This window comes from Stegostoma tigrinum, chromosome 19 (assembly GCF_030684315.1).
Source record: "Stegostoma tigrinum isolate sSteTig4 chromosome 19, sSteTig4.hap1, whole genome shotgun sequence".
NCBI classification, from domain to species: Eukaryota; Metazoa; Chordata; class Chondrichthyes; order Orectolobiformes; family Stegostomatidae; genus Stegostoma; species Stegostoma tigrinum.
Window position 1 is genome coordinate 6423887 of NC_081372.1, and position 51289 is coordinate 6475175.

The following is a 51289-nucleotide window of genomic DNA, read 5'->3' on the forward strand; positions in this document are numbered from 1 at the left end:
CTCCCCCTCTCTTTCAGTCCCTCTGCCCCCAATTCCCCTTCTCACTCCCTCTCCCCCAACTCCCCTTCTCACTCCCTCTCCCCCAACTCCCCTTCTCACTCCCTCTCTCTCACTCACTCTCCCTTTGTCACTCCCTCTCCCCCACTCCCCTTCTCACTCCCTCTCTCACTCACTCTCCCCTTCTCATTCCCTCTTCCCCTCTCTTCACTCCCTCTCTCTCACTCTCCCTTTGTCACTCCCTCTCCCCCTCACTCTCTCTTTCTCAGTCCCTCTCCCCCACTCCCCTTCTCACTCACTCTCCCTTTCTCACTCCCTCCCTCTTCCCCACTCTTCACTCACTCTCCCTTTCTCACTCCCTCCCTCTTCCCCTCTCTTCACTCACTCTCCCTTTCTCACTCCCTCTCCCTCCCTCACTCACTCCCTCTCCCTTTCTCACTCCCTCCCTCTCTCCATCACGCTGACCTGGCGACGTTGTCACCGCTCTCTCTCTCATCATTCAGCAGCAGCGACGCAAAGACGAAGGAGACGCAGGTTTTCTGGCTCGATGCTGCGGGTCGGAGGCAGTCCCTCCGCCCGGACTCTCCCAAAGCTGGAGCCGTGGAGCCGGGGCACAGGGAGCGGCAGGTTCCTCCGGGAGCCCTGAGCAACTCGGTAAGTGACGGTGCGACGGTGAGCGACAGGCCGGGGTCGGGGAGATTGTGCAGGTTTTGGGGGTGGGGGCTGGGAAGGGACATTACATCACCTGGTAAAGAAATAGCCAGTGCATTTCGTGTTGCGATGTGGAGAGAGCGGGGTTAGTGCATGAGCACAGAGCAGTGCTGTTGATGAGCAAGGGGGAGTTGGAGCTTGGAAGTGGTACCTTCATACCGCAGCGTAGCTGCATCAAGAGCGGAGGAGGAGCTGCTGTTTCTGCAGCATCCTTATCAGTGAAGGCCCACAGCTCAATCCCAAACAACACTGCTGCTGTCAGTCTTGCTCTGTGCCCAGTATTTGTTTTAAAAATATAAATCTTTACTTCTCGTGCGCCCAGAATATTCAAACAACGTCACAGAAGTGAAGAACATGATCTAGTCGATAAATTAGACTGCTCCTTGTGGGATCTTACTGTGTAATAACTGACTCTTCCTCATTGCCTACTGTGGCTAGAGTCCAGGAGGAATTATTGGCTGCAAAACGCTCCTGAGCTCACAAAAAGTATTATAAATTGTACAGAACTGGTATCTTCTCAAAACTTCTGAGCTTCCAACATTTCAAGAGAATTGAAAGGGATAACAATATTTTGCCAGTGCCAGAAGAGATTGCAGTTTGGTGGAAACGGGACTCTAATTGACAGAGATATTGCCATGATGAATGTGCCAGTTGATGTTGATTGTCAGTTAATGGTCAAGCTTCAGTAGGTTTGATATTTCTTCTGAATTCTCCCTGATGAGCGCAAAACAGAAAAAACTTCAACAAATTATGTTTTCTTTTCCCTCAACAAAATATGCTTTTCCCCACGAATGCAAAAGTCATTACATAAATGAAAGTCCCTTAGCTCGTATGTCTGAGCACACGGTTTACTTGTGCCACACATCCACCTTTAGACATTAGCTTAAATTTTTTATTGTACACTATTTGGAGAAGTATAGTTAGCATTAGTTGGTGTAAGGCATTCTAGTTATAATGGTGTTGGATCAGTGCTGTAACTAATGTTCCCACAAATCTGTGAAGGCATGGGTCTGTGGCACATCGCAGTTGACATCGGCACACTATTTGCAATATTGACTTCCACACACGTACCTCAGACATCTGTGCTGAAGAAAAACAAATTACCAGAAACACTGACTGTAACCATGTCAATTAATGCAATTGAATTTAATAAATTTACTACTCAGCAGGTCAGGAAGTATCTATGGAGAGAGAAAAAGACCAAAAGATCTGATCTGTTGTCAGTGTTTCAGTTCAGATCTTTTATCTGAACTGGTCAAGGTATGAAATGTGACAGGTTTAAAAGTCTTGAGGCTGGGAAAGGTGGAAAGGGAGGTCTGATCTGATGACAAATTACATTAATATCACCTGCTTTCTCTCTTATCTCAGACTTTGATTTTGTTTAGCACCTGTAACATTCCTAACATTTTCTGATTCTGGTGAAGAGTTCTTATTCTAAAATGTTAAATCTATTTTTGCTTAACAGATGCAGCCTGACCTGCTGACCTCAGCAGTAAAAGAGCTGCAGGCACTATGTGAGGGAAAACAGTTGAATTTCTGTGTTGTTGTGAGCAATAGTTATCCTCAAACAGGTTACAAAAAGTAGGTTATCTGCTCATTAATTTCAAAATTTGTAGGATCTATCTCTGGATGAAATGGCTGTTCTGTTTCCTGAGTGATTCTTCAAATATATTTGATAGGCTGTAAAGTAGGGACATTCTGAAAACATAAAAGTAGTTATATCAATACTTTTTATAGCTTCAATTAAGTTACTAGTGCCTTCAGAAGATTCAGTGGTTCCTTAGTGGGGTTCGTGGTTGCAAATAAATTGCTGAGCCATCTAACTGTTGCCTTAATGCGCCACAGTTTTAATCAGGAAGCCTAACCTGGAGCAAAAACGGAACTTACTGGAGAAACTCAGCAGATGTTCTGAAGAAGGCTCACTTGACTCGAAAGTTTGGTTCTGTTTTTCTCTCCATAGATGCTGCCAGACCTGTGAGTACCTCCAGCAATTTCTGTTTATGTTTTGGATTTTTAGCATCTGCAGTTTTTTGCTTTATTTTAGCACCTAAATTACAGTCTCTGTTCTGACAGAATATGATATTGATGTTTCCCCTAGAGTACTGTTCTAGTCTTAGCACTTTGAGATTAAGTTGGAGGTCAAAGTCATCTTTAGACTACCGTCCCTTGTTGATGTTGACTATGAGGATAGGCATAGCCACTACATTGTCAAAACCAGTCTTCTGAGCTTCCAGTGCATTGACTGCGTCAGGCTCAACTGCACCACATTTGAAAGCAATATCTACACAGAATGATGTGGACATTACAGCCCTGATACACGCTATTCAGCCCCAACTGGTATGTACTCCACTAAAAATCTCCTCCACTGTACAAGTAGCAAATATTAACACTGGAGGGTTTGGGTTATTAAGACAGACTAGGCAGGCTGGGACTTTTTTCCCTGGAGCATGGGAGGCTGAGGGGTGACCTCAGAGAGGTTTATGAAATCATGAGGAGCATAGGTAAGGTGAATAGCCAAGGGTCTTTCCCCAGGGTAGGGGAATCCAAAACTAGAGAGCATAGGCTTAAGGGGAAAGATGTAGAAGTGACCTGGGGGACGGGGGGTGTAACATTTTCATGCAGAGCGTAGTGTGTATATGGAAGGAGCTGCCAGAGGAAGTGGTAGAGGCTGGTACAATTACAACATTTAAAAGACATTTAAATAGTTACATGGATAAGAAATGATGAGAGGAATTTGGGCCAAAGTGAAGACAAATGGGACTAATTAAGTTTAGGAAACCTGATTGACATGGACAAGTTGGCCTGAAGGGCTTGTTTACATTCTGTATGACTCTGACTCTATTAGGCAAATACACCACCATACGGTCAAGGTGTTAACAAAAGTATAATTAGAAATTATACTAATCTAGAACTAGAGGATAATTTGTGTAGTTTAAATGAAGAGAAATTGCTTGATTCACAAGCTTGTAGATTTTTGACCCAGTGACTTGTGGATGGTAAGTTGTTATTGAAACAAATGTGATGAATGTCAGGTGAATTCTTCAAGCAAAAACCAGGACAATTAAGTAAAAGGGGGGAAAGAGTGAGAAGTTATTTATTATATTCACTCAAGAGACATAGGTGTTGCTGGCTGGGTCAGCATTTCGTACGCATCCCTACTTGCCCTTGAGAAGGTGGTGGTGAGCTGCCTTCTTGAACTGCTGCAGTCCATGTACTGTAGGTAAAGCCAAAATGCCCCTTAGGGAGGGGTTCCAGGATTTTGACCCACTGGCCATGAAGAAACAGCTTTAGATTTTGAAGTCAAAATAGTTGTGGCTTGGAGGGAAACTTGCAGGTGGTGTTCCCATGTATCTGCTGCCCTTGTCCTTCTAGATGGAAGTGGTTGTGGGTTTGGAAGGTGCTACCTAAGGACCTTTGGTGAATTTCTGCAGTGCATCTTATAAATAGCGCACACTGCTGCTTTGTGGAATGAGTGAATGCCAGTCAAGGGGGCTGTTTTGTCCTGAATGGTGTCAAACTACTTGACTGTTGTTGGAGCTGCACCCAAATGAGTGTATGAGAGACTGGAATGACATGAAAGGAAAACAAAAATCTTCTATAGACATAAACAGTAAGTAGATAGTATGATAATAAAATGTGAGGCTCATTTTATTATCTTGGAGTCTCTAGCATCTGCAGTTCCCATTATCAGTAGATAGTATGAAGTGAGTTGGATCCTATTAAGAACAAAGAAAATGATATATGTTGGAGGCTGAGGGCAAGTCTAGAATGCTTAATGGGAGCACTGTATCAGTGTCTTGCTTTTCCGTGGATAGCCACTTTGTTGCCGTGGAGAGGTTTGAGTGTTCCCAAGAATGATGCCCTCAGAAGCTGGACAGGTTTAAATATACCTAATACGAAGGAGGATGGTTGTGGTTTTTGTTGGGAAATAACTGCTGGCTTAGCTAGTAATGCCCACATCCCGTGAATGAATAATTAAAATAATTTGCTCGTAAAGTACTTTGGAATATCCTGGGGTTGTGAAAACAATAAATTGTAATGTTTTTTGTAGCATTTCCTATGTGAAGAAAACCTACTGGAGAGTTTAGGTGATGAAGAAAGCAGGTGCATAGACAAAGGAGCAGGAAGAAGTGGGAGGAGGATTAAGACAAAGTGGAACAAGCCAAAGGAAAGAATAAAGGAGTTGGCAAGGCAAGGGAGATTTTGTAGAAAAATTCCAAAAGGGCAGATGTGGAATGATTGGAGGAATTTTCACCAATATGGATGAAGAAACAGGGAGCAAACAGTCATTTAGAAGAACAGCAGTATTTAGTGAAATTCTGGTGCAGACCCCTCAGACAAATTAGAGATGGCCCTGAAGGTTTTGAAAACTAAACCCTAAGGGCACCCTCCTGGAGCCACCTCTAGTCTTTAATAAAAAAAAACGAAAGAACTGCGGATGCTGTAAAACGGAAAATGCTGAAAAATCTCAGCAGGTCTGGAGGCATCTGTGAAGAGAAATCAGAGTTAACGTTTTGGGTCCGGTGACCCTTCCTCAGAACCAGTCTCCAACCATTGACAATAGTTTCATGATCATCAGTAGACTCTTAATTCCAGACTTTTATTGAATTTAAATTCCACCATCTGCTGTGGCAGGGTATCGTCCTTCTGAAGTATAGTCACTAAAGGGGAAATGCCACACTCAATTTGTGCTTAGCTCTTCCCACAAATAGAAGTGTGGAATATCAGATCATCTTTTACGGTGATATTGATTGAGGGACAGCTTTCGTTTAGACACCTGCTTTCCCATGAAATAGTAGTGGAGATGTTTTATATCCAGTTGAGGGGGCAAACTGACCTCGGTTTAACATCTAATCAAAGAAAGAAAGCACCTCCAGCTGTGTACCACTGCTTCAGTACCACACTGGGATGTTAACCTGGATAGTTAGAGTCATGACTTTGGATTGAGCCTTAAACACATGATATTCTGACTCAGAGCCCAGCAAGCTACTTGAGGCAGAGATAATACATGTTACTTGTGGCACTTGATGGATATACCTTCGTAATAACAACAGGTGTGATGGTTGGTATAGGGTTAGAGTGCATTGGGGTCAAAGATCTGGAAATCATATTTTAAAAAATCAAAAATATTATAAGAAGAAAGCTGTTGAACAAGCCAGCATGAAAATCATAGAACTGTACAACTGAGAAGGAGGCTATCTGACCCATCATGTCTTAAATCTAATTAAACCCACCCTTGCGGTTTCCCCTACAGTCTGACTGGTCTTTGGCAGTTACTTCCCTCTCCAGTTTAAATTTGTCCAATTTACGGAGCTAACCAATCCCAGCTTTTGCACCTTAATAACTGAGTTACGGTGAGTAGTTCTTGGACCTATCTCTTACTCAGAGGGTCCCTGAATTAAACATTTTTCTTGGTTGGAAATGCCACTATACTTCCGTTAGATTTGCAGATAGAGAAAACCTGTTCCCTATCGCTCAGGCACTGCAGGTTGCCTTGTGTGATTGGCTGCCTTCATTAGTCCTAAACTGGGCCACGAAAGTAAGACATTGACATGTACAGCAAAATAAGGAAGCTGTGCAACCGTGTCTCATCTTCCATCCGAGGAGCTTCCTTTTATCCCTATCCCTATTAACACCAAGTGCAATTAGAAGAATTTCTTTGGCATTGTGCCTTTATGATGTTAGGATGACCCACTGCATATGCAGCCAATTAAATACTAATGAAGTGTAGCTGTTGTGATGCAAGAAGCATGGCGGCCAATTTGTGCACAGCAAGTTCCCATGAGCAGCAATGTGGCAATGATTTGTAGGAGGGATATTAATTCAGTGATAACTATTGGTTAAGACATGGCCACATTTCTTGCAGGTTGCATTCTCAGGATGAAGCTGTCATTTTTGATTGATCATTAGTACTTTATGCAGTCAAATGGCTGGTTGGACCATTGCCAGAGACCTTTCTTATTATTATAGTTATTGATTCAGGGGTCTGAACCTCTAGGTCAGTAAAGCAAACACCACAGTACAATAACCAAGGCCATTTCCTTCCTCATCAATCTGTTCTTTGAAATTTTATTGAATTATGTCTGCAGATTATAGATACATATCCACTGTCTTTCCTTAATCATTCATGCTTTATTTATTCAGGAGGACTCTATTAGGCTCCTTGTTTGGAGACTAGCTTTCAAACTTCCCTGTAGACCTGCTCTGAACAGCTCCTGTTTCTCCGCAAGGTTACATACAGTCTCATATAACGCTGGCAGCTTGCCAAGTGCTGAAAGATAATACACTGGTCCTCAATTTATTTGCTTATCACTGGTGAGCATGAATCACTAAAAGCTGACATCCAGGTTCATTGGGTTCTGGGAAGGCAAATGGAAATTTGGTCTTCATTTCAAAGGGAATGGAGCATAAAAATAGGGATATCTTGAAAAACTATACAATACACTAGCGAAACCACATCTGGACTACTGTGAATAGTTTTGATTCCTTTATCTAAGGAAAGTTTCAGTTGCAAATAAGAACAGAAATTGCTGGAGAAACTCAGCAGGTCTGGCAGCACCTGTGGAAAGAAAACAGAGTTAATGTTCAATGACCCTTCATCAGAAGCTTCAGTTATACAAGGCATTTTTAAGACCAGAGCGGATGAATTAATCATGCAGATAGATGAAAACAGGTAAAATATAGATAGGATTACAAAGACATGGCTTCAGGGTGACTAGAGATGGTGACTAAATATCCAAGGGGTGTTAAGTACTTAGGAAGGATAGACAAAAAGGAAAACAAGATGGATTTGCATTACTGGTTAAAGAAGAAATTGATGCAATAGTGAGCAAGGATATTAACTCTGACAATGTGGAATCTGTATGGGTAGAGCTGAGAAACATGAAGAGACACAAACATTAGGGTGGGTTAAATCCAGACCCCAAACAGTAGGCATAATATTGGGAATGGTATTAAAAAGAAAATTAGAAATGCACGCAATCAAGGAGCATCTATAATTTTGGATAACTTTAATCTGCATGTATATAAAATTTGTAAGGATACTGATCAGACCATTCTCAACTAGGTATTGTGTAATGAGGAAGGAACATTTGGAAATCTAATATTGAGAGCCCCCTTAGGGTGAGTGACCATAATGTGATCAAATTTTTCATCAAGCTGGAGAGTGACTGATTCTGTAACTAGGGTCCTGAAGCTAAGTAGTTTAAACTACAATTGTAAAAGGTTGGAGTCAGTTATGATAGATTAGGGAAAGTTACTTAAAGGGATGTTGAAAAGGTATTGGTAAATGTTTAAATAGCACATGGGTGAGCTCCAACGATTGTTCATTCCTATCTGGCCCAAAAGTAAAATGGGAAAGTGGCCAAACCACGACTTATAAGGGAAATTAGAGATAGTGTTAGATCAGAAACCATAACCACACTCCCCTACATCAAAGACATTTCCAAAATGACTGCCAGACTACTCGGACCCCTTGGCATCAGGGTAGCCCACAAACCCACCAACACACTAAAACAGCAGCTAATGAACTTAAAAGACCCTATATAGACAACAAGCAAAACAAACGTCATCTACAAAATACCTTGCAAGAACTGTGACAAACACTACATTGGACAAACTGGCAGAAAGCTAGCCACCAGGATACATGAACATCAACTAGCCACAAAACGACATGACCCACTATCACTCGGCTCCTTACATACAGATAAGGAAGGACACCACTTTGATTGGGACAACACATCCATCCTAGGACAAGCCAAACAGAGACATGCACGAGAATTCCTAGAAGCAAGGCATTCCAACCAGAACTCCATCAACAAACACATTGATTTGGAGCCCATCTACCACCCTCTGAGAAAAAGAACAGGAAATGACATCACCAACCCAAGGAAACCTAAACAGATAAATAGAAAGCGGGACATAACACCAGCGCTTCGTCGGAGGCTCACTGATGATGTTACCTAGAATGGTGATGAAACGTCTGAAAACTAACCTTCCAGCTCAGTGAGCAAACTCACATCCAGAACCTCAACCTGAGCTACAAATCTTCTCAAAACTCGCTAATGAATGGTGTGCCGGGCTGAAAGAGCTGAATGGCCTACTCCTGCTCCTACTTTCTAATTACTTTGTATATCTGTGACCACATGTACTGTACTGGCCATCATACATACAGAAGGATGTTAATGCATTGGAAGCAGGGAGCTGACAGCCTTGTGGTATTATCTCTGGACCGTTAATGCAGAGACCCAGGCAATGTTCTAGGGATCTGTGTTCAAATCTGCCACAGCAGATGTTGGAATTGAATCCAGTAAAAATCTGGAATTATGAGTCTAATGATGACCATGTATCAATTGTCAGAAAAACCCATCTTGCTCGCTAATGTCCTTCAGGGAAGGAAACTGCCATCCTTACCTGGTCTGGCCTACATGTGATTCCAGACCCACAGCAATGTGGGTGACTCTTAACTGCCCTCTGGGCAAATAGGGATGAGGAATAAATGATGGCCTGGCTAGTGATGTCGTCATTGTGTGAATGAATAAGAAGTAGTTCAGGGAAGATTTGCTAAACTAATACCTGGAATATGTGGATTGCCTTATAAGGAAAGGCTGTACACGCTGGGCTTGTATCTTCTGAAGTTTTGAAGAGTCAGAGGTGACTTAATTGAAACAAATAAGATCCTGAGGAGACTTGACAGTGTGGATGTCAACAGGATGTTTCCTCTTAAAGGAAAATCTAGAACTAAGGTTCACAGTTTACAATTAAGAGGCTGCTTCTTAAAACAGAGATAGGGAAACACATTTTTCTTTCAGAATGTTGTGAGATTTTGAAATTCTGTTCCTCAAAAGTCTGCAGTGGTTGCAGTATCTTTAAATATTTTTAATCAGATGTGCGTAGATTCTTAATGACCAAGGGCATGACAGATTCTCAGGGGTATGCAGCAATGTAGAGTTGAAGTTAAAATTAGATCAACTATAGTCTTATTAAATGATGGAGCAGACTTGAAGGACCGAGTGGCCCAGTTTTATTCCTTGTTCATATGTTCCTATTAAAGATATATATACTGAATTCACTAAATGACAGGTATGGAGAGATTTTATTACGAGGAGAGGTTATGCAGGTTGGACCTGTACTCATTAGAGTTTAGAAGAATGAGGCGAGATTTTATTGAAAAATAAAAGAATTCTTAACAGGCTTGTGGAAAGGTAGTGGGAGAGTCTATGGCCAGAGGGCATAATCTCAGAGTAAAGAGAAGCCCATTTATGACAGAAATGAAGAAGAATCATGCAATTTTAGGAATGAGTGGATTTTATCGAAAATTTGTTCCTCACATCAGCATGTTAGCTGCATCTTGAATAAATTTGTTATGAAAACAAGCAGAAGTGGTGAGTTCAGCAGAGTGCTCAGCAGATAATTTGAAGCCAGTCCTAATAAATTAACCTCAGTTGGCTGTTACTATGCTTGTGAAACCTTTAAAAATGGCAAGTGATCTTAGTGACTTGGGAAAAGGTGCAGCCTTATTATGAAATTGTGAATCCAAAATAAAAAAGCAAGTGGGGAACGTTTTAATGAAATTAAACTATTCTCGGTGGAAGTATTCTCTCCTGAAAAAGGAAATTTTGGGATAATTGCTGGCTCTTCAGCACTTTGAAGACAATGTCCACATAGTTGTGATCAAGTATTAGTCTATACTGAACATAATCTGCTAGTGTTCGTTGAAAAGTTTAAGACTTAGAATGCAAGACAATTCAGATGGAGTCTATTAATTCAACTATTCAAAGTACAGATTGTTCACATTCCTGGTAAAGAAAAAGTGATCGCAGATGCCTTTTCCCAATTTAAAATGATGAAATGTTAAGGATTTAAGATGTATGTGGGAGAATGAGGAAAAATGATTACAAGCCTTAGTTTTGTTATCTATGTGTCACAGACCTTGTGATGAAATGCATTTTTTAAATGACATTTTATCTCTCCTAAGGGTGGAGGTGTGTAAAGACCACATCTTTCCATATCCTTTCTTTTTGTGTAGTGGACTAAAAGAGGAATGTGCTGCTTTAAGCTAAGGATTATGGATGTGAGTTTGCTCGCTGAGCTGGAAGGTTAGTTTTCAGACGTTTTGTCACTTTTTTTTAAATTTGAAAAAATATACTTTATTCATAAGATGTACAAAAAGTAAAACATATTTACACACCTACCCAATCATGCAAGCCGCTCCGGGTCACCCAGGGGGTACGTACACCAACTAAAGGAAAAAAAAGACAAAGAAGAAAAAAAAACAAAGCAAAGAAAATACCCCGGCAGTCATCACCCCGCACAGTCCCAGTTGGCACCCTGACCAGTTGGGGAAGGCGCCAGCTGGGCCCAGTTACCAGATAGGACCCTTTTTTCTATTCTGGACGAGGGGTTTCATACGGTAGTCTTTCCCCAACGCGCCTTGGCGGCGGCTGCCCCAAGCTTTAGCAACCAACCTCCTGTCCTGCACGTAGGCGATCGTATCCCTGATGACCGCGAGGCTCTCAGAGATCTTCCTGCTTGGCACAGCACAGATTTGGTCAGGGTGAATCACCGACTCCAGGACAGACCTGACCTGGTTGGCTATGACCTTGGCTATGACCTACGTCCCTCAGCACGTAGTCCTGGACCTTGGTGTGCGCCAGTCTGCAACATTCGGTCGGGGTCAGTTCTTTCAGCTGGCAGACCAGCAAGTTGCGGGCAAACCAAAGAGCGTCTTTCACCTCATTGATGGTCCTCCAGGCGGTTGGTCTCGGTGTGCGTCCCCGGAAACAGCCCGTAGAGCACGGAGTCCCGCGTCACGGAGCTGCTCGGGACGAACCTCGACAAATACCACTGCATCCCCCTCCAGACCTCCTGCGCATAGGCACACTCCAGAAGGAGGTGATCAACAGTCTCGTCCCCCCTGCAGCCACCTCGAGGGCAGCGTGCGGTGGTGCAGAGATTCCGGGCATGCATAAAGGATCTCACTGGCAGAGCCCCTCTCACCGCCAGCCAAGCAATGTCCTTGTGCTTGTTTGAAAGTTCTGGCGATGAGGCATTCTGCCAAACGACTTTGGCAGTCTGCGCGGGGAACCACACGACGGGATCCACCCTCTCCTTTTCCCGAAGGGTCTCGAGGATACTACGTGCTGACCACCGCCTGACGGCCTTGTGGTCAAAGGTGTTTCCTTTCAAAAATTTCTCCACGAAGGACAGGTGGTACGGAATGGTCCAACTACTTGGAGCGTTCCGTGGCAAGGAGGCCAGGCCCATCCTTCGCAACACCAGGGACAGGTAGAACCTCAGTAAGTAGTGACACTTGGTGTTTGTGTACTGAGGATCTATGCACAGCTTGATGCAGCCACACACAAAGGTAGCCGTCAGGGCGAGGGTGGCGTTCGGTACGCCCTTTCCCCCATTTTCCAGGTCTTTGTACATGGTGTCCCTGCAAACCCGGTCCATCCTCGACCCCCAAATGAAGTGGAAGATGGCCCAGGTGACCGCAGCGGCGCAGGTCCAGGGATAGGCCAGGCTTGCGCCACATACAACAGTACCGAAAGCCCCTCGCACCTGACAACCAGGTTCTTACCCGCGATGGAGAGGGACCGGAGCGTCCACCTGCCCAGCTTCTGCTTCAGTTTGGTGATACGCTCCTCCCAAGCCTTAGTGCACGCTCCAGCTCCACCGAACCAAACACTCAGCACCTTCAGGTAGTCTGTCCTGACGGTGAAGGGGATGAAGGAGCGGTCGTCCCAGTTCCTGAAGAACATGACCTCGCTCTTACCCCTATTGACTTTGGCACCCAAGGCCAGTTCAAACTGGCCACAGATGTCCAACAGCCTACTCATCGACTGACGATCGGTGCAGAAGACGGCGACATCGTCCATGTACAGGGAGGTCTTGACCTGAAGACCTCCGCTGCCTGGGCTAGTCACGCCCTTCAGGCTCACGTCCTTCCTGATGAATGCGGCGAAGGGCTCCACACAGCACACGAACAAGGCAGGAGAGAGCGGGCAGCCCTGCCTGACTCCAGATCTGACGGGAAAACTGTCCGATTCCCACCCATTGATCGAGACTGCGCTAACGATGTTGGCGTAGAGCAGCCGGATCCAATTGCGGATGCCCTCCCCGAACCCCAAAATGGAGAGGACGTCCCTCATGTAAGCATGAGAGACCCTGTCAAAGGCCTTCTCCTGGTCCAGGCTGACGAGGCCGGTGTCCAACCTCCTGTCCTGCACGTAGGCGATCGTATCCCTGATGACCGCGAGGCTCTCAGAGATCTTCCTGCTTGGCACAGCACAGATTTAGTCAGGGTGAATCACCGACTCCAGGACAGACCTGACCTGGTTGGCTATGACCTTGGCCAGGATTTTGTAGTCCACGTTCAATAGTGAAATGGGACGCCAATTCTTAATTTCTTCCCTCTCCCCCTTCCTCTTGTAAATGAGGGTGATGATGCCCTTCCTCATGGACTTGCACATTTCCCCTGCCCGAAGCGCACTATCGTACACCTCCAGCAGGTCCTGGCCGACCAGGTCCCACAGAGCGGAATACAGCTCGACCGGTAAGCCGTCGCTCCCGGGAGTCCTATTCCCCTCCAAGGACTTGAGGGCTCTGGTCAGCTCATCCAGGGATATCGGCCGGTCCAGCCACTCCCTCGTGCCGTCGTCTAAGACCTCCGTGATAGACGACAGGAACGACTCGGAGGCCCTGCTGTCCGTGGGCTTCGTGTCGTACAGTCTGGCATAGAAGGATCTGCTGATCCTCAAAATGTCGGGCCGAGACGACGTCACCGAGCCGTTGTCCTCCTTCAGCTGGCTAAGCACAGAGCTCTCTTTGTGCACCTTCTGAAAGAAGAAACGCGAGCACGTCTCGTCCTGCTCCACGGACCAGACCCTGGACCGGAAGATTATCCTGGAGGCTTCCACGGCGAAGAGTGAGGCTTGCTGGCCCCTCACCTCGTGGAGGTCCTCCGTGACATCGACCCCATCAACTGCAGAAGGAGCAGGTTCTGCACCCTTTTCTGGAGTCGCGACAGCTTTCCCCGCCTCTCTCTCGCCTTCCGAACACCCTTGAAGACAAAGAACCTCTTGATTTTCTCCTTCACTGTCTCCCACCAGTCACCCGGAGACTCAAAGAGGGGTTTCACGGTTCTCCAACCGGCGTACTCCCTCTTAAGCTCCTCGACGTTCTCTGGGATAAACAGAGTCGTGTTGAGCTTCCACGTCCCCTTGCCGGCCGGCTGGTCGTCCTGTAAGTGACGGTCGGCCAGCAGGAGGCAGTGGTCAGAGAAGAACACCGGCTCGACCCCGTTGGACCTGACCGAGAACGTCCGTGACACAAACAGGAAGTCTATCCTTGAGCGAATAGACCCGTCTGGCCGCAACCAGGTGTACCTCCGCTGCGCTCCGTCTGCAGGGTTGCTGAAGACGTCGAGCAGCTTGGCGTCCTTCACCGTGCCCATCAGGAATCTGGACGTGACGTCCAGTTGACTCCCCCCACCCGCTGTCCCCACGCCGGATCTTCCATCTGCATCATGATGCAGTTGAAGTCTCCGCCTAGGATGACCGGCCTGGACATAGCCAGCAGGGGTGGAAGCCGCTGCAGGACGGCCAACTGCTCACTCCGTACCGCTGGGGCGTACACGTTGATCAGCCTCAGGGGAGCGTTCCTGTAGGTGACGTCAGCCACTAGGAGGCGCCCCCCCACCACCTCCTGAACTTGAGAGATGGTGAAGTTGTGCCCCCGAAGCTGAATAGCCAGGCCCGAGGAGCTACAGTCGTTACCCCCCGACCAGATTGAAGGCCCACAGGTCCGGGTGCCAGACCATTTCCCGTACCTGCCGAGGTGCGGTATCCTGCACTCCTGCAGAAACAGGAGGTCCGCCTTGGCGGTGGTCAGGTAGGCCAACGTGGACACACATCTCGCGGTGGACTTGATGCTGCGCACATTAATGTTCGCAACTCGTACCCCCATTGTGGGCAGTGACCGCAGTACCCTCCCCAAGTCCAAGGTCCAGCCCCTCCATCTGTCCCTTCACGCCCATTGCCCGGGCTAACTGCTGGACGCTCTCCGGGCTCAGGAAACCGTCCGTGCTGCCTTCCAGGTGGCATCCCTCATCGGGGGTATGGAGGCAGGAGAGTCCGGCTCTGGGTCAGGCTGGGGACACGCTGTTTCCTCCTTCCCGCCTGGAAGTTCCGGGGGACCCTCCAGGGCCCCAGCGGCATGTGACTGGGTGTCGGAGGGAGCCTCAGGATGCCTCCCGTCACCTGGAAGCGGGGTGCTGCTTTCCTTTTCCCTTGAGACCTCTCCGAATCTCCCTCGTCAGAGGAGCTCTTATAGCCCCCCTGTAGCTGCCTCTTCCCGCCTGATGGTTGGGGTTCCTGGGCCCGCCGACACACCCTCCTCCTCACCTTCTGGACCATCGTCCACTCCCCTGGGTCGCCTGTCGCCGCCTCCATCGACTCCAGGTTGTCGGGGGGGAGCGGAGCCTGGAGGGGTGCTTTGCTGGCCTCAGTCCCATCCTGCGAGGTGGGGCCCTCCTGCACGACCTGGCCCTCCTGCTCATCAGTGGGGTCCTTGCTGGGCCCTGGTGCCTTCCTCTCCTCCGGGGGGGCTGGCCCCGCATTTCCCCTGCCGGCGATCTGGACATAGGTGGTCCCCCACTGTGGGCATGCCCTGTAGAGGTGGCCCGCTTCCCCACAAAGGTTGCAGCTTTTCTCTCGTGGGCAATCCTTTGCAAGGTGTCCCTCCTCCCTGCAGTTCCTGCAGATGGTGCCTTTGCAGTCGGCTGCCACGTGACCTGACCTACCACAGGCATGGCAGACTTTAGGTTGCCCTGCGTAGGTCAGGTAGCCCTTGCTCCCGCCGATCACAAAGCTGGATGGTGGGTGTACAATGTTCCCGTCCGCGCCCATCCTCAGCGTCACCCTGACCTGCCTCTTACTGGTCCAGATGCCAAAGGGGTCCATGATGTCAGTTAGGTCCCCTTCCACCTTCACGTACCTTCCAAGGAAGGTCAGGACATCAACTGCTGGCACATGCGGGTTGTACATGTGTACAGTCACCATACGGCTCCTCTGTGCTGGCATCACAAACAGCGGGACAGCGGTCAATACAGAGAGGGGGCCCTCACCTGCTTTCTCCTTGAAAACCTCCAGGAAGCGCTCGCAAAGCTTGGCACTCCTGAAGGTTACATCGTAAAAACCTCCTCCGGGGAAATCCTGCAGGCAGTAAATGTCCGCAGCAGTGAACCCACAACAGTCCAACAGGACCCTCTTCACGAAGAAGGTGCGGTCCACAGGTGCACCTTCATCCACCTTCTTCACGGAAACACGGATGGTGTTCCGGACCCCCTGACCTGGGGCACGAGCACTTGCCGCAGCCATCGTTGCAGGTTGGCTGCTCCCCTGAACCAGCGTTAGGCCGAAGCCAGCATTAAGATCCACCGGTTGCAAGGGTGCACAGCCAACCCGACGTCTTCCTTCCACCTCCAAGACAGCACTCTCCTCCTTCCGGACCACAGAAGAGTGGGTCTTTATTTTGTTCCAGATATAAGCTGGTTCACTGAGCTGGAAGGTTTGTTCCCAGATGTTTTGTCGCCATTCTAGGTAACATCATCAGTGAGCCTCCGACGAAGCGCTGGTGTTATGTCCCGCTTTCTATTTATCTGTTTTGGTTTCCTTGGGTTGGTGATGTCATTTCCTGCGTTGGTGATGTCATTTCCTGTTCTTTTTCACAGGGGATGGTAGATTGGCTCCAAATCAATGTGTTTGTTGATGGAGTTCTGGTTGGAATGCCATGCTTCTAGGAATTCTCGTGTGTGTCTCTGTTTGGCTTGTCCTAGGATGGATGTGTTGTCCCAATCAAAGTGGTGTCCTTCCTCATCTGTATGTAAGGATACGAGTGATAGTGGGTCATGTCTTTTTGTGGCTAGTTGTGGCTAGCCACCAGGATACATGAACATCAACTAGCCACAAAACAACATGACCCACTATCACTCGTATCCTTACATACAGATAAGGAAGGACACCACTTTGATTGGGACAACACATCCATCCTAGACAAGCCAAACAGAGACATGCACGAGAATTCCTAGAAGCATGGCATTCCAACCAGAACTCCATCAACAAACACATTGATTTGGAGCCAATCTACCATCCTGTGAGAAAAAGAACAGGAAATGACATCGCCAATGCAGGAAATGACATCACCAACCCAAGGAAACCAAAACAGATAAATAGAAAGCGGGACATAACACCAGTGCTTCACTGGAGGCTCACTGATGATGTTATGAAATGCTGACGAAACATCTGAAAACTAACCTTCCAGTTCAGCGAGCAAACGCACATCCAGAACCTCAACCTAAGCTACAAATCTTCTCAAAGCTCACTAAGGATTATGTAAAGAGATTGTAAATCATGCTTACTAGGGCACATTTTGTGTTGTATAAAATGTTATTTCTCTTGGAATAATAAGAGCAAAAGCAAGCAAAACAGAGTTGATGTGTTCTGAAGAAGGGTCACCAGACCCAAACGTTAATTCTGTTTTCTCCTCCGCAGATGCTGCCAGACCTGCTGAGCTTTTCCAGCAACTTTGTTTTTGTTCCTGATTTACAGTGTCCACAGTTCTTTTGGTTCTTATGATGTGTTCTGAACAAGGGGACAATTTGTTGAAAACATGGTTTTAATTGGCTCTTGGGTGTGTGGGTTGAGTGGAGGAGAAACAAAAGAAACAAGAATGGGACATAGAGTCAGTCAAACGGAAGGAAACCAAATTTAGCATGGCAAGTTTAAATAGACCCTAGTTTCATGATATCAAAGTCCTCTACCTGCAGTGTGAGAGTTGGGAATTTTTAGAGAAGATATAAATGATTTTGAAGGTTGAAAAATCTTAAAGAACCATGAAGCTGAGAAGTTATTTAGTTCCCAGCCCTAGAGAATTTATAGAAATCATGGCTTATTTGTGTTAGTGAGAAGTTAAGAAAAGATTTGGTGTAACAGTGACTAACTTTTTGACATAACCAAGGGCTATCTTTATGTAATTCTAATTATAATGTATACAATAATGAAACATAATTAATTATCAGCTTCTTTCAGCAATATATAATTATCCAAACAGGGTTTCTAAGGCCAGTTTAATTGACAGCCGAAAGTGATTATTAAAGGATTAGCTGTCTTTGATACAGTTATGCATCTAATTTGTTTTATTAAGGTTGAAGTATTGAAAGAAATTTAAAAGACTAGATAGCTTTTCATAAATGAGAGGGTTTTGTTTATCACAGTGAAATTTGTAACAGATATTTAGAACATTATTTTATTTAATCTTAGCATAGGCCCTGAGTTTTGTCGATGGTAGATATAGAATGGGTTGGCATTGGGGAGCTCTAAGGGACCAAGGGGATGGGTTTTGGCACAGTTGGCAAACATGTGCATACATTGGAAAGAATGCACAGTAATTTCTAAGAATGGTTCCTGGAATGAGAACTTTAGTTATGAGGATAAATTGAAGAGGTGGAAATGTTCTCCTTGGGGAGAGAAGGAGACTGAGAAGAGATTTGATAGAGATTTCCAAAATCATGAGTGGACAGAGTGGGTAGAGAGAAGCTGCGCCCGCTACCAATAAATAAGGTTTAGAGTGATATGTAAATGAAGGAAGGGTGAGGTGAATAAAAATGTCTTTACACGGCAAGGAGTTAGGGTTTGGAAAGCACTGCTTGGAAATGTGGTGGAGGCAGGTTCAACTGAGGTATTCAAGACAGCATTGGCTGGTTATTTGGATAGAAATGTTGTGCAGGAATATGATGAAAAGGTGAAAGTTGTCCCTTGGTTATAGATATGGTGTAGGAATGATGGGCTGATTGGCCTCATTGTATATTGTAACAATTCTGTGATTCATGTCTGGACAGAAGAATAGGTGGGTGCTGGTGGATGTGAAGGATGAGGGTGAGAGGACCTAAAATATGAGAAGACAATAAAGTCCCAGAGAACCAGTTGGGCCTTGTGAACCACCTGCCTTGGTTACTTGCAGTCCCCGAGTAACCTCTGACCTGGCTCTGGGTGAGACAAACCCAACTCCACAAAGATCATCTGAACCGGTTTCTCCCGAGTCTGGTGTGGAAAGTCAAGTAATTTCCTGAAAACCTGGACCCAAGATTTCCAAATCAAATTAGGTGTCAGACAGGGCCCGTGAGAGATGAAGGAGTGGGTGGCTAGGGATTGGAGTTAGTTGTGCTGACTGAAGACAGTAGCATTGCTTTTCCCAGCAATTCTAGATGCATTATTTTTATTTATTGTCTGCCCCTAATTGCCCTTGAGAAAGTGGCAGTGAGCTGTCTTCTTAAACCACTGCAGTCCATGTGCTCTAGGTAGACCCACAATGCTGTTAGGGAGAGTGTTCCGGGATTTTGACCCAGCGACAGTGAAGGAATGACAGTATATTTCCAAGTCAGGATGGAGGGTGGCTTGGAGGGGAACATGCAGGGGGTGGTGTCACTGTGCATTTGCTGCCCTTGTCCTTCTAGATGGTAGTGGTCTTCATTTGGAAGGATCTTTGCCTGAGAATTTTTGGTGAATTTCTGTAGTGTGTCATGAAGTTGGTACACACGGCTACCACTGAGGGTCAGTATTGGAAGGGGTGGATGTGGTGGTAATGAAGGGGTCACAGAAGGTAGGGGGCAGGATGAATCGGGTTTCATTGAGGTACCTGTGAAAACTGATGCTATGTTTATGGATAATGTCATGGATGATTAGAGCCCCGATGAGAATTAGGACAAGGCCAAGGTTGGATTCTTGGGGAGCCCCGAATGCAATGGTGTGGAAATGGGAAGAGAAGTCCTTACATGGGCTGGCTCTGAATATAAAGTCAATAATGGAAGTATAATGAAAAACTTGCCTATACGGCAAGAACCAGTTCACAGAGATCAAATGTGGTCTATTTATATTTCCAAGCTTACTTGTAGCGCAGGGAAATGTTAGTATTTGATGTATTAACATATTTTACAACAGACATTTTCTGCAGTGCTTATTTTCAATTGCATGATACCAGCTTTTCCATTCGCTGGCAAGAAGTAATGCCTCACTGAGTGTTCAGTGCTGCTAATTGGCTTTATTAAGAGATAATGTAATGAATAATCACAGAAAATAAGTAGCTCTGCTTGATAAGCTTCGAGGCAGAGATTTGCTATTCATTCCTGAGATGTGTATCATTGCATTGGCCAGCATTTACTATCTGTCCCTAACTGCCCTTGGGAAGGTGGTGGTGAGCTGCAGCCCATGTACTGCAGGGATGACCACAATACTGTTGGGAAGGGAAACACAGGTTTTTGACCCAGTGACAGTGAAGCAACGGTGATTTAATTAAGTCAGGGTGATGTACGAGTATGGGAGGGTACATTGCAGGTGGCAGTGTCCCCATGCATCTGCTGTCCTTAGTTTTGTAGGTGGTAGAGGTTATGGTTTGGATGCTGCTGTGAAAGGAACTTTGGTGAGTTGCTGCAGTGCATCTTGAGTGTGCACTCAAGAAACTTGAGTTGCACTCATCCAGGCAAATGGGGAGTACTCCATCATGCTCCTGACTTTGGCCTTGTAGCTGGCGGAAACGCTGTGGGGAGTCAGGGTGTATGTTACTCACTGCAGTATTCTTAGCCTCTGACCTGTTGTTGGGGAGGGGAGGCAATGGCCTAGTGGTATTGTTGGTAAACTATTTACACAGAGATGCAGCTGATGTTCCAGGTACTTGGATCAAATCGTGCTATGGCAGATGGTGGAATTTGAATTCAATTTTTTTTCAAATCTGGAATTAAGAGTCTAATGATGACTGTGAATCTACCTTGATTATTTGGAATGCCCTTTAGGGTTTTCCGTCTTTACCTTGTCTGGCCTACATGTGACTCCAGAAACACTGCAACATGGTCTATTCTTAACTGCCCTCTGTGCCAATGGTCCCCACAACCTGTGAATGAATGTGAAGCAGGAAATATGGCTTGTCGAGTTCAGTTTCTGGTCAAAGGTAACCCGAGATGTTGATGTTGGGGCATTCAGTCATGATGATGCCATTGAATGTCAAGGGGTAATTACCGTCTCTTGTTAGAGGCAGTTATTGCCTGGAACTTGCGTGGCCTGAATGCTATTTGCCACTTACAGCCCAAGTCTGAATGTTATGAAGGTCTTTCTTCAAATAGGGACAGGCAGGTTGTTTCAGTATGTGAGGAGTAGTTAATGGTGCTAAATCTAGTGCAATCATTGGTGAACATCCTTACTTCTCACCTAATGATGGATGACATAATATTTTCCCATTCACCACCTGGTGACATTTGCCACCTCTACCAGTGTGTGGTATTGGGGAAGGGGTATCTGAGGTAGTTCACTGCCACCAATCCTTCAATTTGTCTTTGCTTTGTCTTGGGCCTGCCTGGTGATTAGTGATGGAAGATACACCGTCATACAGTATCTGCAGAAGTTGCATTGTTCCTAGATAATCAGGTTTATTTTGTGATCACAGTAAGTACAACGATATTTGGTTAGGTAGCAGTGCTGGCATGTGAGGAAACAGGTCCAGATATATTTGCTCACTATGAAAGTCTCTGACCACAGACCATGTGTGACACCAGTAGAATAGGTGGGGCCAATTGACTATGATAAACCCTGTCAAACCATCACCTTATAACCACAGAAGGGAAGTCATTGAAGCAGCTAAAGATGGTCAGGCCCAGGACATTATCCTGAGGGAAGAGGATTGTTGAGGGCAGGAAAGTGGATGTGATCTATATGGACTTCAGTAAGGCAGTCGACAAGGTTCCTTCAAGTAGATTGGCTACCCAAGTTAGATCACATGGAATACGGGGAGACCTAGCTATTTGGATACAGAACTGGCTCAGAGGTAGAAGACAAAGGATAGTCGTGCAGAGTTGCTTTTCAGACTGGAGGCCTACGATCAGCAGTGTGCCACAAGGACTAGTGCTGGGTCCACTACTTTTTGTCATTTATATAAATGATTTTGTTGTGGATATAGGATGTATGGTTCGTAAGCTTGCAGGTGATATTAAAACTGAAGATGTAGTGGATAGCAAAGAAGGTTACCTCAGAGTACTTGGGATGTTGATCACATGGGCCAATGGGCCAAGGAGTGTCAGATGGAGTTTAATTTAGATAAATGGGATGTGCTGAATTTTGGAAAGGCAAATCAGGGCAGGACTTACACACTTAATGGTAAGGTCCTGGGGAGTGTCACTGAACAAAGAGACCTTGGGGTGCAGGTTCACAGTTCCTTGAAAGTGGAGTCGCAGGTAGACAGGGCGGTGAAGAAGACGTTTAGTACACTTGCTTTCATCAGTCAATGCATTGAGTATCGGAGTAGGGAGGTCATGTTGCAGCTTTACAGGACATTGGTTAGGCCACCTTTGATGTACTGCATGCAATTTTCATCTCTTAGCTATAGGAAGGATGTTGTGAAACTTGAATGGGTTCAGAAAAGATTTAGGAAAATGTTGCCAGGGTTGGAGGGTTTAAGAGGTAGTGAGATGCTGGATAGGCTGGGGCTATTTTCTCTGGACCATCAGAAGCTGAGGGGTGACCTTACAGAGGTTTATAAAATCATGAGGGGCATGAACAGGGCAAATAAGCAAGGTTTCTACCCCAGGGTGGGAGAGCCCAAAACTAGAGGGGCATAGGTTCAAGGTGAGAGGGGAAAGATCTAAAAGGGATCTAAGGGGTAACTTTTTCACAAGAGAGGGTGATGCATGTATGGAATGAGCTGCCAGAGGAAGTGGTGGAAGCCGGTACAATTTCAATGTTTAAAAGACACCTGGAAGGGTAAATGAATAAGAAGGGTTTAGAGGGATATGAGCCAAATGCTGGCAAATGCAACTAGATTTATCCACAATATCTGGTCCATATGGATAAGTTGAACTGAAGGGTCTGTTTCCATGCTGTATATCTCTTTGACCCCTGTGGTGATGTATGGGTTTCTCACATTAAGGATTCTGTACTGAATATTGTAAAACAGAAATGTTTGGGAGCTGACCCAGAATGTCAACTTTCCTGCTCCTCTGATGCTGCTGGCCTGCTGTGCTCCTCCAGCTCCACACTGTGTTATCTCTATTATGCTTGGGATGGTAGCCTATCAATCTACTACAAAACGAAGGGAAGTACAACATGGGTTCACACATTCCTGCTTCATGAGCTCCTAATTTTGGTCCTCTTGTGGTCCAGTGGGAGTGTATAAACATTTGGTTCTTCCTTAACAATGGAAGAGATTAATTAGATTAGATGGAGGAGAGAGGAACAATAGACCAGTAGTCTTGAACGCACGAGGATTGAAAATTTTAATAGGAGGAGGCTATTCATCCCTTAGAGTCTGTGACTCTGTTCAGTTAGATTTTAAGTGATCTGTTTCCTAACTTCATCGACTTTCCTTACTTGAATAATCCTTAATACACTCACCAGCAAAAATCTGAAGAAGGGTCACTGGAGCCAAAATGCTAACTCTGCTTTCTGTCCACAGATGCTGCCAGACCTGCTGAGTTTGCACAGCAACTTCTGTTTTTGTTTCTGATTTCCAGCATCTGCTGTTTTTTTTTGTTATTTAGCAAATATCAATGTCAGTTTAAAATTTTCCACTGACTGCAGCTTCAGTAGCCTTTTGGGGAGAGGGTAATATATTAGATTCCATGATCCATTGTATAAAGAAATGCTTCCTGTAATAATCCTCTCACTTCCTCATTCTGGTTATGGACACTCCTAACCAAAGGAAATAATTGCTCACTACCTGTCCAACAAATTCTTTAAATCATCTGAAAACACTACCATTCGATTACCCTTTAATCTTGTTCATTACATGAAAACATAAACATTATCTGTTCATCATATTCTTTCAATTTCATTTTTAATCCTTAACATCATTCTGATGAACGTATGATAGATTCTTTTCTAGATTAATATACCATGCAAAGCCTCTCGCTTGTGTTCCCACCAGAGTGATCCTCAAAATGTACCTCTTTGACATAGTTTTTAGTCACCTTCTTGAAGATCTCCTCATATGAGTCCATTTCAGATTTTGTTTGATAATGCTGGGATGAAGAACTGGGAGATCCTTTACAACGTGAACAATGCTTTATTAATACAAGTTATTGTTGAGGTGATGTCCAGATGGAATCCAACCAGAGCTTTACAGAAACATAATTTCTAGTTTTGTGCATATGCAGTGAGTAGGCATGGACTGAATGTTGACCTGTTTGTCTTTGCTTGGAGAATTGAGAGCCCCTGGACTGTGTTGCTGTGTGTTGCAGTGGGAACTGACTTTGGCCATCATGTCATCTCTTAAGATTGACAAAGCCAAAAAAAGGACCCATCTAGATTCACTAAGGGGAAGAAGTACTCTGGAGGGAAAGCCCTCTCCAACCCCTGAGATTATGGTTTAGGGAAGTTGACCTGAAAGGGTTAACTCAGAAATTTCTGTACAGCTCGACTCACTACTGTCAAAGGGACTGCCTGTGGATGGAGAAAAATCAATCTTCTTCAATTTGCTTCAATCTGCAGTTAAGCTTTGTAGTCTGTAATCTTCAAGTTTAGACCTAGCCACAGTCTCAGAAGAGATAAAAACGTTCTGGATGTGAGTTTGCTCGCTGAGCTGGAAGGTTAGTTTTCAGACTTTTCGTCACCATTCTAGGTAACATCATCAGTGAGCCTCCGACGAAGCCTCGCTGATGATGTTACCTAGAATGGTGACGAAACGTCTGAAAACTAACCTTCCAGCTCAGCGAGCAAACTCACATCCAGAACCTCAACCTGAGCTACAAATCTTCTCAAAACTCGCTAGATAAAAATGTCTCTTATGTAGTGTTCCTGTAGTGATCTAATTGCACTCTCACTCACTACAAAGTAAGACTTTTCTTATTGCCCGGGAACACACCATTTCCACCAAGCAATCTAGTTAGTTATCCTTTGCCACTTAGTCTTAGTAAACCTTAGACTTGTTCAAGAAGTGGGATTAGTGGCAACTTTCTATATCACATCTTTGTACTTTTGAAGTCAAACATTGAGCAAGGCTCCCTCTCAAGGTTGCATCCAAAGGTATCTGTTACAGCACAAATGATTGGAAATAATCCAGGGGAAGTCTTGAATTAAGTGTTGTTCCTAAAATGTGATCTCTGCTCCACTGGGAACCAATCCAGTATCCTCTTGAAGATACAGTGTTGACTTTTGAAATTTAACAAAATGAAGTTGTAAGGAAGTTGAGGGAAACGTAATTAGTACAATTTATTATAGAAGAGGAACCTGCTAGGGTGACAGGCCTTGCATTAGGACAAAGGTATTTACCTTGTCATGCAGCTAAAATGCCATTAACACTGTTACTAACTGGAAGAATGAGCTGAAAATGATGTGGTCAGGTAGGACCACAGTAAACATCAGAGCCAATGGATCATCTTCTTAACCACCAAGACTTAAGGATGAAGGAGGAACAGAGGAGAGATGGAAATGGAGTGAATTAGAGCCAAATTACATTGTGGAAGAGAGCTAAAGAGAGGAAAAGAAAGATTGGACTGAGGGAGAAAGTAAATTAGAGACAGAAAGGAAAGTAAGCAGTGAGTTTAAAGGGTAGTTAAAGTGTAAATCCAACAATTCCATAAAAATAATGGGAAGGTTAAGGGCAAGATGCGGTCTGTGTGAAGGAAGTAGGACGATGTAGATTGATGAGCAAGTTCAGGAATTTTTTCATACTGTATGATTAGTGCATTAATAATGGTGAATGGCATGTGTCATTAACGTTTTCCAGCAAGATCTGGCTCAATTTTTAATAAAAATATATTGTTAAATGTTTAATGTTCCAGAGAGTCACCATTACGTGTGAGGGAGCTTTAATGTTTTGTTTTGTTTACTGTATGGTCTGTCCGCATAACAGAAATGTCCTTTTCATTAAGCATATCTTTTCTTTATTGCCTAGCTGAGAAGGATGTCCATTTTAGCTGCTGACATGCCTGCTGGTTCATCAACATGACAGAATTACTGAAGCCTCAGACTGTTCACTACACTCAGGGTTTTGCGGAGTGAAGAAAAAAATCCACTGCATTCTGTAGGGTAAGTTCAGAAAAACAATATTTAATCTCTTCATCTTTGTCCATCCACAGCAAGTACTAATTAAAATTGCTCTCAAATAAACAGAAACTGCTGGAATCTTACAGTATATCTGAAAAGGTAAAACACATGTTAATACCGTATTCTTATAGATTTAGTGGCTCAGTTGGTTACACTCCATCCTTTGGATCAGAAGATCTTGGGTTCATTTCACTACAGAGACTGGTGTCCCAAATTTAGATCAATACTCTCCAGCACTGAAAAGGTTTATAAGGATGTTGCTGGTCCTGACGGGTTTGAGCTATAGGGAGAGGCTGAATGGGCTGGCTCTGTTTTACCCTGGAGCATTGGAGGCTGAGGAGTGACCTTTATAGGGGTTTATACAATCATGAGGAACATGGATAGGGTTAATAACCAAGATCTTTTCTCCCCCAGGGTCGTGGAAGTCCAAACTAGAGGACATAAGATTAAGGTGAGAGGGGAAAGATATGAAAGGGAACTGAGAGGCAACTTTTTCGTGCAGAGTGTGGGGCGTCTATGTAATGAGCTGTCACAGGAAGTGGAGGCTGGTACAACATTTAAAAGGCATCTGAATAGGTATATGGATAGGAAGGGCTTAGAAGTATATGGACCAAATGCTGGCAAGTAGGACTCGATTAATTTTGGTTATCTATTCAGCATGGACAAGTTGGACCAAAGAGTCTGTTTCCATGTTGTATATCTTTATGACTCTGTGCAGTACTGCTGTGGGGAGTGCTGCCATCTTTCAGATGAGTCATTAAAGTCCTGACTATTCGCTCAGTGGGTGTAATGGATCCCATGGTGCTTTCTTGAAGGAGACCAGGGGAGTTCTGTTTGGTTTCCTGGCTTTCACCAATAACTATTGCTGAAAACAGATTATCTGGTTGTTAACAAACTATATGTGAACTTACTGTGTGAAAATTTGCTGCCACATTCCTTATGTTTCAAAAATACTTCATTGTCTATGAGTGCTTTGGGATGTCCTGAGACCATCCAAAGAGCTATATTAGAAACAACATATTCAGGAAACACTCAGTCAGGCAATGTCTACAGAATGAGTAAGGTGGAGAAAAACTTGATTTTCTACCTCGACTTTTGCAATATCAGGACAAAGGCCTTCCCATTTAATTAACTATTTGTGAAGTGTAACTCTCATAACATAGAGATAATTCTATTCAATGAGCTTCCAGCTCATGAATATAAAACTTTAAACTACCTTCCTTGATTGTCACAGATTCTGGTTGTCCTGCTAAGTTTTCCAAATACTTCCTGATTTTATTTCAGGTACACTATTTTGCTTCACGAGGCTGCTCACAGGTTGGGTTAACCACCTTGTAAAACAAATGTAAATCTGTCATTTATGCCAGAGTCTTTCTTAGGGGATCCAGGGCCTGGAGCATGTCACATAATGTGCATCAATGTGTTTCTCACCCATTCCCCTAACCAACACCAGCCCTGTCTCCCACGAAGTGTGGGTGCTCAAGGCCTCTCATCTGGGTATGGCTGACCTTTACCATTCGGTTTAAATTCCTAGTGCCCGGGATCAGTGTCTAGCACTCCCCATAAAACAAAAAGAACCAAACTGTGTCAAAATACAGTTAACCCTTTCTCTTTCCACAGATGCTGTCTGACCTGTTGATTATTTTTAAGGTTTTCTGTTCTAATTCCGGAAAGTTAGAGGCATTTCAGTTACGATTAATGCTGTAAGACTGATGTGAAACAGGTATTTATCTAATGTATTAATATGCCCTTGATTTACAAAGCAGCACAGAATTAGCACTCGTTAAGTTTATGAGGCACTTGTGAGCTTTTGGAAGTCTTGATGATGATGTCGTTTGTACAGCCACCTACTCAGGCTGCTTTTATACAATACTGACTCACAGAGTGTGAAATTAACAAATTAGTCAAAGAAAAGCAATGAGGTTTGTAACTCAACTTTTAAAAATAGAACTGGACAAAACAGGGAGAGGATTAATTTTCAATTGTGAATTTAAACTGACAGTAACCAGTCTGAACCAAATCACTGTCAGATGCCTATATACTTGTTTAAACTTCTGTTTGAAGTGGGAATGCTGGCCCTTACCTGGTATCTGGTTGTTTTTTTTCCCCCCTCCTCCATTTAACCTACTTTTCTAACCAACCTGTTCTGAAATATTATTACACACCTCTGGAGCAGGTAGGACTTGAACCCAAGCTTCCCAGTCCAAGGGTACCTCTGTGTGACAAGAGGGCCCTGCCGTCTGGTTTAAGTCCCTGCCTGCAAATACAATTAGGTGGCACTTTGATGCCAACAGGACGTCCGAGGTGACCGTTCAGTACATCGTGTCTATGCTTGTCCTTCAAAGGATTGGTCAAATGTCGTCCTGCTCTCTGCTGTCTTCCCAAATCCTGGCACGTTCCTCTGCTCCAAATATTTAGAAAATGTAGAAACCATTTCAGCAATGAATCCATATCCATAGACCTTATGGGATGTCTGGTATATATTCAGACACCTTTGAAATGATAATAAAATGTGAGGCTGGATGAACACAGCAGGCCCAGCATCATCTTTTGTGCTCCTGAGATGCTGCTGGGCCTGCTGTGTTCATCCAGCCTCACATTTTATTATCTTGGATTCTCCAGCATCTGCAGTTCCCATTATCACCTTTGAAATGAGTTGAGTTTCTGCCTCTACTCTCCTCTCAAGCAGCGAATTCCAGACTCCAGCCATCCTTGGGTGAAAAACTCTTTCATCTCCCCTCTCATCTTTCCATCAGTTGCTTTAAATCAAACCCCATTTGTTTCAGACCTCCCTGCTAAGATATATAGACCCTTCCAATCCACTCTCTGCAGGCCCCTCAGTTTTGTAAACTTGAATCAACTGTCCCTCAGCTTCGTCTGTTCTTAGAAGAACACGCCCTGGCCTATCCAATCTTACCTCATAGCTTCATTCTTCTTGTACTGGCAACGCTCTTGTAAATCTCCTCTGTATGCTGTCTGGTGAAGTTACATATTTCCATGATGAGGTGACCAGGACTGTAAATGTTACTTACATTGTGGCCTAACCTTTGACGTTGCTCCAGCATAACCTCACTGCTCTTATGTTCGATGCCTTGGTTAATAAAGAATTCCATATGCCTGCTTAGTCACCTTGTTGATATTTCCTGCTACTTTCAGGGATCTGTGGACATTCCCTCAAAAAGTTTCCTCGTTAAGACTATAAGACCCTTATGAATAGGTACAGAAATAGGCCATTCAGCTCCTCAGGCCTGCTCTGCCATTCAATCAGATCATGGCTGATCCGACACTCCTCAACATGCTCGGTATTCTCCTGTTTGTTGAGTATTCATATGCTGTGTTTGACGTCTTCAGCAACATCATCTCACAGTTCGACTCATTGAATCCCATCGGCACTTTACTGCCGATCTGACAGGTTCATTGATAACATCCTCCAGTCTACAGCTTCCACACCTCCCCCGTCAACCAAGCTATCAACTATGCAGGCAGATTTCAGTCACTTGGAAACTTCTTGATCATGCCCCCTACATTTAATTATTAATATTTACCACAAAAAAAAGTCTAGTACTGAGTCCTGAAGAACACAATTGGAAACCCTATCCTTGTCACAAAAACACTAGTTAACCGCCACTAAGCTGCTTTCATATCTGGCTTGCTACGTGTCCCTCGATTGCCATGAACTTTTTTTTAAACCAGCCTGCCATGAAGGATCTTGTGAAAAACCTCATTAAAGCAAAATGTAGACCTTGTCAAGTACACTCCTTGTTATCTTCCCAAAAAATTCAATTAAGTCAGTTAAGCACAATCTTCACTTAACAAATCAATGCTGACAATAGCTGGTTGCTCCATGTCCTTCTAAGTGACAGATTATCCTGCCTCTCAGAATTCATAACAATCATGTTCCTGCTTCTGAGGTCAGGCTGACGGACTTGTCTATCCCTCACTCCATTTTTAAACAACGGTACAACATTAACATTCCTCTGTTCCTCCAGCACCACATAAATAGACAGAGAAAGATAAAAAATGATGCTCAGAGCCTTCACTACTTACTCTTTTGGGTTCTTTTTACATTTTGAAGATGCTAATTCCCTTAAGACTTCCTCTCTCAATGTTATTAAATCAAATAGTTTCCACGCCCTCTCATTAACTACAAAGCCTTCATCACCCTTACTTCTGTGAAGACAAACAAAAAGTATTCATTAAGAACCATGCGCATATCTTGTCGTCATGATATACTGTTTTGAGAATTCTATTCCATCCTTAGATATCCTTTCCTCTTAATAATTGATAAAATACCTTTTGAGTTCTCCTTGATTTTACTTCCAAATATTCTTTCATATCTGTCTTTGTTTTCCTCATTTCTTTTTTGATTTCAACCCTACATTTTTGAAACACCTCTATTTCTGCAGTACCAAGTTCTCACAGTCTGACTTAGGCTCTCCTTCTGCACACCTGTCTGCCCAGTAAGCTTGCTGATATCCAGCACCCTCTAGATTTGGTTGTCCCACCCTCTTTCTTTATGGACATTTAAATGGTGCATATATAATGAGTTGACAATGGCCTAGTGGTATTATTGCTGGACTGTTAATATAAGGTGCCATCTAAAATTATTTCACAGCCCCACCTCCCCTACCGTTCTTTCTCCGAAGGCATGCAAACCTTCCCTTTTCAAGTATTTTGTCAATTATTCTTCTGCAAGCTATTATTAAATTGGTCTCCACCTTGCAGATAGCGCATTTCCAATCGCAATGACTTGCTATGGAAAGTAGATTTACCTACATCTCCTCTTCTGGTTCCCTTATGATTTACCTGAGACGTGTGATTGCTAGTTACCAGCTGTCTTTCCAGAGGAAACAGATTGTCCCTATCTACTTTAATCAAAAACTCTTTGGTGCCTGCTTGCCTTCCCCACTGGCTTCATCAAGTCTTCATTAGGCACAGAATAGTCGATGCTGCCATTGAAGTGCACACAGCGCAGTTTATTACTTTGGTTTTTTAGGACGATGCATTTTGTTTATTTCATCAGTTAAGATTAAATCCAACAAAAGGGTGCAACTTGAGGTTTGTATCTACAACATATGCAGGTATAGATTTCTGACCATGATATGTGTTTTGTTTTCATATATAGATATTTGATAGAACATAGAACATTACAGCACAGTACAGGCCCTTCGGCCCTCAATGTTGTGCCGACCTGTCATACCGATCTCAAGCCCATCTAACCTACACTATTCCATGTACGTCCATATGCTTATCCATTGACGACTTCAATGTACCTAAAGTTGGCGAATCTACTACCGTTGCATAGATTTCTGGTCTTGATATGTGGTTTACTTCTATATATAGGTATATATTTATTGTGTTTGTGGTTCACCAGAACCGTATGTCAAAGACGAGATAGATGAAGGGTAAATTTGAACGGGGAATACTTTATCATGTGTCCTATCAGCTCCACAGTCAGTCTACACTGCCCCTCTATCTCCCACCTCTGGGTCACTTAAAAGGGGAAATACACACCCAGCTACATAACAATATTTACTTCAGCCTCCAACTAGCTGCTTGCTGCTTCATGAAAGGAAACCAATTAGAAAACCTGTCAATTATATTAGATGTTTGTGTCTTAAAAATCTGCTTGTTTCATACTCTGGGAGCCCACAGTCCAACATGAGAATAGCCCAGGTGAAGGGTTGGGGTCCATTGGCCTGGGAGGTACTGACAAGAGGGGTACAGGTTGGTACAGTGCAAGTGACACTTTTGAAGTGCAGGGTCCAGAGGATGAGATGTTCCTGCAATAGCTGGAACCACGTCTAACAGCATTTGCTCATCTTCTGACACTTGAATTCCTCTGAAGGATCTTACTTCAGTGGATGGACATGCAGCCACCTCATTGAGAAAGCTGCCTAATTCGGTCCTTTTTACCACCATATCCACAATAATAGACAGCCAGATGGTAACTGTCTGCATGTAGCCCTCCAAGGTGTCAGCTAAGCTCATCATCATTACTGAGTCCAGATTATAGCCGGTCTCTCAAACCCTTTAATGGCAGGTTCCTATAACTGATTAACCAATGCTTTTCTGGTCCCTTTCGCAGGAAATATTTGCAGGTTGGTGGTGATCTACAACTGCATTAGTATAGCGACTTTAATATGATAAAACGTGCAGCAATATTTCACAGCAGCATTGTCAAACCAAACTTTAACACTAAGTAACAGATGCAGAGCTGACCAAAAGCTTGGTCAAAGGGATAATTTTCTAGAATTGATGAATTGCTAGAGAATAGACACAGGCTTTTGGACTTGATTCTAACTGTTGGTAGAACACTGTCTTAATGCTTTTTATTTAAACCTCATCAGGGATATGTCAAATTGAGATGCTTGAAATAGTAAAGGGTTTTAATACGTTACATACAAGAAAAACTATTTTCTACATTGGGAAGCCACATGGAGGACCATGGCAAAGTCAACCCAATGGTAGGAAGTTAGAAGCTCATTTTACCCACGATGAGAATGTCTGTCTGAAAGGCTTTGGGCACTTTGGACAGTTGAGGCCTTCAAGATTGAGGCTGTTTGATTACTCTATAAAAATCTATCAGGGAATTGGAAACAGGGAGGGAAAATGGAGTGGACCTATAAATCAGCCTTGACCTAATCAAATGGTGAGGCAGAATTGAAGACACACTTAGCCTGCTTTTGTTTTTATGTTTTAAATAAATAAATTCATAGAAAATTGGCAGCATGATAAATCCAGTGAATCCATCAAAGTAGACCCACACTGATAAATGGCTGCAGCTTCCTGACTAAACATTTCTTCTTTCTTGCCTCCCAGCAGCCATGTTATCTCCTGGGAGAGACAACACATGAAAGAAAAGACTGCCTGGTACACACAACAATGTTATCTGCTTCAGGGCTCTCTACATTTCCAGGGATACATCCCACATAAACTACTGTACTGGATAGTCTCCTCTATCTGCTTGTAATGGAGACAGGAAGCACACCATCTGCTCCTCAGAGGGATGTTGGTTTCTCTAGTCAAGGAGAACCAAAAGAGTTTGGGGGAGTGGGGCAAGGGGGAGCGAGGAGGGAGGTGTGGGGTGGGCTGGGTTGGGGGTGGTGGGAAGAGGACGTGAGTAATTGTAGCAGGAGCTAGTGTGCCCACATGACAGGAAAATAATTGTGCATCACTTCTCAGTGTGGTTCAGCTAACTTGAGTTTTGCTGTTTAATCCTCAAAATATGATGTATATCTAACTGGAGAATTGGAAGGAGGAGCAGCAAGGTTGTGATTGAGCATTTACCAAGAGAGTCATTGTCCTTTGAATTTTCAGCTATAGTATGTTACACAAAATTGGCCTCAGCACCCAAAAAGGGAAAGAAGAAAGGACTTGCATTGATGGAGCAGACTTCACAACTGTAAGATTGATTTACAATCAAAGAAGCATTTTGAAACATAATCAACAATGAATTTTTGCAAACCAGCTGTACTATTGTAGGCTTGCACCCTCAAACTATCACTGCCCCTAGACAAGCTGTTCCAGTACAGTTACAACACTGGCATTCACCAGCAATGTCTTGCCACTGAAAGCAGTTCAGATTTAATATGACCATTTACTGCCCCACCAGACCCCTCTCAATCATCAGAAAAGTAACGGAAGCAGAGATCAACAGTAGCAGCGGCACAGCAATAAGCAGCTCACTGATACTGCCTACTGCTTCCAGACCCACTGAGTTACACCAGCAACCTCTGTGTTACTGATACGCAGTTTGGGTTCCACCTGGGCCCCTCAGTCACATCACTACAGCCGTGATCCAACATCTCTCCAGGAGTTGCTCAGGGTAGTGTCCGAGGTCCAACCATCTTCAGCTTCTTCTTCAACGACCTTCCCTCCCTCAAAGGTCAGAGGTGGAAATGTTCACTGACGATTGCACAATGTTCACTTGGTCTGTGAAAGACGTGAGTTTGGTCCAAAGGCCTCTCATGCCTCAGCTTTCCTCAGACCAGATAAATGTGAGCAGACTGATGAAAGACTGCAGTAATTAAGACCAGCAGCATATAGAGTATTAATAAACATGAAGAAACAAGTATTGGATCCCAAGTTTCTCCCTGTCCAGCTGTACCACTGCTACCTTCCACAATCTGCCACATCCATAGAAACACCTCTGTGACCATGTCTGGGATTGACAGAGGTCAACAGTGAGAGGCATCATGTTGCCAAGGTAACAGCAGCAGATGATGGATCTCCTTTAGAAGCCAGGAGCTGTGTGCTCATCACTCTTCCCGACTCTCCAAGAATGCACCGGTGTTTAAGGGAAATGAAGATTCCTCTCTAGGACACTGCCATAAGCAAACCTATCGGGATAGAAAAGGCACATGGACAAGAAAAGAATTGTCCATTACTTGTTTATTTTTGAAAATGTCTGCTATTCTAAAGGAAATGGTAATTTGGAAAGGAGGCCGTTTGAAGGGCAGTAAAGTAGTATCTCTTTGGCTTCTGAAAAGCCATTTCATTTCTCTATTGCCTATGGGAACTGTAAGGACTAGTTGGTAAGTTGGGTGACCTGTGGCAAGGAATGTGGTTATGGGACAGTTGGAGAGGGAAGTCATTGGATGAAAACTCCTGGAACAAATTCAAGCAGAGCTCAGTTGCCAGGTTTCAGGACAATCTCCTCAAAGTGACACTTTTATTTTCTCAGGATCGCAGTTGGTTTATTGCAGCAGCCGTCATGTCTGGATCAGGAAGCAGACGATTCCCAGGACCACGAAGGTACAGCTTACCCAGATCACACCACATTAGAGGGGGTCAGCTGATAAAGGTCTTTAAGGTTATATTAGAATTTGTTACACATAGGGGGAGTTCAAAATTGGGAGGTCAGAAATACAAGGTGGTCACTAATAAATACATTGAGCACCTTAGAAGAATGGCCACAATCTGAGACTTTGTTCCTCAAGGTGCAATTGAGAAAGTGAGCCCTGCTGCATTTGATGGCCAGCAATTATTGGCCATTCCTAATTGTCCTCCAGCTGACTGATATCAACGTTGACGTATCTTTACATAGGGCAGTTAGAAGTGGTTACATTGCTGTAGGTAGGGAATTACATTAGGCCAGGCCAGGCAGGGTCAGTCCCTCCCTAAAGGATATCCATGAACGAGATGCTTCCCCACACCTCCCAGATAATTAACTGACCAGGATCTTATCAAATGGTGGAGCAGGTTCAAGGGTCGGAATAGCCTAGTTCCAACCCTAACTCAGATGTTTGTATCTTGCTTTGTCACCATTACTGAGACTGGATTTCAATTCCAGCTGGAATTAATTTAAAATTTGATTCTCCTAGCTGCAATGGAGGGATTTGAACCAATGTCCCCAGAACACGCCCTCAGTCTCAGGATTAATTCTCAGGATATTATCACCACAACACTAGTGACTGGTGTTGGGAATCAGTATCAGGTGTTGGGAATCTTCCTCTCTGTGATAGGTGCATGCCTCTCCTATTTTTAAGTAAATGGTGTGGACATGGACTGAAGATAGGTCCACTAACTCCAGAGGAGACCCAAGGTGTCAGTGGAGGCAGACTGATGGCAAGGTCAGGAAGCAAGAAGGCTTCCTTCCACTTACTAGGTCATTGGCCCAGTCATAATTGTGACTCGTAGGCTCTGTAGTCCTCATCCTACTTAACCCCCTCATTCCTCTGTCCCATCATGTCCAGGTCATATTTCCCATGCATCCGCTGTACCCAGTCTAATATCTGCAATGTTCAGCCAACAAGAAGCCTGGAATGTCTTTGAGATGCTCCTGAAACTGATGCAATAAACAATGCTTTGAAAACTGCCAGTGAAAATCCACTCCTCGTACAATCTGTTATAAGTGCCAGTCACACGGAGCCGTACATTGTAGGAATGGCAGAAGCTTTAAATAACCTCATACCTCTTAATGCTGCATATAAAAAAACACAGGCATTGAAAAGACTTCATACAAGAGCAGGTTATCACAAGGTAATAAAAATGACAAACAAAGCTGGCACTCTTTTGAGTTAGATAGATAATGAGGCCATTTGGGTTTATAGTGAGGCCATCTGGCAACTGTGGCAACAGCAGAAATCTGAACAGATGACCCAACATCTGCTTTTTCAAATGGCCTCATTTTGAAAGTAAAAGCACTCCAACTAGACAGAGCATTCTAACCTTGGAAATGGTAGATTTCTTGGTAGAATCCAAGAGGGAAACATTACAATCCTTCTGATTGCTTTTCAATGATCTGTGCTGGCGTATACACTGATTGGCTGGTGTATTTATCAGTTACTACAAAGGTTTGCAAGTATTTTTTAAACATTCTTGAATAGAAAGACATTTTAACTTCCCAACAGTATAATTCTCTAATGGAGGCCTTGTAGCACAGTGGGTAATACCTCGGTCTTTGAGCCAGAATCTTTGGGTTTGAGTTTCCCCCTGGGATTTGATGACCAAATGACTTGTGTACATGATGTAACTACAACACACATGTTTAAAGACTCCATGCAGAGTTCTTACCATCGTGTTAACTTTGTAGTAAGCATTCCCCTTGCTTCTTTGTTACCTATTACTGCTTCTGCAGCCTCATTTTCCAGTGGTCCAAACTCCAACGCTGCCTGTCTCTTACCTTGTATATGTCTGAAAAGATTGCCATTTTCTTTTGTAATACTAGCTAGCTTACCCTCATATTTCATCCTCTTCCCCCGACCACTGCATTTTTTCAGTTGACCTGTGCTTTAAAGGCTTCCCAATCCTCCGGCACACACTAACCTTTGCCACATTGTATGAATCATGGAATCCCTACAGTATGGAAGCAGGCCATTCGACCCATCAAGTCACACTGACTCTCCGAACAGCATCCAACCCAGACCCACTCTATCGCTGTAACCCTGCATTTTCAACGGCTAATCCACCTACCCTGCATATCTCTGGACACCATGGAGACTTAGCATGGCCAAATCACCTGGCTTAATCATAGAATCCCTACAGTGTGGAAGCAGGCCCTTCAGCCCAACAGGTCCACACTGACCCTCAGAGTATCCCACCCAGACCCATCCTCCTAAAACCCACCTAATTTACACATCTCTGAACACTATGGGTAATTTAGCATAGCCAATCCACCTAGCCTACACATCTCTGGACTGTGGGAGGAAACCAGAGCACCCAGAGGAAACCCACACAGACATGGGGAGAATGTGCAAACTCCACACAGTTGCCAGAGGGTGGAATCAAACCTGGGTCCCTGGCGCTGTGAGGCAGCTGTGCTAAGCACTGAGCCACCGTGCCGCCCATGCTTGCACATCTTTGGACTGTGGGAGGAAACTGGAGCACGCAGTGGAAACTCACACAATATGCTTTTCCTTTTGATATTTTTCTGTTCCTGACTTCCCTTATCAACCGCATCCTCCCCTCAGTATGCTTCTTCTCCTTCTTTGAAGTGAATTTCTGTGGTACCTCCTGAATTTCTGCCAGAAACTTCCTGCCATTTGCTGTACCACTGTCTTCTCTGCCAAGTTCCCCTTCCAACCATCTCTGGTCCGCTCCTCCATCATGCCTTTGTAGTTACTTGTACTTGATTGTAATACTGTTACATCTGATTCCAACTTCCTCCCTCTCAAACTACAGGGGGAGTTTGATTTTATGGTCACTGGCCCCTGGGGGTTCCTTCACCTTTTGCTCCTTTATCAAATCTGCCTCATTGCACATCACCAAATCCAGAACTGCCTGTTTCTTAGTGGGGTCTACCAAAAGTTGTTCCAAAAAGCCACCTCAGACATTCCACGAATTCCTTTTCTTGGAATCTACTACCAACCTAGATTTCCCAGTCCGTCTGCACCTTAAATTCCCTCACGATGAGGGACTCGTGCCTTTATTACATGCCTGTTCTAGCTCCCTATTTACCACCCACAAAAAGCTTGATGTGTAATGTTTCCCCTGTGTACAATCAGCACTTTTCCCTGTAAAATTAATGAATAGGATTTTGTAAACAAATGCTGCGCCGTGCAGAGCCCAGCTTGTCATATGTGGCATGCATTTGGCTACCTGTTCGATGACCTTCATGAATTTCCAATTCTTAACTCTCTGTATTTCACCACCAGTAATGACTAATTTCCAATTAGATCATTTTTAATCAGTTAACATAATCCCAGAGATTTCTAGATAATAAAATGTGAGGCTGGATGAACACAGCAGGCCAAGCAGCATCTCATCCAGCCTCACATTTTATTATCTTGGAATCTCCAGCATCTGCAGTTCCCATTATCCCAGAGATTTCTGTCGTGTTTAATGTGAAGCAATGGAGAATGCCGGTGGAATAATCTCAGGAGGAAACGGGGCTACTAATTTCACTGGAGAATCACTTACCACCTTCTGTCATGATGAGATACTTTGCAGATTGCAAAATAATCGCATTCGGCAAATTCTGCAGTAGGGAACTGCGTCCTTGGTACTAAGTGATCCGGGTTAAACTTGTTGCAGTCTGTATTCTTGCTGTTAATTGTCACTTTATCCCCGTCTCTAGTCGTGGTGTCCACGGGAGAAGTGGCTTCTCCTCCCTCTTTAAATCAACATTGACCCCATCCTCGGCCTCAGCACAGCAGGAGACGCAGCCCCTCCTCCAGCCGTCCAGACGCACCTCTCCGCCGGTCAGATTACGGGACAGCTGCGCGACATCCTCCCTCAGCAGCAGCAGCAACTCGGGATCCTACAAAGGCAGTGACAGCAGCCCCACTCCCAGGTAATGCATCACCTTCGTTCGCCAAGGGAGGGAGACAGAGAGCAGGAAACTGCCAGCCAGTTACCTTAACATCTGTCATAGCGAAAATGTTAAAAGTTGTTTTTAAAAAGGTTTTGCAGGGCACTTACAAGAATTAAAGGTAATCAGGCAAGGTAAGCATGGTTTTGTGAAAGAGTAATCGTATTTAACCAATTACTGAGGTCCTTTGCAGAAGTAACACGTGCTTTGAATAAAGGGGAACTTGTGGACATAGTTTTTCTTAAATTTTCTTGCACACTTAGATTTTCAAAAAAAAATTGACAAAGTGCCACATCAAAAATTATTGTGGAAAATTAAAGGCTCGTGGTATAGAAGGTAACATATTGGCACAGATAGAAGATTGGCTGGTGAACAGGAAGCAGAGAGAAGACATAAATGGGTCATTTTGTGTTGGCAAGCTGTTACAACTGGTGTGCTGCAGGGATTTGATGCTGGGACCTCAGCATTCTGTTATTTATGTAAATAATTTTGATGACAGGACCAAAGGTAGATTGTTAAATTTTCTGATGACAATCTGAAATAAAAACAGAAAATGCTGGAGAATCTCAGCAGACCTGGCAGCATTTGTTCCAGTTTCGAAAAAGAGTCCTTGGATTTGCAGCATTTTCCTCAGACTCTGCCAGACCATTTGTGTTTGAATAGAAAAGTAGGTTGTGAGGAAAGCATAGGGTGATGTATATAGGTTAATTGATTGGGCAAAGATGTGGCAATTGGAGTAATAATGTTGGAAAATTTGACTTTGTCCATTTTGGCAAGATATGTTTAGAAAGAAGCATGCTGAGTAAATGGTGACATATTGGAGATCTTTGAGATGCAGAGGGAGCTGAGAGTCATAGAGTCACGTAGCATGGAAATAACCCTTACAGCCCAACTTGTCCATGCTGACCAGGCTTCAGAAACTAAACCTATTCCATTTACTTGCATTTAGCCCATATCCCTCTAAACCTTTCCTGTCCACCTACCTGTCCAGATATCTTTTAAATGTTGTAATTTTATCTTGTCTCTACCACTTCCTCTGGCAGCTTGTTGCAAATGTGCACCACTCTCTGTTTGAAAAAGTTGCCCGTCCAGTCCCTTTGAAATCTTGCCTCTCTCACCTTAAATCTATGCCCTGTAGTTTTTTGGACTGCCCTATCCTGGGGAAAAGACCTCGCTTTCACCCTATCCATGCCCCTCATGATTTTATACTCTGTCTGCTACACTCCAGGAAAAACAGTCTCAGCCTATCCAGCCTCTCCTTATTATTCAAACTTCCCAGTTTCGGTAAATCCTTGTAAATATTCTCTGTACTGTTTCCGGTTTGATAACATCTCTCCTATCGCAGCATGACCAGAATTGTATGCAGTACTCCAAGCGTTGCCTGGAGTACAGCCATAACATGACATTCCAACTGCCCTACTCAAGCTCTGAAGGCAAGCCTGCCAAATGCCTTCTCCACCACCCTGTCTACCTGTGACGCCATTTTCAAGGAACTGTGTACCTGCACCTATAGGTGTCTCTTTTCAACAACACTCCCCAGGGCTCTACTATTAGCTGTGTAAGTCCTGCCCTCTCACTGAACTGTAACACCTTGCACTTAACTGAATTAAACCCCATCTGCCATTCCTCAGCCCCATCGGCCCAGTTAATCAAGATCCTCTCGTACACCTAGATGACCTTCTTCATGGTCCACTATACCAATCAATCCTTGACGTTATTTAAGGTGGGATGTAAATGCATTGGAAGCAGTTCAGTCAAGGTTTATTAGATTAATACCTGTAACAGGTAAGTTGTCTTTTGAGGGAATGTCGGACAGTTTAGACTTACGTCTGCTGGAGTCCATGAGAGTAAAGGGTGACTTGATTAGAACATAAAAAATTCTAAGGGATCTTGTCAGGATAGATGTGGAGAGGATGTTTCCTGTTGTGGGAGAATCAAGAACAAGGGTTAACTGTTTAAGAATGAAGAGTAAAAACAGAAAGAACTATGGATGCTGTAAATCAGGAACAAAAACAGAAGTTGCTGGAAAAGCTCAGCAGGTCTGGCAGCATCTGTGGAGGAGAAAACAGTTAACGTTTTGGGTCTGGTGAGCCTTTCTCAAAACTTCTGAGGAAGGGTCACCGGACCCAAATTTTTAACTAAGAATGAGGAGTCTCCATTTAAGACAAAGGTGAGGAAAAGTTTTTTTCATTCAGAGGGTTATGAGTCTCTGGAACTCTCTTACTCAAAAGGAAGTTGTAAGTGTCATTTTTGAGTGGGCCTGATATGCTTGTTTAGTTCCTGTGGCTCATTTTATAGTAATGATGAGCGGTGGTTTACTATGAGACATGGCTTATTATCATTTAAACACAAGATATATACACGTAGTTCTATGAAATGTGTCTTTCCCTCTAATTTCCTGAATAACCTTACTATTCTTAAATTACAATATTCTCAAGTGGGTTTATAATCTGCTTTGGAAGCTCAAGCTGGAAAAGATGTTTATGCTACCCTGGTTACAGCTAGCGAACTGAGATTAAGGCTGTTCCTCGAGCTCCCATGGTTCCTGCTTCTTGTGCTGATATTGTCTCTGGAATGTTAGTCCCTCTGATTTGAGAGCCTCCTTTAAATACAGTTCTCCGGGTCTTCCCCAAGTACAGTGGCTTACTATCTTTTACTTTGTCGGCATGGTAACCGACATACAGAATCCTCCTATGAGGTTATAGCAGTTTGAAACAGCAGTGTAATTAACAGAATTCAGTTACATCTTGTGAATGAGTTTCTATCCCACAGTGGCTGCTACAAAAGACAGTATTAAATATTGTAATTTCCCTATTGATTGCACTCACTCCAGGAGCCGAGCTGTCTCAGAAAACTGTTCAACTGAAACTCCAGTCTGTTGTTCCATCTGAAACCTTGCAGCATTGTCTCATCGATACCCATTCAATATAATCGATCAAGTTAAATGGCTTGCATATCTGTCTGGCCTGATCCAATTGACAGTGAGTTCTGCAATCCTCCTGGCATGCCATTCAGCTGACCCAACTTTCCCAGCATGCTGTTTAGTTGGCTAATGTTGCTTTTATTGCCCTAAACGAGCTGGCATTTTATTTAAATGGGAATTTCCACCTCCTGCTGGGGGGAAGCAGAGTTTTGGATACTTCTGCAATGGGGTAGGTGGATTTTTGGTTATCAAGGAGGTGAAAAATTATCAGGACGGGCAACAAACGCTGGCCCAGCCAGTAACACCCACGTCCCTCAAATGAGTTTAAACAATGGAGCAGGTGGGAATGTGGAGTTGAGATTGCAATTTAATTTGCCATGATCTCATTGAATCTCTGAGTGGGTTTTAGGGAACTGAATTGCCTGTTCCAGGCCACTTAGATGAAGGCTGGGTTTCTGCTGCTTTCACTGGCTTCCTACACCTTTATAAATCACAGGGACTGCAAAAAAAAATAGGTGTGGGTTACACTCATGTTATCTTGGTTCACCCACCTCTCTAGGTTCAGAATGTGGTGGATTCGAGCCCGGGCTCAGAGATCTGAGCCCATCTTCCATGCTGGTGTCTCCACGGGAGTGCTGAGCAAGTGCTGCACCATTGAAGTTCACGTCTTTGAGATGAAATGTTGAAAATTGGAGGCCATGTTTGCCCTCTCAGGTTGATGAAAGAGACCCTCAAGGATCTAATACATATAACAGTAGTTTCGTGGTCAACAGTTAACCCTCAACCATCAACAGTGACAACAGTTCAAAAGTGTTTAATTGGCTGCAAAGAACTTTGTAACATTTTGAACTCTATGAAAGGTGCCCACAAATACAATTTGATCTTGAATAAATAGCTTTCTGGTGTTTGTGTTTCTACAGGTATGACTTCATCCTCTGTCACTTATTGTTTCTCAATTTGCTGTGCAGGCGTTCGAGTAAATATTCGTCCTGCAGTGAAAACCATGGGATCAAGCCACCAACTCCAGAGCAATATCTGACCCCTCTGCAGCAAAAGGAAGTCTGCATCAGACACCTGAGGGCAAGGCTAAAGGAGACTGAGGAGAAGCTGGATGAAAGGTATTCAGACTCAGGATTGTGTGAGAACTCAGATATATTGTAGAGCTCAACCTTTAGAGATGTGAGCTAGTGCTCCGTTGGGGTGGGGTGGGGTGGTGTAGGGTGGCTACCAGCAAAGGATGGCCATCAATGGTCAATATAGGCTGGCCCCTACTGGTCAGTACAGGATGGCCACTTCATTGTCGGTACTAAAAGGCCACTACTGGTCAGTACAACATGAGTACCAGCAGTAATGACCAGGCACTGACTGATATTAAAGGCTGGTAAAATATCCAATGTGGGTTTCAAATACCAGTTACACAAATGAAAATAGACAATAGAGTTGTAGGAAATCGCAAGGGTAAAAGGGAATTATTAAGTGATCAGTTTTCTAGTGAATTCACCAAAGAGAATTTAATGCACATACCAAGTTTCAATACTACTTTACCAGCATACAGGACCTTATTTACAAATAAGGGGAGTGTTTTAAAATTATTCAACAAACAAATCCAAATCAAACTCTAAGTCTATACATAATGTCTCACTGGATATTAGAGTTAGCACCTGAGAAACTGACTCTAATATTGAGCAATCACTTTGAAGAGTCAGTCAGTAGCAGACTAGTGGAGACAAGCTAACATCTGTGGCATATTCAAAACGGGGGGATAGAAATCAGATGGGTATCTCTCACCAGCGTCATATTCAAATCGCTTGAACATATTGTTCATTCTCATGTCATGTAGCACTTTGAAGGTCACAGTATCCTGCAGGGTAGTCAGCTTAGCTTTTAGGTCAGAATACCTATCTAAAGACTGGTTTTACGTCCTGCTGAGGACCTGGTTTCAAGTCTCAAAAGGTTTCACCCACATGACAAGACTGCATTTCTCAAAAGCCTTTGTCAAAATTCCTCATGAAAAGTTCTTATGTACACTTCACTGCTGTAGAATCAGGGAACATTTTTCCATTGAATCCAGTTCTTCATTACCAAAACGGATTAAGAAGGCTGGTGGGATCGTTCTCTCCAGGAGGCATCATCTGACTCACTCTCCCTCTCACCCTCCCCCTCTACCCCCCCTTCCCCTGTCTCCCCCCCCGCACTCCTCCTCTCCCCCTCTTCCCCCCCCCCCTCACTCTCTCTCTACCCCCATCCCCACCCCCCACTCCTCTCTCATGTGCCTCAGGGAATTGTGTTGGGACATCTACACTTCTTGATAAACATAAATGATATTGCCAACAAGTTTAAAATAACAGGATGTGACTGTCTGCAGATGTAAGGGTAAAAGATAAAATAGCCCAAAGGACTTGTCTCATTAATGAGAGTTGAGCTTGAGGGTGATCAAATGAGGATGTTTGAAATGATGACAAGGTTCAATTGAACAGATACAGAGAAACAGTTTCCACTGGGTATGAATCCAAAACAGAGGAGCTGAACCAGACTGAAGTCATTCAGTGTGTTTCTTAATTAACACACTGGGTAGTTGGAGTTCTAACAAATTCTGCTGTATAAAATTATGAAAAGCTCTGCTGTATAAGATGATGAGCGCTGGGGGCAGTTTCAGGATTACGATTTGTCAGCGAGGGGATTGAGGGGTATGGAGTAAAGCTGGATTAATCCTAGCAGCTCACCACCGCCTTCTCAAAGGCAACTAGCAATAAATGCTGGTTCAGTCAGCAATAGCCATGTCTCATGATTGAATTAGAAAAATACACTCGCCATGACATGACGTGAATCAGGCATGAGGGGCTGGATGTATCCTCCTAGTCTCGAATGTAACAATTGATAATGAGTATCTAACATGCCCTTGTGGTTTTCACAGGGTTGGGGAAGTGGAGGATTTGAAATTGCAGCTGTCAAGGATGCAGGAAGATTGGATCGAGGAGGAGTGTCACCGTGTGGAAGCCCAGCTGTCCCTGAAGGAGGCCAGGAAGGAGATCAAGCAGCTAAAACAGGTGATTGACACAGTGAAGAATAACCTGGTGGAGAAGGATAAAGGCATCCAGAAGTATTTCATTGACATCAACATTCAAAACAAGAAGTTGGAAGCTCTGTTAAACAGCATGGAGTTGGTGCAGGATGGTGCATCTCTTTCTGCTGCTGGCTCTCCAGCCCGGTCTCTGACCCGCAGCTCCACCTACACCAAGCTGAGTGAGCAGGGGCCTGAGCTCCTGCTCCTTGATGGCACTGATCTTCCTCACCGTGGCTCCCTCGCTTCTGGGATCGACCGCGCTGCAGAGGCTGCTGCCCTCACAGCACGGTCCTTGCTGCGGGAGGGATATGTGCCGTCAGCCAGGATCCAACTGGGCACTGTCCGCGAGCAGGGCATCCAGACTGACTTCTCCCCCTCTCATCCTGACCTGGAAGTGATAGCGGAGAAGGTCCTGAGGTCAAGCACCTTTGACCCTGGCGGCCTCACCGCGGGGGCAGAGGATTTGAGACCGCTCCCTGACCCACAGACACGACAGACCTTCGGTGGGAGTACCGATCTGCGGCTAGTTCCTGTGGAGGCAGTGCCCGAGACCCCTGGAGCAGGAGTGCCACAGGTGCCCATCCAGCCGGCTCTGGATGAAGCTCCCGGTCAAGTGGCACACTGGAGCCGGTATTATATTGTGGATCTGCTGGCAGTGACAGTACCTGTAGTACCTACTGTTGTTTGGATTGTCAGCACCCAGCGAGGCAGCTCACAGCCTCTCTACAACATCGGGGTGTTGCTGCGCAGCTGCTGTGTTCTGGCTCTGCAGTCCCTACGACGATTCAGCACCAATCCAGCTTCCCCGAACCACCCTCCATCCTAGCCCCAGATCACCGACCCCGGCTGTCCCTACATATACCCGCCCCCTCACCCACACTGTCCCCACATGTACCCACCCCCTCACCCACACTGTCCCCACATGTACCCACCCCCTCACCCACACTGTCCCCACATGTACCCACCCCCTCACCCACACTGTCCCCACATGTACCCACCCCCTCACCCACACCGTCCCCGGCTGTCCCCACATGTACCCACCCCCTCACCCACACCGTCCCCGGCTGTCCCCACATGTACCCACCCCCTCACCCACACCGTCCCCGGCTGTCCCCACATGTACCCACCCCCTCACCCACACCGTCCCCGGCTGTCCCCACATGTACCCACCCCCTCACCCACACCGTCCCCGGCTGTCCCCACATGTACCCACCCCCTCACCCACACCGTCCCCGGCTGTCCCCACATGTACCCACCCCCTCACCCACACCGTCCCCGGCTGTCCCCACATGTACCCACCCCCTCACCCACACCGTCCCCGGCTGTCCCCACATGTACCCACCCCCCTCACCCACACCGTCCCCACATGTACCCAACCCCCTCACCCACACCGTCCCCACATGTACCCAGCCCCCTCACCCACACCGTCCCCGGCTGTCCCCACATGTACCCAGCCCCCTCACCCACACCGTCCCCGGCTGTCCCCACATGTACCCACCCCCCTCACCCACACCGTCCATGGCTGTCCCCACATGTACCCACCCCCTCACCCACACCGTCCCCGGCTGTCCCCACATGTACCCAACCCCTCACCCACACCGTCCCTGGCTGTCCCCACATGTATCCACCCCCTCACCCACACCGTCCATGGCTGTCCCCACATGTACCCACCCCCCTCACCCATACCATCCCCGGCTGTCCCCACATGTACCCACACCATCTCAGCACCCCATTATGCCTCTCACCCCATCACTCCCCTCACCCCCGTCACCCCCTCACCTCACTGCCCCACACCCCCACCTCCTCATCCCATCACCCATACCAACCCCATGCCCCATCACTCACCCCATCAACTCCTCACCTCACCCCATCACCACCTCCTCACCCCATCACCTCCTCTCCCGATCACCTCATCATCCCTCGCCCCATTAATCCCCACCCCCCTTTCTCCACCCACAGTCTCTCATCCACTCACTCTAACTGCCATCCCCACCCCCTTAACACCCTCACCAACCCCCCCCCCCAGCCTCTCCCTCAGACTCACTCCATCCTCACTCCATAACACCTAATTCCCACCCTGTACCACCCCATTCCCACTGCATCACCCCAAACCCCTCACCCTCACCTCCTAAAAATTGCAACACCATCCCCTTGCCGCCCCTATTCCACCTCCCCACCACTCCATTACTCCCATGCCCTCACCCCAACTTACTGCACCCCCTCACCATTCCAGCTGCACTCCTTCAACCCTCATCCACTCCCACCTCCACACAACACAAATCCCTACGCCTCCCATATCCCTTCACAGGGAGACCTGAAATTGTATCCTTGCAACCCCCCCCCCCCACCCCCAGCTGTTTGCACTACCGTCAATAACTCATCAATACACAGATTTAGGAAACAATACAAATAACCCACACAGTTGAGCCAGTTTGGAAGCTGGAACTTTGCACTCCATTGCATGACTGAAAAATATGATGTTTCAGATACTTCTGGGACTATTTTCACAGCTCTTAAAATCTCCATGTTGGTGTTAAAATTACTTAAAGGCAAAATACTAAACTTTTTTATTTACATTTCCATCAGCTGCACAGTTACAAAATGCTGCTTTCACTCCACTAGATGCAAAATGAAATGTACTAAGTGTAATGACTTTTCAATTTGCAGGGGTTGCCTCAGTTCTCATTCAACCTGAGCTCTTGTTGATGTTCAACTATTGCTTGTAACTGGCCCCACCAGTAGCAAGTGTCTGTAAGAATCACTGTACGGTTTCAGTAAATACAGCAGTCAGCTTGTCCGGTGTTTCCCCTTTTATGTCGTACTCACATGGCTGTTTATTTATTTATGTTTCTCTTTTGCAACTTTCTTTGTTTGCACTGATCGAAGTGGGAAGGTCCATATTTGCATTTCTGACACAAAATTGAGAGGTAAACACTGAGAGAAATTTGCCAACTTGTGCTGATAGGCAGATTAGATTCCTCCCTAAAGTGTGCCTCATTGCTGCTCCAAGTTTTGCGAGTACCACAGTCACCCTGCTACCTCTTTAATTCTGATTGCCATTCAGGCCGGATTAGTGACATCAGGAGACTTGCCAAACTCGTTTTCCTGTTGGTCTCTTTTCAGGGCTTAAAGGGTTAAATTCCAAAGTCAGGTTGCACAGACTGGGTTTGTCTTCCCTTGAGTTTTTGAAGATTGAGGAATGATCTGTTAAAAATGTTTAAAATAACTAAATTCTCTGAATAATGTTAATAAGAGAGACATGCTGTCAATTTTCTTTTTGTCTCATACTTGTCCAGATACATTCAAAAGTGTCAAAGTTCAAATGATCACAATGGATACTTTGGAAACACAGCAACCTTCAACAACTATCTCCTTTCAGCAAAATTCAAATTCCAACCTCATAGAGTTAACGGGGAGAAACTATTTCCTCTGTCGTAGGAATCAGGAGCAAGGTGGCACCAAATTATATTTGGAAACTAATCATTTAAGAGTGAAATCAGGAAACAGTTTTCACACATAGGTAGAGTCTAGTCGAGCTCTAGAACTTTTCCCCAAAGGCTTGATTCTGGAAGTGGTTGAAGCTTTCAGTAGTGAGATTGGGATTCTTGTTAGGGAAGAATTTTGAAGGATATGGAGCCAAGACAAGTAAATGTGCCTGAAAGACAGTGCAAGCATGATTTAATTGAATGAAGGGGCTGAATAGCCTTCTTCCCCTTCCAAAGTTCCTTTATCATCAGTCTAAGTTTGCTGATGTCATCAAATCGGTTTGGAATGGGTTTGAACTGAGACGAGTTAATTCATTTTATCTGTCTGCAAACCCTCCACATATAATCACATTTTCATAACTGAGCATGTATTTCAGCATATTATTGTCCACATTCATTTTTCTTATTCATGTATGGGATGTGGTTGTAACTGCCTGGGCCAGCATTTATTGCCCGTCTCTAGTTGCCTTTGAGAAGGTGGTGGTGAGCTGCTTCTTGAATCACTACAGTCCTCCTACTGTGGGTTGACTCACAATGCCAGTAGGGAGGGAATTCTAGGACTTTGACTCAGTGACAGTGAAGGAATGGTGATATATTTCCAAGTCAGGATGATGAGAAGCTTGGAGGGGAATTTGAAGATGATGATGCTACTCTTATCGTTCTAGATAGAAGTGGTTGTGGGTTTGGAAGGTGCTGTCTGAGGATCTTTGGTGAGTTTCTGCAGTGCATCTTGTAAATAGTACACACTGCTGCTACTGAGCGTCGGTGGTGGAGGGAGCGGATGCTTGTGAATGTGGTACCAATCAAGCAGCTGCTTTGTCCTGGATGGTGTCAGGCTTCTTTAGTGTTGTTGGGGCCGCACCCATTCAGGCAAGTGGAGAGTATCCCATCACACTCCTGACTTGTGTCTTGTAGATGGTGGGCAGGCTTTGGGAAGGCAGGAGGTGTATTCCTAGTCTCTGACCTACTCTTGTAGTAGCTGTGTTCTTGTGACACGTCCAGTTGAGTTCCTGATCAATGGTAACCCCCAAGATATTGATTATGGGGAATTTAGTAATCATAATATCACTGAATATAAAGGGATGGTACTTAGATTGTCTCTTATTGGTGATGGTCATAGCCTGACATTTGTGTGGCGTGAATGTCACTTGCCACTTGTCAGTCCAAGCCTGGATATTGTCCAGATCTTGTTGCATTTGAACATGGACTGCTTCAGTATCTGAGGAGTCATGAATGGCGCTGAACACTGTGCAATCATCAGTGAACATCCCCACTTCTGACCTTATGATGGAGGGAAAGTCATTGATGAAGCAACTGAAGATGGCTGGGCCTGGGACACAACCCTGAGGAATTCCTGCAGAGATGTCCTGGAGCTGAGATGACTGACCTCCAACAACCACAACTATCTTCCAATGTGTCAGGTATGACTCCAACCAGTGAAAAGTTTGCCCCCAATACCCATTGATTCCAGTTTTGCTCAGGATCCTTGATGCCACACTCAGTCAAATGCAGCCTTGATATCAAGGACTGTCACTCTCACCTCACCTCTGGAATTCAGCTCTTTTGTCCATATTTGAACCAAGGCTGGAATGAGGTCAGGAGCTGAGTGGCCCTGGCAGAACCCAAACTGAGCATCACTGAGCAGGTTATTGCTGAACAGGGGCTGCTTGATAGCACTGTTACTGACACCTTCCATCACTTTACTGGTGATCAGGAGTAGACTGAGAGGTCAGTAATTGGCCAGGTTGGATTTGTCCTACTTTTTGTGTACAAGACATACCTGGGCAACTTTCCGCATGGCGGGTAGATGCCAGTGTTGTAATTGTATTGGAACAGCTTGGCTAGGAGAGCAGCAAGTTCTGGAGCACAAGTCTTCAGTACTATTGCCAGAATGTTGTCAGGGCCCATAGCCTTTGCAGTATCCAGTGTTGCCAATCATTTCTTGATATCCCGTGGACTGAATCGAATTGGCTGAAGACTGGTCACTGTAATGCTGAGGACTATTGGAGAAGACCATGATGGATCATCCACTTGGAACTTCTGGCTGAAGATTGCTGCAAATTCTTCAGCCTTATCTTTTGCACTGATGGGCTGGGCTCTTCCATCATTGAGGATGGGGATATTTTGGAGGCTCCTTCTCCAGTGAGTTGTTTAATTGTCTGCCACCATTCACAACTGGATGTGACAGGACTTCAAAGCTTAGATCTCTTCCATTGGTTGTGGGATGGCTTAGCTCTGTCTGCCACTTGTTGCTGATGCTGTTTGGTGTGTATGTTTGGTGGCTTTACCAGGTTGACACCTCATTTTTAGATATGAATGGTGCTGCTCCTGGCATGCCCTCCTACACGCTGTATTGAACCAGGGTTGGTTCCCTGGCTTGATGGTAATATTTGAGTGGGGGATATACTGAGCCATGAGATTACAGATTGTGTTTGAGTATAATTCTGCGACTGTTGATACCACAGTGCCTCATGGATGCCCAGTCTTGGGCTGCTAGATCTGTTAGCAATCTGTCCCATTTGGGACAGCGATAATGTGACACAATACCATGGAGAGTATACTTCATCTCCACAAGGACTGTGCAATGGTCACTCTTATCAATACAGTCATGGGCAGATGCCTCTGCAGCTGGCTGATTGGTGAGGATGAGGTCAAGTTATGCTTTTCCCTCTTATTGGTTCCCTTCCACCTGCCGCAGACCCAGCCTAGCAGCTATGTCCTTAAAATCAGCTCGATCAGTAGTACTGCTGCTGAGCTACTCTTGGTGGTGGACATTGAAATCCCCCACCCAGAGTATATTTTGTGTCCTTGCCATCCTCAGTGTTATTCAACATTGAGGAGTACCAATTCACCAGCCAAGGGAGGACAGTATATGGTAATCAGCAGGAGGTTTCCTTGCCCATATTTAACATGAAGCCATGAGACATGGGTTCTGAAGTCAATGCCGAGGGCTGTGGGGGCACCTCTCTCCCACTGTACCGTGACCATATCTGGCTATTCTCTGAGGTGTCTGAGACACCTCTCCCAATGTTGGCACTAGCCTCCAAATGACTAGTAAGGAAGACCTTGCAGGGTCAACAGGGTTGTTTCAGCCATCTTTTCTGGTACCTAGTCCGATGCCAGATGGTGCATCTAGTTTCATTTCTTTGAGACTTTGTAGCGATTGATACAGTTGAATGGATTGCCATTTCAGAGGGCGATTTGAGAATCAATCACATTGTGTGTCTGGAGTCACTTGTAATCCAAACTAGATAAGGAATGCAGTTTCCT

General features: G+C 44.9%; 1 protein-coding gene across 2 annotated transcripts; it reads left to right on the forward strand.

The window, feature by feature from the left end:
• The first annotated feature begins 307 nt into the window (after window positions 1–307).
• Window positions 308–45479, forward strand: LOC125461452 (syntaphilin-like). Of its 2 annotated transcripts, XM_048550249.2 has the most exons (7): window positions 308–651; window positions 2554–2682; window positions 25642–25775; window positions 34480–34550; window positions 38314–38529; window positions 42439–42588; window positions 44385–45479. In XM_048550249.2, the coding sequence occupies exons 4-7, from the start codon at window positions 34510–34512 to the stop codon at window positions 45358–45360; spliced, it is 1383 nt and encodes a 460-aa protein (XP_048406206.2). In that variant the 5' UTR covers window positions 308–651; window positions 2554–2682; window positions 25642–25775; window positions 34480–34509; the 3' UTR covers window positions 45361–45479. The 2 variants fall into 2 exon arrangements, with proteins under 2 accessions (XP_048406206.2, XP_048406205.2); XM_048550248.2 differs by lacking the exon at window positions 2554–2682.
• Window positions 45480–51289: the final 5810 nt, after the last annotated feature.

What these genes read in the sequence shown, in the direction of transcription:
- LOC125461452 (XM_048550249.2), top strand. Translation starts at nt 34,510, where the DNA reads ATGTCTGGATCAGGAAGCAGACGATTCCCAGGACCACGAAG. An exon ending in CGATTCCCAGGACCACGAAG is followed by an intron (nt 34,551 to 38,313) that starts GTACAGCTTACC and finishes CCCCGTCTCTAG; the next exon opens with TCGTGGTGTCCACGGGAGAA. An exon ending in GAGGAGAAGCTGGATGAAAG is followed by an intron (nt 42,589 to 44,384) that starts GTATTCAGACTC and finishes TGGTTTTCACAG; the next exon opens with GGTTGGGGAAGTGGAGGATT.